At 44.1% G+C, this 66,796-nt stretch overlaps 1 long non-coding RNA gene across 2 annotated transcripts; it reads left to right on the forward strand.

Moving 5' to 3' along the window:
- The first annotated feature begins 2,982 nt into the window (after positions 1-2,982).
- LOC128076866 (uncharacterized) lies at positions 2,983-58,151 on the forward strand. 2 transcript variants are annotated; one of them, XR_008204705.1, is made up of 3 exons: positions 2,983-3,083; positions 4,387-4,555; positions 58,080-58,145. It is a non-coding gene; the product is annotated as an uncharacterized LOC128076866 (long non-coding RNA). The 2 variants fall into 2 exon arrangements; XR_008204704.1 differs by lacking the exons at positions 2,983-3,083; positions 4,387-4,555 and adding exons at positions 46,980-47,059; positions 49,925-50,002 and having other exon boundaries at positions 58,080-58,151.
- Positions 58,152-66,796: the final 8,645 nt, after the last annotated feature.

Raw genomic sequence — 66,796 nt, forward strand, 5'->3', positions numbered from 1 at the left:
GAGCTGATAGCAAGCTGGGAAATCTCTCTTAAAAAAAGAAACAAAACCAACCCCTCACCATTTTGTATGAAAGGCAGTGACACAGTGGCACTGTGCAGCTTTGTGATTCTCCTTCTGTATAATGGCTGTAGGCGGTATTCGATGAAGCCTTCTCCAGAAGATTTTCCAGATTGATTTTTTTTCTGTTCCCACAGAAAAACAAGTGAAGTGAAGTGAAAAACAAACAAACAGAAATCATTAAACAGTTACATTTGACAAGAGGGAAAAAAAATAAAATAGAAGGTGTTTTGGGGAGCTTTTCATTCCTGGGTTACCTTGGCTATGGTCTGAAAGCAGGTAGCTATTCAAACTCAGGGCAAGAGGCACTCAAAAACCAGGAAGGAAGCTCTTGTATTGCTCTTTTTAGGAAAAGAGAGGAAAAGATGCAAGAAAGGCTGAGAGTGTGTATGATCCCTGCAGGACAAAGATCTTGTCTCAGTCAACATTTACTCTCTGAATGAAGGAGATGAAATCATCCCAGTTGTACACAGTGCCCTGTCTCTTCTTTATACCCTTTTCTAGAGGTGCAGTGCGAGGTGTTTCAACCTGCAATGGTGGTATTAAATTACAGAGTACAAGGATTTTCCTATGCTTCCTTCTCTGATAGAGAACAGTAGGCCTCCAAGTAGATTACAGCAGCATGTATGCGCTCTTCACTATCCTCACCTAACATTTCTAGCATGGAAGAGCGGGAATCATTTTGACTGTGTTCCTTTTCCCATGTGGTCAATGCAGAATTTCTGCCAATGCAGAAATGCCAGCCCAACAAGCATTTGGTTTGGTTGAATGTAGAAGGGGCTCAAAATTACCAATCCTCATGTTTACAGTGATGGGCTTTGTTAAATATTTATATCCAAGATGCTGACCTCCTCCAGGAAAAAAAAAAATAATCAGCTGTCACTGTGATTATTGGGGGATTATGGCCTTTAACTGACAATTTGTCTAAGCAAATTTAGCAGTAAAGTTTTTTATGCTTTTCATTAAAAAGTGGCAAGTGAAGGATGATAAAGTCCTGCAGAAGTTCTCCTTAGCTTTGTTCTCTCATTGCACAGTTCTGCAAATTGCAGCAAACCACTCGCATGGAGCCCTCAAACCACAGGGCTCACGTAGGTCATGTTCTCTTCTTGCCTTGTCTAGGATAGCTGCTGGATTCAAAGTCACAGGAGCATGGTTAGAAGAAAACAGCCTTATGTTTACCATAAATCTGTGAACCAAATATCCTGTCAACTATGTATTATGCAGGTCTTGTATCACTTTTTAATTATGTTTGAACATGCAGTGCGGTGCCTTGCTACTTCTCTGTTGCTGCAGCTGTCTTGAAGGCAGAATTCAGTCCAGCGTGATTTCTTTATAGGTGCATTGCTCATTTCGAAGAGGAGAGAGCAAAGGTAGTTTTCAGACAAGTTTCTCAAGTACGTGTTGACTACAAATATTCTAAGCAAGTTTGTGCAGCTAGTAATCCATTTCTCACAAACGCCATTTCCATAAATACCAAAGTATGATGTCCTTGAAAAGATGTCCGTAAGGCAGCATGATCTATATTTCAGTGGATGCAAGAATCATGGAATGGTTTGGTTTGCAGGCAACATTAAAGTTCTTCTACTTCCACCTCTTCTGCCATCAGCAGGGACACCTTTCACTAAGTGATGTTGCTTGAATCCTCTTCCAACCTGGTCTTGTGCACTTCCAGGAATGGAAGCGTTCACCTTCTAGACTATGATTGTAACTGTACAACACTGGCAGCCTTGGAGTTTAGATAAAAAGAATATGTCAGAAGATGACTTTCTCAGAAGCCCAAGGATTATGTATTTAGTCCCTGCCAAATGTCTGTGAGATTTTGTGTATGCTCAGGTGCCCTTCAAAAAAACCCCACATCTCTGTTTAAGTATTTCCCATAATTGCTGCTGCCCACATCCAGCCAGCCACTGATGCACTCTCTTGCACATTGCCATGTCTATTGCAGCTGATCTCCAGACTTCATATGGAAGGAACATGCTGAGAACGGGTTGAAATAGTTTGGAATATACACTGAGACATGTAATTAGATTGAACCAGACTAGGCAATAGGAACAGCTTCTAAATGAAGACTGACTGCTGTCTGCAATGAGTGCAAACTGCAAGAGGAAGGGTTAAGAAAATTGAATTTGGAAGTAATGGGGTAATAGGCAAATATATTCAGAATTAATGTATTCATATAAATATTGTACAGTAATTTATTTGCCAAATAGCAGTCATTTACTCTGTGGCAGAGGTCAAATAACGGAGAAAATTTATTTGTGAATAAATTATTCAACAATTAACACAAAATGTAGCTGCTAAATTATTCATGGACACAAATTCAACCAGTTCTAATTCATTTCCACTTTGAAAGTGTTTTTAGATACATCCATATGAGGATTTCAGCGGGGATCACGAGTGCACTTCTGAATGTCTTCCAGTTGCCCTATTCTTGCAGCTCTAGCTTGTGTCATTGTATGGCGGGATCTGGGGGTTAGGAGGTGCCCTGTCTCACCCACTCCAGTGTGCTGAGCTCAGGTGGTGGGAAGAGGATTTAATCTGAGCAGCAGCCACTGCGTGGAGCAGTGCTGTGATAGCAGTCCGTGGCTCCTGAAGCAGGCAGAGGACATTACTCCTATGCCTGCACACTGCAGATTGCTGAATGTCTTCCACCGAGGCCTTTGTGGAGCCTGATGACCTCTCTTACATGAATCCGTAAGGTGCTTGTTCTTGCCTAGAAGATACAAATAACCTAATGCATTTCTGAGTCGTTTCCCCCAGCATTGACTAACTTGGCATTGAAAAAGAAATCTGCACGTTATTCTTAAGTTGCATTTCCTTTCAGGAGCAGCTTCAGTGGAAGTCGCTGTACCACTTCCCACCAACCAAAGGCTTTCCCAGTGAACCAAATCCCCACTTCTCACAGATCTTAATATTCTTTTGCAGTTCAACAGGTGGTTCAACCTCTTGTCAGCTTCAGCCTGCCAGATTGCTTCTCAGTTCCTGAAGTCCATGGTCCTCCTTCATTGGATGCGTTAGAAGAAAAGGTAAGCAGTCCTTCATGTGGTGTTAAGTGACTGGTTGACTTACAGCATAAACCTGGAGCAGGGGCACTCTGTCTACTCATAAGTCTCTTCTTTTTGTCTAAGGGAGGGAATCCCTCATAGCCAGTCCCTCATACAGGGCCCCTCAGCGTTGGGGTGATTCTGAGGGGACTGGTGGAGAAATGCATGTCTGCAGGGCTGAGGGGAAGGTGGGGATGCCAGTCACGTTAATGGGAGTAGGTGAAGGAGGTAAGAATTACACTTGTATTAGGGAGATTAAGACATGTCAGCAAAGACAACTTAAAAAATATAATTTTCCAGTTAATTACAGTTTAAAGTAACAAGAAGCAATGCGTGCTTCCAGAGGTAGAATCTGAAGGCAGGGAAACACAAAAGACCAAAGTCATGTATTTATTATGTACTTCAAGGCCTCGTACACTTCAGCAGCCTGTATTGCATTGCTGCCAACTTTCCTTCCTTCAGAATCTCCTTCCTAATAAGTACCCAGGCCTTCTGAATCTGAATCTGTGGTTATTGTCCAGATTTTCTTTTGGGAGATGCTATACCACTTTGTGTGGTATAGTGGGAGACTTGCCTGAAGTGCATGAACATTTTTCTTCTTGTCTCTATTTCAAGGCCATGCTCTTTTAAAATAGCTGCTATCTTTCAATATTCCTTAATACATATTTTAAAAATTTCTACCATATATCATAACTGAAATTTGGAACAGGTCACTTGTTCCATTGGCACAGTTTCATGTTCCCTCTAAACTAGAATCTCCAAATTTTGCAGTATTCACTTATGCCTTCATTATGTGTCACTGAAGGATAGTGAACACGCAGATGCCTCAGTGGTTGACCCAGAAGCCTTGCAAAATAATCGTGAAAATTAACCAGTCCAAGCAGAAAATCTATTCTTGCCCTTACCACGGTTGTATTGGTATTAATCAGGGGAAAAAAGAAGCTATTAACTGTCTCACAAAGGGTATGAAATAAATGATTCATTTCCAGTGAGAGAGATGCTGGTGTTTTTGCTAGAAATGTGTGTGTTTTTCCTCTGAAGAACCACAGTATATGCTGCTGCACAGACCCTGTTCCCTGCCCACAGGGCTGAGGTGAAGCTTTTCAGCAGGAGAGCCTCAGGACAGGGTCTCATTGATCAATAGCACAGCAGCAGCAACACTGGCTCACAATGTGCTGCTTCATTTGATGCAACTTTTGTGTGAAAAAGCTGTGTTTGGCTTTGTAGTATTTCATGCTGCATCTTTCAGTGATTTTCCAGCACTAAATCTGCTTTTGTGTTGCAGGTACCAAGAGTAACTGCTGAAGTCTCCAGTGCTACAGCAACGAAAGAACAAAATTGGGTGCCTGGAGGAAAAATAATTTGGTTCAACTGAGCTCTGTCTGAAAAGCAGGTTACCGTGGCTTAATGAATTATCCTGAGTTTGCAGAACAACGCGTTCTCTTACCAGAAAGGTAAGATAAAGCTACGTTAAAACAAAACAACAACAACAACAAAATATTCCATTAATGTTTAAAACAGCTAACCTGGTGTTTGCAACATCTTGAGTGCATGCCTGGCTGCAGTCAGTGGCTGCCTGCCTGGTGCTGTCGAGAGATGGCAGTGTTTCTGTGCAGAGGCAGTGTTTCTATTGCTGGCTCTTCATTTACCACAGCGTCTGACAGAAGGGCGTTCTGACTACACAGAAATATACTTTTTATAATCACCTCTAAGAATATTATGACAGACGATTAATAATCTGACAGCAAAGTAACTATTTTTAATGGCTTTAACTGAACACTTTATTTCATCTTTGAACCGATTCTCACTGTAATCCCATTACTGCAATAGAAGTTTGGGTAGCAAGATCATACTGGCCTTACTATGCCTGAGGTGCCTTGATGAGACCTGTACTGGCAGGAGCAATATGTTCAGCACTGACACAAAAGCCTCAGGGTAGAAGTGACTTGCTAGAAGTCTTTGGAATGTATTTCAGGTGGTTCAAAATGTACTTTTACCTTTGCTGCTGAAATTTGATAAATGCAGCAGCAATTAAGTTACGAGACTTAATTAGCCTTGGAGCAATATCTGTTTGGTTTTGGGTGGTAGCTTTTGTCATAGGTGTGAGGTTATGCACCTGGTTTCTCCTATGAGGACAGGCTGAGGGAGTTGGGCTTGTTCAGCCTGGAGAAGAGAAGGCTGCGGGGTGACCTCATTGCAGCCTATCAATACCTGAAGGGAACCTACACCCAGGAGGGGAGTAAACTCTTCAGAAGGGCTGACAACAGCAGGACTAGGGGAAATGGATCCAAGTTGAAGGAGGAAAGATTTAGGTTGGATGTTAGGGGGAAGTTCTTCACAAGGAGAGTGGTTAGGCCCTGGAACGGGCTGCCCAGGGAGGTTGTGGATGCCCCGTCCTTGGCCGTGTTCAAGGCCAGGTTGGACGGGGTCCTGGGCAACCTGATCTGAATGTGTGTGTTTGGTGGCCCTGCTAGGCAGGGGGGGTTGGAACTACATGAGCCTTGAGGTCCCTTCCAACCCTGGTGATTCTGTGATTCTGTGGTTTTTAAATGGGGACACAGGAGCACGTGGTTTACTCCAGTTCTGGTTTTCCTGCATAAAATTTGACGTAGGTTCTGCTGAACTGAGTTTAAATAGTTTGCATGGTGAACTTAGAGCATTTCCAAACAACTTTTGTGAGCCTTGTACATGATTTTGCATAGACAGAAACAGATGATTGGTACATGAGCATCTTTGGTGAGGCGTATTCTACTTGTCTGATTCATTGGTATAGGCTTTCTTACTTTTGGCTTCCACCTATTGCAGTTCTCATTTGGGAATCTAAAACCTGCTGTTAGAAAAGTCCAGGGGAAGCTGGTATTCTCATCTTTAGGTACAGCTTCTGAAATATCATAAACAAAATCACTCCTTGGCTGTATAAACCTGTGTACCTTCCAGCTAAAACTGTAGCACTTCAGCAAGATGCCCAACTGTACAATAAGTTGTTCCTTCCTGTAGTATGTCAGCATAGAACGTGTGTATTTGAAGGGAGGGTTAATGGAATATTTGAAATGATCATTGGTAAATGTTACATTGTACGTATCTTAAATCCAGAGTGTGACAGGTAACTGCAGCTGGCTGTGATTCAGGTAAGGAACATGAATGATTCACGAGGTTGGTGGAAGTGGAGTAGGTAATTCTTTCATCTTGATCATTTTCTCCCTGAAGCCAAATATCTCGCATATGGTGACAGCTTTGTAAAATATCATGATGGCCAGTAAGAACAGGGGAGCGTAGAAAGACAACTGCTAAAACAGGTTTGATTTGGATATAAGAGGAGCCCGTCTCTCTTTGTCTCACTTTTTTTTTTTTCCTTCTATTCTTTTGCTGGCTTTCTTACCAGGCATGCAGGGAATTGTTCGGAAGGAAAAGTGCCTGGCCTGGAATGCTAATACCTCTGCTTTGATAAGTGTGAGAGATGTTTTAATTAGGAAGAGGATGCAAAGACTTAGAAGAATGTAGTTACTCATGTAATTTGAAAGCCCTGGAAACAGTCCTGAGGGGCAATAGCCTGAGGAACAATTACAGTTTATTTCAGTTTATTATGTAGCCAGCTGTAGCTTGTATGTGCATTTCTGAGGTGGCTTGATAGGAAAATACCTGTGTGATTCTGTTTCAGTTGGCTTTTTTCCAGACAGAAGAGCCCTAAATTGCACTTAGCATGTTGTTAACTGCTTCCACTCTGAACCTTCTCAATTGCTTTAACAAGGTAGATAAAGAACATGTTTTCAACCTGAGCCAAACCCATAATCTAGCAGCCGTGAGCTGCAGTCCATGCAGGAATCCCAGTGGTTAGCTGGAGGAGAAGGGATGGCTTGTCATGGCGCTGGACATCAGTACAATCTGTGGCTGGAAGCTGAACCTTGCTTTAAAAACTTCTCAATTCCAAACCTGGCCATACCTGCCCACCAGGGGCTTGCCGTCATGTCAAGAGCGAAGGACAGTTTCTGTGCCTGCCCTAGCATAAATGGTGTCATTGGTTAAAGGTCTTGAGATCAGAAACGTCTTGTGATCTACCCAAAATTGTTTGATAGGGTCCTGTAACTTAGAATTGACCTCCGTACCTGTCTCTCCTTTCTTTTTTTTCCTCTCTTCCTAAGTTACCCCTACTTTGTTTTCTTCCTTTTCCTTTCTTGTCCCCTATTTTCTTTAGATCTAATTGCAGGTCATCTGCACAGTGCTTTCCCCAGCTCATCTCTGCATCAGAAAGAGGAGTTTCATGAGCCAGCACAAGGAATGCATTGTTGCCTTCCTTCTTGCCTGCAGTGAGCTCCTCAATACCATGATGAACTACTTGTATTAAACAAGAGAAGGAGAATTTTGAGACAATAAATAAATCATCTCCCTGCAGAGCAAGCTGGTAAATGAGAACAGGGTAAGCTTGAAGCACTTCCAACCTCAGGAGCCACCGCGTGCATAAGGATTTGATCCAACCCCGCTGAAGTCAGTGAAAAGAATCCTGCAGGCTTCTGGGGGCTTTGGAGGGGGATTTGTGATTTCTGGGGAAATGCGAGCTGTCTGTATCCATCTTCCCCCAGCTGCCTCTGTGCAAGAGCTGAGCAAATCTCCCATGGTCTGGTTTCACTCCGATCCCCAAACGGAATTGTGATCCTGTGATGCTAGGGCAAGTGGCAAGCTGGGTGGATGTTTGCAAATACCACTAACAGCACATGTCTCTCTTTCAAAATGTTTAGTGGCAATATTTCTTTTTCTTTTCCTTTTTTTTCTTTAGAAAAGTAGATATAAAATTGGAGATCTGAAATATTTGCTTTTTGCTGCTTCTTAAACTTCACTTTTTGGCAATTTACATTTGAGAATTACTCTCAGTGACAACGCTTCAATCATTTATTACATTTACTGTAATTATCAGCTTTGTGAGCATGCAATCCACAGTTCTGCACCTATCCTGCAAGATGATGGTCGTGTGATCTATAGAGATGATCAGAAACTTGGGTTTTGCTTCCCACAGGAAAAAAAGTAGCAGAGACATTTTGAGAGCTTGGGCCTTTACAGTTGCTTTATCTTCTTTATTGTCTCTGGTCCCAGAACCTTGCATACTGGGAAGAAAGCAGACCTTACTGGAGACAAAGCAGTGTTTCTCAGCAAACCCATTTGCAAGAAAGCTCAAAAGCAATTACACAAAGTAAACAAGAAAGGATGTTGTAGATCTTGTCCCTTTTTCTAGCTGGGTACTAAATGCAGAGCTGATGGGATTATTTGATTTCACCCTTCCAAATCCTACTGTGTGCTATCTTTTCAGAATGACTTTTATGTAATCTTTAGTGTGCATAAATACATGTTAACAAAAGTGATGCAATGAAAGCAAAATGGTGAGCATCAAAAGCAAAACATTATCATGCAAACATCACTATTTCTTTTCTCCTGCAAAGGCTAAGCTCATTGGTTTGCATACTGCAGGAATTTATTGCGATCTTTCTCCAGAGTGCAGATCCACACAAAAATCTAATGTGGTATAAAAGCTGAACACATATTATTGGTTCAAAGGAATGACAAAAGCTTTGTGTGGTTCTGATCGTAATTTTCACCTGATCTACTTGCGTTTGTTCTCTTGATTTCTATGAGGTTTTAACAGAGCAAACTGAAGAGGTTCCTTTCTTTCAGAGCTCCACCTCTGTTTTCTTCTATGTGTTTGTCCTTGGGAGTCTTGCAGTTAACATATACCATAAATTTCCCCACCCTGTAATAAAATGCATGCCCTGTATTAGTGGCCAGGATGAGAACTTCCATCAAAGCTTCCTAGGGAACAAGACATCAGTCTTTCTGCTTCCTTCAGAGGTGTTCCTAGCAATCACCAGCTGGAGGAGGAAATGCAAAGAACTGTGCAGCAACCATAACGCCTCTTCCTTTCACTACAGCTGCTATGCAGAGGGGCTGCAGTCTTGCATTTACATACCAGATGGTGCCATGGCTTCTGTCCTCTTTAACACTCTGGAGTAACTCCTCGTTACCACTTGGGAAGGAAGTACACAGCATCCTTTAGAATCAAATATACAAGAAGAAATCAAGTAGGAGCCTCTCAATTCTGTGTGCAAAGGAAAGAAGAAGTACTCCAGGAATTTAAAAAAGGGGTTAGAAATGCTGTTTCAGTCAGTCAAGTGCTCTGCGGGTGGAATCAGCACACCACTTGTTACTGTGTGCAGCTTCTGTCTGTCACTGGCACTGTGACAGTAGGCATGCAAGTGTTTCTTCCTACCTAGTGTTAGGAGACCAGCCCTGGCCCCACCTTCCTTATCCGACTGAGACGAGGCCAAAACATTCACTTAGGGAGTGAGAACATCAACTTTCATGTAAAAGTGGAGGTAACGGTGCCTCAGATGGATTAGGTTCTTGCATTCCTGATTGTGAATTTGCTTTTATGTTTGCGGAATGTTATTGAGGTTTAAAGGCTTGAAAAACGCCCTCTCCTCCAGATTTGATTGCGCATTCATTACTCATTACCTAGCAGTATGCAGTTTGCTGTATGGAGTAGCAGCAGAGCTATCAGTAATATCTGCTGCAATTAGCATTTGAAGCTAGGAATGCTGGAATCAGGCCAGCCCACTCCAATTTTGCATCTTAGAAATGATAAACAGGAAAATAGCATGTGCACAGCGTCCGTTCACCTCAGATTTGGTCAACCTTCTGCTGTAGGAATGGATGTGGGGTGCAGGTCCCCCTTCTCAGGGTCAGGAAAAGACATTGGGAGTACTTTGCTGTAGGAATGGCATCTCAGCCATCTCATAACTGTGCTGTCCAATTGCATTTCATTCCAGCCCCACTTGACATTTAGCTGTCTTGCAATAGCGAATTCTATAAGGTGCCCACGTGCTGCGTAAAGTGGCATCTTTCATTTGTTTGACACTGGCATGCTGGTAATTTTATTGCCTGAACTCCCACTCTCATATTATGAATCAGTAGAAAAAGGAGAGATGGATCATTTTCATATTATGCCCTTCATAATCGTAAATACTTTAATAAAATTGCTTCTAACTGTACTATAAAGTGCGAATGCAGATTTAATAGCGATTTACAAAAGAACTGAACAAAAAAGGGCCATGTCTTTTTTAGAAATTCTTTGTGATGGCTAAAGAACGGGAGGAAAGATTGGAGATGTGATGTTTCTTAACTTCTTTGTAGTTGGAACAGGGTTAGTGAGAACACTGTGGGTAAAATAACAATTCAGTCAAAATGTTATTTTATCAAAGCTAGAGGGTTTGGCAGAGGCATGTTTATTTCTAGGATCTTCTTGCTGGGGACTCCTGGGTCTGCGGCAGAAAGCAGTGCTTTACACGTTGACCTCAGATGCAGAGAACTTGTGCTGAAATTCTTTGAAGGATGAAGGAAAAATAAGAAAAGCAAAAAGTGGCTTTTAATTTGCAGTCCTGGGACTTTGGACCTGGGGTTTTTGCACGGCAGATCTTCATATATGTTCTTTTAGAAAAACATGCAAATGCAAAACCAAGCACACTGTGTGATCCTAACTCTTTGAAACAACAATTCCTGCCTTCTGCTCTGAGCGCTGCATCTTCTCTGGAATTGCTGGAGCTTTGGGGAGCTCCGAGGGACAGCCGCAGTGCACTGCCCAACCTGGGGGCTCGCTCAGTTGTTCGGGAAAGATTTCTGTTGTAACATGTGGCACAGGGAGCTGGTCACAGTTTGGTTCTGTGGTGGAGAGAGAGGGACCTTCCCCTGACCTTTTCCTGGGGAATCCAAGTCATAAAGTAGGGGAGGATGTCCTGCGGGGAAGTGCTCTGATGGTTTTATAGGAGCAACATGGAGATGCAGAGATATCCAATGATTACCTGCAGCTTGGTGGCAGCCTGCAGCTGAGTCAGAACTTGGAGCCCTTCAGCTCCTCCTGAAGCACAGGGAGCTGCCCTGCCTGCCCTTTCCCAGCCAGCCAACTTGGAGGTGCCTCACAAGCAGATGGGGCAGGTGCTGGGGCAGGAGATGTTCCTGTCATGTTTGTTTCCTTATCCAAATGGAGGTGAGCAATGCTGACTCTCCTAAGCCCCTGATGGAGTATACCTTCTGGATAGCAATTGTGGCACTTGGTGCTCCACCAGCCGTCCCAGGCAGCAGGTCCTTGTTTTGTTGGGTGCTGTGCAGATGAAAAGCTGGGAGTCTTCTGGCTGCACTGGCTAGGGATGGAGTTTTGGAGAAGTGGAGTACACTGTGGACTTCTCCACTCTTCCTGCTTGAGAGAAGCCAAGGCAATGTAATACAGTGAGCCAGAACTGAGAAACACAATGTAGTGAGCCAGAACTGAGAAACACAAAGCATTAGCTGATCATGTCTCAAAATGATTCCTGGGAGTCCTTTGTAGGCAACTGCCAGATAGTGATGCTGAATATAATAGGATAATATTAGTATGATAGTAAGATATGAATACAATGCAAATAATATTTAATACAATAAAATGACTGAATAATGCAATAGAGGAGAAAGAGTCAATCACAAATCCCCACTTGCAGCACCCCTAAGTACTGATATCCTTAGGTTCTTTGCCTATACCTGCAGTTCACCAAGGCATACATCTGTGTTGCAGAGCATATCTCAGAAATCCGAGCAGGAAGGCAGGCCTGCAACCCGCTTCTGCCTTCTGTGGGACTGAATAGAAGCAGCTCTGTCTCAAAATACCAGCTCTTCAGATTCTTTGGCTCTTGCTTAGTGTGAAATAGTCTTGATTTAAGGGATATTGAAGCAGCTGGAGTCAGGTTGATTTTAGACCTTTCTGAATTGTTTCCTAAATGTAATGTAAGTTGCAGGGAGAAATTTACGGCTGTATGAGAACAGACATCTCAAAATGTCAGATTGTGTCTGTAAATTGCCTTCCCTGGTAATAAACCCACCTGTCATGTAACTGGCAGTCGTAGCCTACTGGTGAATCTGATTTTGCTGTACTCCATTCCTTGAATGAATCACAGAGCAAAACCCGTGATTCTTTCTCAGACTCTCAGCTCTCCGTTTTCTGGAAATTCTGTGGAGAGCAAACCTGGAGCTATTAAGTTAAATTCCCCAACCACAACACTAAGGAAACGAAGTTACAAAGCTATGCAGTTCAGTGCTTAAATCAGAAATTCTTTAAACTAAGGTTTATTCTTCCAGCCAGCTTCTTAGCCTGCTTGTATGCATGAGCAACAGTAGCCTACAAAATCTTCCTTATAATACTTGGCTTGCCATATATCGAGTATTATCCTTGCTGATGCCTGATAGGCTTTAATCCTTCCAGCACAGCCACCTGATCTGAAGAGGGAAGCAAAACGATAGCCATAATGCTGTATCCTCTGATTCACCTTCCTGTTCTATTTATGATTTTTGCAACTGGGATGAATAAACTCAGTAGTCAGCTTTCAGATGGGCGGGTGCATGGTTAGCTCATTTCTCTGCACGTGTCCTCTGAACAGAAGAGTAAAGCTGGCTATTTTGGAAAGCACTTCAGTGCAACATTGTAATTATAATTCTTTTGGCATGTTTGTGTTTAAATGGGGTACAGTGGAGGTGAATGGGACTGAAGGGCGCTGTTGGAGTGGTACCCACGAAGGTCACATGTAAGTTAATTAGAAGTCAATTGCATTAAAGCACTGAAATGATACAGGGGTGTGAGCCCTCTGCATTGGTAGTTATCCAAATCTGTGACTGTCTTTTCTTCCTCTCATCAGCACACCCAAAAAAGGTAACCAGGAGAGTTTTCGATGCAGCGTGTTACTGTGAAATGAGAGTATCCTCTTTCAGAAAGAGCATGGCTGTCTCTCTGCTTTTACACCTGCAAGGAAAACCCAGGATGTGGGTGCTAATGGCTGTATGTCAGGAAAGGACAGCCAGCAGGTCCAGCCTTTGCCCTCTTTGAGGCTTTATCTGAGTGGTCCACCTTACAGCGTGCATCAGGAAATGGGGGAGAATGACATGCAAGGATTTATATTCTCCCTAGTAACTTGTTTCAGCACATCTCAATCGTGGAGATTTTTTTGTGAAATGAAATTTGGTGAGAAAACTGGATGTACAACTGTACTTGGCTGGCTTTCCCTCCAGAGTTCAGGGGGAGCCTGTGGCCCTGTTACTCCTCAGGAGGAGATTGAGCTGGGGCAGTGTGAGCACAGCAGGAAGTCAGGAAGGAGCAGGCCCTGCTCCCACATCTCTGAGCTGCAAGCCACTTTTCAGCTCCCCAGTGCCTCCCAAAAGGATGTTCACCTGGGCAAGGAGCATCAAGATAGAGCAAATAACACACAAAACAGGGGCTGAGGGATTTAACCACATAGCATCTTGTATAATCGCTAATTACAATATATCCACGGCCTAATAAAGAACCAGATTGGAACAGAATTGGGACGTGTGCCAGCTCAGTGCTGTGCCAAAAATCAGCCTGGCATCTGAAACCCCATTTCGGTCATTCTTTTCCAGTCATCAAAGCAATTCTACACGTGTTTATGAAATGCTTTGTTGTTGTGGGATGTTAAATACCCCTGCCTGTTGTACACTGCTGTCTGCTCTCCGGTGCACGCAACGCTGTGATGTGGTGCAGGATTGGCTTAGCACAGTTGTATTGCTGCAAAAAATGATAAATCTGGTCTCTTTAGGAGCATTATAAAAGTACTTACACAGATGACGTTCCCAAAGCTCAGTAATAGCATGAAAGTGTTTGGGATGTTTCTCAAGTGTTTAATGCTCTCATAAACCCCCCCTCCTCCATCTCCTCTCTCACACTCTACTTATAACTTCTAGCAATGGGGATGGATGTGACAAAAGAAAATAGATTTTTCCCTGTTCATGATAAAGCATGAAAATCCAACTCACCCAAGGGAGCCTATGAAATCACTTAAGCTTCAGACATCTAAAGACGCTACAGGTTTTACTGAGAATGCAAATACTCTGGTGAAGCTGCTCTGAATGTTTGTAACAACAGCTTAATTCAATTAGCAGAGCTGGGAAATGCTACTGCAGCTGAAGAATGCTCATAGAAGGCATGCTGCCATTCCTGACGGGGAACCAACTAGGCTGGGGATAAAGGAGAGCCATTCTCTTAGGGAGTCCCACTGGGAAAGCAGCCCATCTTTCACCTGTGACCTGTGTTTATCAAAGCGACGTGACAGAAAATAGTGAGTGTCCATGGCAGACTGACAGCTAGCATTGTGGGAAAATAAAGGGTAGGAATGGCAGTTGTACCAGCAGTGATCATAGAGGGTGTCCTAATTCCAGCTTGGTGTGCTTGCTGGTGCCTCCCTTCAGAGCCTTGAAGGTGTGCCCGGTAGACACAGAATTAATGGGGATTGAGCACACGTGGGCAGGTTTGTTTGCTAGGTATTCAGCTGGGTTGTGTGCACAACAAAACAGGTAATCTCCTGAAGTTGGTTTTAAGTGAGGTCGTAAAGAATGAAATAGCTTCTCAACTTGTAAGTGACTCTGATCCAGTTGAGAAACAATAGGAGGCATTATTGGTGCAAAGGGACTTTCCTTGCTCCTTGCCTCTGCTGTTGTACAAATCAATAAGAGACAGCAATATTTATGTGACATCTTGAAGTCCTCTATACAAAAGCTCACTCCAGCAACAAACATATGAAAATTCCCTCCACTTTATGGCCATTAGAGCCTTCAGCTGGGAAATGTCAGCGAAGGATGGCTCAGCTGAAACGTGACCTGCAGTTTTTCCTGAGTGAAAGAGACACTGATGTTGCAAAGTATTGATGCCTTCAGAAAGATGCAGTTAAAGACTATTTTTATTTACTCTACAATGTCAGCCTCTGTGCCGAGTGAGCGCCCACAAATGCAGTAATCATTTACTAATGAATCTAGTGCAGAAATAATCAGATTCTGTAAGAAATTCCACCTCTAAGACTTGGGGAAGAACTGTGTTATCTCCACTGAAGTAGCACTGAGAAAATGGATGTTTTGTTTATACGTAGCTCATTGGTAACAGCTTGGATAAAGGTTTTTGTTTTGGTCATCTGTGCCTGCTACCTGATTCCCACTGCTTAATTTCTCTTGCAAATAGGTGTTAACCAGCATGATTCCAATCTTAACTGAGACGTTCCCAGAAAAGAGGTGGTGAGTAGAAACCCCTTTATGTCCTCACGCCTCACACTTAACATAGATCACTAGTTCTAGTATCACAAAGCGTTTTCAGTCCTAGATCAAATTCAGCCATTAGCAAGTGAAATACAGCTTTTGCAGAAGTGAGATGCAATGTTCCTGTTTGTTCTTTTGCATATACTGTGGCATCTCAATTAAAGCCAAATAAGTGAATATTGCTGGGCCTCTGCCTTCTAAATCTGAAGATCAAATCATTACCACGAGGAGCTTCTGTCTCTTTTCGCACAGCTGTGCTCCTTGGCAGTCAGAGGCCAGCACTTCAACATGGCTGGTGCTGCTAGGTGCTTTAAAACCCGGGCTCTCAGATCATTGTGTTTTAAAGAACTGATTTTCAGAAAGTCAGCTTTCCAGAGAAAGGAATTTCCAGAGAAAGGAAGCTTAATTTCAGTCACTCTCACATTTAATACCATATGATGAAGACAGTCTGTCACTGGTGAAGCTTTCTACCTGTCTGCTGTTATTTCAGTGCTAAAGACAGCGTGATTCTTAGAAAGAGGCTTCTGCTTTTTGGTGGAGACAGCCAATGATTTTTCATGCTGGATGTGTTAAGATGAACAGCCTTTAATTTGTGGTGGAATTAGTCATCTAAAATAGATGGTTTCATAGTTAAGTGGACTTAGTGTGAATCATGATATGAAGCGCCACGCGGTGCCAGCCTCTCTTGGTGCTCCATCTAGATCTGGAGCAACACTTCATCAAAGTCAGTAAATTCAATTTAAATAAAGTAAATTCAGTATGAATGAGTCTGGAATCAAGTCTCATGTTCTGAGACATCTGTGATGGTTTCAGGCCCGAGTGGAGACAGTTGAGAGGCTGCCTGCCGCTGGATGATTTTAATGGCCCACAGGAGAGCGCATCTATAAAAATGATGGAGTGGCACTACTCATTATCTGCCAGCTCTGAAGGTGAAATATATAAACTTAACAGCAGAAAGCCTACAAGCTGTTTGTAGGGCACATTTGTACAAGGGGAGATTTCCCAGGTCCTCCACCCTGCGTGTGGATTGTGGCCCTGCCCTGGCCTCATGCCTTGGGGGTTTATATGGGTTTCCACAGGCGTCCTACCCAAGTGTGTGAGCCCAATCTGCTAACAGCAGTGAGAAGAAAGCAAGAAAAGTAGCTGGTTATCCAAGCAAGGGGTCACTTCAAAAATGTGAGTATGCATTTGAAAATGTCTGTTGCTACCTTTTCTCTGTGTAGTTTCCTGGCTCCTGTTGCCTGACCAGATGGCGAGTTGGTCGGTAGCCCGAACAGCTCCAATGACTTTTGCCAAGAGCTCACTAGCAAAGCAGTGCTGTGGTTTTGCATTCCTTTTTTCTTGTCTTCACCAGGCACAGCAGCAGAGAGCTGATGTGAAGCACATTCATTTTCCTTTTCTGTGAGCAAAGTTGTGTTTGTCAATTTGTTTCTGGTCAGCAGATGCTGGCTAGAGTGTCTTGAACCTTGGAATACATTTTGGGTTCTTGTTTGCAAGTGAAGACGTATGGAAACCTGATGGTATTGGGTTCTGCTGAATTAAATTCAACCTTGATTAATTTTTATAAATGCCCATTGACAATGGTGGAGCAGAATCTAAACTGCCTTAGAGTATGGGGCTTGATGTACATCAGCCTGCCTCCCCTGACAACTAATGTTCACTAGTCAAGGATCTGGCACCTTCTGTTTTATTACCTTCTGATTCTCCTGTGATATTCCAGTCTTAATGGAAATGGTGCTTGGAGGAGATGATGGACACATAGTAGAGGACTGCCCCACCACCCTGTTAATGGTGCAGTGCAGCTTTGGAGACCTTCTTCAGGACCTGGCTGGTCATGAGAACAGAGGCTTGTAAACGTGTGAGTTGTCTTCTCTTCATACGTGACTGCTTCTCAGCGTGCAGGTTCAACCCTTGCACGTATGGGTGCCCAGTGATTGCAGCAAGTGATGGACAAGGAGTGAGGGCCAGCTTCTGCCCTTGCATGGCATACTGGTTCAGCTGTCTCTGTTAAATTCAGGGCATAGTGTTAAGGAAGGTAAGCAGCTCCAGGGAAATGACTGCTTCCGATTTTCTTCCCCCTCACTTACAAAAATTGAAAGGCTCTTGAACCTTCTGATCCTGCAAATGAGAGCACTGATGGGAATTTGAGCGCATCATTGGCTTTATTAGAGGTAGTCTTAAAAGTAGATTTGCTTAGGTGTAGGTGGTGTTTGCAAAGGGAGGTTTTGCACCCATGAACTGACAGGTGAGGAGAAAAGGGCTCCTGAAACCCTTTGAGATAGAAATGAGTCCACAACAAATGCACCTCTACATCACGTAGAAGCTTGTGACTGTGCTTAAACGTCAGCACAGCTTCAGAACAGTGAGCTTTCCCTGCACCCCATCTACCAGCATTTTATGTAGGGCCCAACTGAGCGTGGCTGGAAGTGGTGGCTCAAGAGCTGCGTGTGCTATATTCAGTCTGGGTCCTGCTGACATAAGGATGAATGATGAGAATCTCTACAGCTGTCAGTGTATTTACCCCCAGTGCAAAACCAGAGTGACAGGGCTGCGTCTGGTGTCAGTCCTCAGTCACATTGCTTCATTTTTTCGTGTCAGGATTGCTTTCTTTTTTTCTGTTTTGTTTTAGGTTGGTGTGCCAAACATTTCAACGTGTGCAATTTATTCAAAAAAACGCTTAGATGATGAAGAAGTGGTCCTAAGTGATTTTGAAGTCTGAGGGATAGCAAAAACAGGCTAGTTGATAACTAAGATACTTCTGGCCCTTCTGGGGCATTGTGATATTCCTTGCGAGCGCTCTGTGGGTTGAAATAAAGCAGGTGTTTAGTCCGTGTTGATAAGGAAATGTCAGCTTCGCTCAGTGACAGACAATGAAATCAATGAGCTCAACAAAGCGATGAGTGGAAGAGCTGGCCGAGTAAGCAAAGGATTGAATCGCAGGGCTCTGGTGGGAAATAACAGCAGCTCTGTGCCCCTGCGAGGGTGAGACAGTGCACTGGGTGCTGGGGAGAGGCTGCGGGATGGCTGCGGCTGTGGCAGCATTAGGCGGCTCGGCTGGAAGAGGCCTCTGAAATGTATGTTTTTCTTCTGAGCTCCTGCAAACTTCAAGGCGCTGAGGGTGGTTCTGTATGGGAGGAGGCCAGAAGTGCTCCACAGACTTGTGTCCTAGTGCAGTAAGCCAAGGTGATTGCAGGAAAACTATTATCTTGAAGTGCATGGGAGGATGTTGATGTAAGAGACCTTATAGCAGCCTTCCAGTACCTGAAGGGGACCTATAATAAAGCCAGAGATGGACTTTTTATAAGAGCAGATAGCGACAGGACCAGGGGAAATAGTTTTAAACTGGAAGAAGGTCGATTTAGACTAGATATTAGGAAGAAATTCTTTACTGTGAGGGTGGCGAGACTCTGGAACAGCTTGCCCAGTGAGGTTGTGGATGCCCCCTCCCTGGAAGCATCGACAGCCAGGCTGGATGGGGCTGTGAGCAACCTGGTCTAGTGGGATTTGTCCCTGCCTACAGCAGGGGGTTGGAAATAGAGGTCTTAAAGGACCCTTCCAACCCAAACCATTCTATGATTCTAAGAGGTATTACAGTGTCAGTAGACCTTCTCTCTGTCTGCAGTATGACTTCGTCTCTCATGAATTTTCTTCAACTTTCACATAACATCTTCAAAGTGTGGATACAACTCATTTGTTGCTTTTGTTTTCCTCCACCCTTCTCCCTTTGATAAAACTACTGCGGGGCTGGATTCTAGACCACATCCTGTTTTCATACTCACGAGATTCACACTCATTATTCTGTGGATGCTAACAGTGTTGCTCTGGTTCACCCTTGTGAACTGTGCTGAGCTCATGGCACACACTCATAGTAGGGCTGTGAAACAGCTCAGTGTTGATGCAGTGCAGCCTGCTTTCCTTCCAGCTCCTTTGCTACTGGGTTTGACTCCCAGGAAATTTCCTGGCTTGTTTTCTACACTCTCAGCTAGATTTTCTATTTCTTTTCATTTACTATCCATTGTCTCTTCTAACAGGATTGTCTGAGGCTGCATTAAATAATACTGAGGATTCTTAGTAATAGGAAGTACCACAGCTCCAAAATTATTTTCTGATATTAATTAACATATGATAACGTCATTCAAATTTGCTTCCTCCTTCTTCCTCTTTTCACTTCCCACCTTTCTCCCCCTTTTGATAATCTCCAATATTCTCCTGACACAGGAGAATGTGCATGATCCCAAAACCAATTTATTCTTTTTGGATGACAGAACAGTAGCATTTCCCTCTGCATCTGCAATAATAACGTAATTAAATAAAGCACTAATCCTAATAATTGTGGTGCTTTGCTGCAATAATATGATGGCCACTGCTAGTGTGATCAACACAAAGCTGTCTTGCTATTTGTGATGAGCATGGAGCTCTGTTTTTCTTTGTTTTGTTGTTACTGTATTTCATTTATCCGATCTACTTTTAAAAAGATTCCATTTTAAAGAGATACAGAAAGGGCTACTAGAAAATTTCTAGTACCTCTAACTTCATATTACCCATGGTACCCCATCTGTAAAAGTTGAATTGCAGCCAGTTTCCTTCTGTCTGTCATACTTGCTGCTGCTGCTCATGGACCTTTGTGGCTTGAGGTCTTAGGCGTGGGCATGCTGAAATTTGTAATGAACTGCCGTTACTTATGGATGGCCTGGATGTTTTACTCACACCAGAAGGCTTGAGTCATTCATGTTTCACATCCTTCTCCAGGGACGGTGGGCTGGAGTGACCTCGAGCAGCATGCACTCCGCTGCTGGGAAGGTAATTGAACATGAGAGCTGGCCAACGTGGTTGTGGCTGCTTCTCAGCCGTTCAGGAAAGCATTGCCTCTTGTGTTGGGCTTTGTCCTGGTAGGGAGGACGTGCACAAGCTTGAGCATAAGCACAGTGTGCATTGCTAAATGCTGATTAACCTAGAATGCCAAAGGTATGGAAAGGAAGCAATGGGCAGTGCTGCCGTGAGGGCTTGCAGCAAGGATCAAGTGCTCCCAGCATGGTGCTGGCTGGATATTGAGGTGCAGCACTCACAGCAAAGACATGAAAGATGCACGTGACTTTGTGTGGATGGTAGATATGTGCATTTAGGGGCTCAGGGCACATTTGGGTTGTGTGGTTTGTTTATTTATTTATTAGTTAACTTGTAAAATATGTGCTTTGTGTCATGGGGAAAGAGGAATGGCTGGGAATGTTTCTGCCTCCAAATACTGCAGCCCCTCCCACCTCCCCTCTACCTAGGGGTACTTCAGCTGTATGTATGTCCATGTAGTTTTGATACCTGAAGTTGCTGAAGGCACAAGTCCTGACAATCTATAGCTCAAGAGGGATCCTATTAATCATCTATGGAGATAAGCAAGAGACTTAATACAAGAAGGTGTGTTGAGCTTGCTGCTTCCTGCCTACTGAAATTTGCTTCCAGGAGGCTGCATTTAGTGAAACCAGAAACTGGCAAGGACTAGGGGCTGTCATTTGCACCTCCTAGCATGAGTCAATGATAATGGGATGAAATGTTATGGCAGAGCATTGACCTCTCGCTGCCGCAGTTGGTCTAGCGTTTGGAGTAAACAAATGCTAACGTGGAGGTGGTGATGCTCTCATAAACAGGCAGCAGGAATGCTCGGATGCTGTTTTGTGACAACGAATAGATCACACTGAAAACAACAGATGCTGATTTCAATAAAATAATAGCATTTTCAGGCAATGGTTTTCTGCAACTTCAAAGTGCTTTGCAGGCCAGAATTAATAAGCTGACGTTGCTGTGAGTTGTTGCCACACAGCACAGCAATAGACCTGTTTCATTGCTCACTTTCAGCTTAGCTCTGGTTCTTACTTCAGGTAACATAAAGCGCTCTGCACAAAAGTAGCTTAAAAAAAATGTTGTACTGGCTTTTATGAATGGGCAGAACGCCGAATGACAGAGGCTTGAGATGCGTTATCTTATCAGTTATGTAGTAATCTGGCTGACGGACAGCCCAGCATGGTACTGAGCACAATGTAGCAATCTGCAATTAATAGAGTGGTCTTTTTGCAGCCCTTGCAGTTGGAGAATGCTGATTGTTCCAGCTGTCTGGCTCCTGCTGCAGTCTCGGCACCACTCTCAGCTGGGTGAATTTGTGTACTAAAATTGCTCCCTGCCCTGATTCACTATTCCAAGATTTCTGAATCTCAGACATTCCCTGAAGAGCAACAGAAAGCTAAAATGCAAAATGGAATGGGACAGTAGACTGGAGAATACACAATGAGAATTTTCTTTTTCCTGCTGGCAACATGGCAGGAGATCTTCCTTTCTCCATTATAATTTTTCTTTCTAGTTTGGAAAGGAAGTCAAAACTCATTATTTTGGGGTTACGCACCACACACTGAACAGTTGTTTGGCACAGAAGCCTAGTAGGAGGCATACAGATTACAGCTATAATTGTTTTCTTTTCCATTCACCATTTTACTTATCTCAAGGGTCTGGGAGCCTTCCACCCTCAGTGCCAATCATTTTCCAATACTACCAGCTCATGCTTAGCAGGCCTGGAGCTCTTGGAGCGGGTCCAGAGGAGGACCACTAAGATGATCAGAGGGCTAGAGCATGTCTCCTATGAGGAAAGGTTGAGGGAACAGGGCTTGTTTAGCATGGATAGTGATAGGACAAGGGGGAATGGTTTTAAACTGAGACAGGGGAGGTTTACGTTAGACATCAGGAGGAAGTTTTTCACTCAGAGGGTGGTGAGGCACTGGCACAGGTTGCCCGAGGAGGCTGTGGATGCCCCATCCCTGCAGGCATTGAAGGCCAGGCTGGATGTGGCTCTGGGCAGCCCTGGTCTGCTGGTTGGCAACCTGCACATGGTAGGCAGGTTGAAACTAATTGATCGTTGTGGTCCTTTTCAATCCAGGCCGTTCTGTGATTCTGGGAGATTCTTAAATCTGCTCCTCAACGTAACCATTCCATGGAACAAAGCAGCCCTTGAGAGGGTTTAGACCAACAAGCAGAACTTTCTGTTGGGACAAGTTCCGTGTTTTTCAGTCCCTTTTCCTGGCAGTGAGATGCATTTTCCGTCCCTTCCCATGGGAGGCTATTCCAAATCCTCACTGCTCTGACAGCTGGAGATGTTTTCCCCTTTTTCCTATGCAGGTGTAAAGTCCTTCCTTCTGTAAACGTACTGTGCATCTGGACAGGTAGATCCATAGTGTTGTGACCTGTGAAGATGAGCTGAAACCCAAATTAACATTTTTTCCCTCAGTCCAACACTGTGAAGGATCTCATGCTCTTCGTGTGGTGGCATCTCTCTTATGTTTGGTTGTAGTTGCTGGATGTTCTCTTATTATTTATCTAAATTTCCCGTGGAAGATACGATTGTGTTTGTTTGTTGGACAGCCCTGGTTCTGTGTGCGGGAGAGCTCCTGCCCTGCAGCAACAACAGCTTTATTGGCTATTGAAAAATACAAGGCTCAAATATTTCCATAGACCTGCAGATGGCAGTGCCTTATTGAGCTATTTGAGCGCCAGTTGCAGTCCTTGCGATGGGCTCTGTGTAATCTTCAGTCAAAAAGGCTCTTCTTACAGGCTGGAGTAAATAGTTCAAAAGCTCTGGCGGTGGGATGTTTTGTGTTAACAATGAAAAATAACATGGAAATTGCCTGTCACCTTTCCCCTTACTCCTCTTCAGGTGGTTTTATTTTCTGGACTTCTGTTCTTTTTAAGGTTTACCTTCAAAGGGTTTTCAGCAACTTCTCTGTACAGCTCTTTTTTCTCCCCCTGACATTTCCGTGTGCCAATTAAGAACCAAACTGGCTGCAGAGTTATCTCCTCTCCCTGGGAGCACCCCGCTAACGCAGACCAGGGGAAGGAGCCTTTTTCATCTGTGTCTCCTGGAAGATTCTCTGCACCTGAGGCAGAAATGCCCTCCCTGCATTGGCAACATCAAGGACACAGAGGTAGGGATGCATCTCGCATTGCTGACACCTGTTTCCTACTTCTGGAGCTGCTTTGCACGAGCTGTTTGGTTCCCACAGCTTTTCCTGAAGGTCTGCAAGGTAGTGAGGCTGTACTTTCCCTACTGCACAGTGATGGAGCAGCGCTGACCTCATGCCTGCAGCTCTGTGATCACCCCACAGCAAAGCCCTGATGATATGCAATGGTTTCCCAGGATGCCCACACAGCCCATGGGAAGCTGCTGCCTCTAGCTAGTGGTGCTGATATAGAGGTGACAGTCCTGCCTCTGTGGCAGGAGTTGGAACTGGATGGCCTGTAAGGTCCCTTCCAACCCAAACCATTCTTTGATTCTATGCTTGACTCTCCATGAAGTCTTGCACCCTCTGATACTCTATTCCAATGTCTTCCAGCCCGTTTTGATGCTGTCTGGTGTCCTACACTGGCTGCAGCACAAAGAGACCGTAACTTGTTCAAAACGTGCTGACGTTACAAATTGCTGACAAGCAAATGGAGGTCTTATTTTCTGTGATTGCTCTCTCTGGGATTTCATGGCGGGCAAAACAATTTGTTTGCTGTTGCAGTGTTTAATGGAGGCAACAGCTATCACATGTGAGGGATCTGCCATATTTCCCGGGAGTCAAAATGGAATTTGGACATGGTGAGGTGTTCTTGGTTGTTCCCTGTGCATAAATCCTCAGCTACCTTGCTTCAAGGTCAGTCGGGGTATTTCATGCCTCATAAGTGGTTTGCTTTGTCAAGCGACCAGGAAGTAATGCTGCTGAGACATAACACATCTGTGATTTCACTGCTTATATTTCTTCTGTATGGAAACACATTTTGCCTTGCTTCATCGCCAGTATGACTAATAACATATACACAACAGTGGCTCCGGACAAGCTGCTCTCAGGATGATGGCCCTGCAGCCATTTGTAGGGAGCTGCATTCTGTGGTTGCAAGGAGAGAGCTGCTGCCTGCAGATCACCATTTCTTTTCAAGTCTGATTGTCTGATGTGGAACCATAGAATCCTAGAATGGCCTGGATTGAAAAGGACCACAGTGCTCATCCAGTTCCAACCCCCTGCTATGTGCAGAATCACCAACCAGCAGATCAGGCTGCCCAGAGCCACATCCAGCCTGTCCTTCAATGCCTCCAGGGATGGGGCATCCACAGCCTCCTCGGGCAACCTGTTCCAGTGCCTCACCACCCTCTGAGTGAAAAACTTCCTCCTGATATCCAACCTCAACCTCTCCTGTCTCAGTTTAAAACCATTCCCCCTTGTCCTATCACTATTAGCACTCCACACTTGCAGGATCAGAAAGGGATGTTTCACACTGGTGAAACTTTGGCTGACAAACTTGGTAGAGTTGGCTGTTAGGTCAAAAAGTGAGTGGTTCAAGATCCAGCAGGCAGTCATCAGTAGACGCAAAAATAATGTTTTGATCTGAATGTTATAGTAGCAATAACGCCTTGTTGTTGAATATTTTTCATTTGGACATGGCTTTTGTATGTAGCCAGTCAGTTTTGTTATTGCCTGAAGTTAGAAGTTAGGCCGCTGTTAAATAACTGTGCTTGATTGCAAAGATTTCTTGTATCTTTGCCAAATGTAGGTGGGTGGTAAGCTGAGTGTCCCTGCCACAGCGTCTGCAGGATATCAAATCTGTGTTCTTTGCTGTGGCGATGACAGAATTTTCTGCAGGTGAAAAAACCCTCTTCAGAATCATCATTATTATTTTCCAGTCTTTAGAACAGTTCCCACCCTCCCCGCCCCGTGCCTCAATTTGAGAACAGCTAAACCATTACAACAGAAATCCCCTTTCTTCCTCCAGCCAAAAATGCTGCCTTGCAGTTCACCTGTCGTCTCTGCTCAGTGTGGGCACTTGGATTTGTGGAAATTTAGTGTGGGAGCAGCAACACAAAACTCTTATCTTCCCACCGCCTCCTCATTGTCCTGTTTTGTTCAAAGGCTGAGTGATGGCATGAGACAGCAGAGATTTGTTGGGTCATCGTTTCTAATACAGACCTTGGGAAGCCGTATCTTCAAGGCTTGGGATGGTCTACGTGGTTCCCCCAGCAGGTGCAATAGCAGTAGGGTCAGGCTGCTTGTTTGGGGATAGGATTGCCCCACGTTGAGCTGCAAAGGCCTTGGCATGGCCACAAGAATGTGCCCACCTTGGAGGATTTTCACTGTAGTGCTTTGGAATATTCCTGGCTTGGGAGATATTTTGGAGGTCCAGAAATGGTAAGATGGTGCCAACAATACTGGCATAGGTGCATGCTTTCCCTCCTGGCTCTACGAGCAAACATCTTTTGAAGGGTAATGAGGGCCGTGCTTGGATTTTGTATCTGCTTACAAATCTTGCTTTACTGATGGATTCCTATTATGTGCTTCTCCAAAAATTATTTTAAGAAACTTCCCTTTGAATTTGTTGACTTTCCAGCCCAATCACAAAAGCAGAATGGAATAACTGAATCTAGCACTTCCTGACTGTTGTCAGCTGTTCTTGGTTGGCTACAATGCGTAACTGTTATCGATCTTGTGGGAGTAAAACTAACAGTGCTTTTGGTTTTGGATCCAGAGAGATATTTATTTTTTCATCTTTGACTACCATTTCCTATGAAGGAACAATCTGTAAATTCACACTGTAAGTTCACACTGCAGTTGTGTGTTTCATTACAATGATTTTCATTGGAAATATTGAGCAAGATGCTGAGCGTTTTTCTCTTGTACAACCTTCTGCTCTATTTCTGTCTGGTGATATCTCCAAGGGCTGATGGGTGTTGTTGGTATGTGGGATTCTGGCATTGGAAACATTTTAAAGTGTAGGTCTTCATAATCTATTGAAACTGTATGATAATTTAGGATTTTTGATGTATATGTCTTATCTATACATAGTAGTCAGGTCCAATGCACAGCTGTTTAATAGTGTATTGATTATCTGGTTTACAAACCAATCAGAAACAGAGTAGAGACATGAATGCAATGAGTAAGCAGTAGGGTTAGTTCATCCTTTGCCATGACATCTATTTAGATGTTTTTCCTGTATCAAACCCCATGAGAAAAAGGGGAGAATGCTGAGAATCCTATTTTCTGCTCCTTTCCTCCCTGCCAGGCCAGGTTTGTGGGAAAGTGAAGGAATGGAGCAGCTGCAAGGTGAGCAGGTCCTTCCTTTGGCCATGTTATTCCCATCTTACCCAGTAGTCCCAAACAAGACACTTGCAAGTGCCTTGTAGCTGTGGTGCAATGAACAAAAGGAGGCCGACCTGTTTTCCTTAGCTGCTTGTTCTCTTCCAGCCTGCCAGAGTTTGCTGGCCTGGATAAGGCTGCTTCTTACCCTTGTAAAGCACTCATCTCTCTACCAGAAGGCAGTGAGCTGAGCATATGGGTCACTTTGATCCAACGATGCTTTATGTGCCATAGAGTGAAAAGATGTTGCTCTCCTTTCAATCTGAGAGTGGAAATTACTGAAGATAATTTGTTGTATCGTTCGTTGTAGTATTTGCTGCTCTTCTCTCTTCAGTTTGACTTTGACTTAAAATGGGTCAAGAGGACCCCACGTTATGGAGCAAATTGAACTCCCCATGAAACAAGTCGATTTAATGGGTTCGGTTGCTTTATTCCCTTCATTAAGATGTATTCTGCTCAATATGGCTTAATAGTTATTTACACATTAGTAAATAATATGTTATTTCTGAATTCATCCATGTCATTTCTCAATTCATGCATGTGTAATAATAACTTTTTACTCATTTTATGTCCTTTCCAGTGAATAGGAATTTAAAGGCTGCCTCCCGAGATGCAAGCACAATTTTGCTCATTGACATCAACACAGTACATAGAGAGGACATATAGCCAAAGGTTTTCTGATATATATATATTTTTTTCTATCAAAAATGAACTTTTCTAAATCATTTTTTCTTGGAAAGTACTAGACCACGAAATTATCACTGAAGTGCCAGTGCCCTGGAAAGATGGAGGTTTTTTTGATAGTACATTACGAAAAAGTATCATAAACTGAGCTTCATATTGCACCAGATGACAGCACCTTCAAAATGTTGTGCTATTTTGTAGTTTGGGTGAACAACAGTGAAATTGTCAGCGTGTCAGGAATCGACTGGAAGCGTCCTCTAAATTCTCACTACTGAAGGGATGGTAACAATAGAAAATAAAGGCAGTGCTCAGAGTTCAGCAACATACCTTTTTACACTGCATAATGCCAGCAGAGACTCAGAACAATAGGTAAATCTGAGGGGGAAGAAAATGGAAACTGCTTGCAGGAGGCGGAGATAAGAGTTCCAAAACACCTCTCTGAATTCTGCATTGCTAATTTCTCAGTTTGTTTGTATGCACAGAGAGAGCTGGTAAAACAAGACAGAATAATCTGAATAATTGCTGCGAATGGGAAAACATGCAGTGAGGTGATATAATGAGAGATAGATGGTACATTTGTGTGCATGTTGCAAATGTTATCAAAAGGTTATCTTCAGCTGCTGGTGCAAGCAGGCAATGGAGCAGCTGCAGTGCCTCTGAAAGCAGTGCTCATGCAGGAGAAGGAATGGAAAGCAATTCAGTTCCCTGTTTTGTGAGCTTTGTCTGTGGGAGTTCAGACAGCTTTTCACACGTGAAAGGTTGGAATGATCAGCAGGAGAAATTCTGGAGTGGTAATATTGTGCTCTGCTGCAAGTACACAAAGGTCGTTAGGTAGGAAGCGCTGCGAACATTTAAAGACGTAACTTGATGTTCATTTCATTGCCTGTCGGTGGGGAAAGGGGTTCTTGGGACAAGAGATAATTATACTTCTAGGTTTTTCTTTATCGTCATGGATGTTTGAAAGTATCTTTCAATGAAAATGTAATTTCCTAACCTTGTGAGTCTAGGAGCTGTGGTTTCCAAGCTGTTTTGAGAGTCCACATCAAATCTGTGGCAATCAGGAGTAGCTCTGATCACTTTGTGCCTGTTCAGCCCCTGTGAAGAGCAACCTTCCCTATGCATTACGAGTCCGTAACTCATAATGCAGTCTGACGAACCAAAGTCTGTTCCTGCCCCGAAATGTGCGTGCCTCAGGTAGTGAAAAAGTGGCTGGAAATACATCAGTAGAAGAGGCTGGAAGAAAAGCCAGGCACAAACTGGTATTTGGCACAGTGGCAATTCCTCATTTTTTCCTTCTCTTTTTCTCCCCTCTCACCAGGGAGAACCATGTGTGAGTACAGCTGAGGACTGAGGCTGTTATAGCAGCAATGATAGATCTGTGATGGAAAGTTCCTAGAAAATAAAACCTTCGTGGGAGCTGCTGGCACGTAGCCTTGGTGCTCAGCTCTCACTAGATCCCTTGGCCATGGCTACATGTGCCCCTGTTTCCTCATTCCCTCAACACTGCCTCCTCCTGTGTTGTTTCGTTTTCCCTATTAATTTTCATCAGGATTAACTTCCCCCAAGAAGCAGTGCTTTCAGCTCTATGTAGGACAAGCAGGCAGCCACATTTTGGGGCAAATGTTAAGTGCAGTTTCAGTCTGTGTGAAGCTGGGTTTGTTTTCCTTTAAACTAGATACGCAAACTTGCAGAGTAAATATCCTGCTGGGAAGTTTAGCAGTCAGCCTATTTGCTCAGTTTCAGCAAGCCTCAGGTTGGTTTCTAGCTTGGCTTGGATCCTCCTTTCCCTGTCAACACTCGAGGAATTTATGCTCCTAGGGCAAGGCATCCTCAGCCTGTCTCACTGGCACTGTTCCTTCAGTAAATCAGGGCACGCTCAGTGCTGTTGGTTCATCTCGTGACGTGTTCTGCTGGCCCTGCAAGGAGTCCTTCTGCCCTCTCTCCACTCTTTGTTCCGTCCTACCGACCTATCTGCTGCTCACAGGCACATGAGACACTCTCCATGGCCTCTGACAGAGGAGTGCTCTCATCCCCATGATGGTTAAAGCACCCAGAGGAAGGCAGGCTGCCAGCCCTAAATCAAGCAGCATGTTGCCCTGATGGGCTTTATTAAAGTTAGTATTGCCTTTCCTTTACATGCAAGCACGCGGAACAAAACATTTCATTTCTGAGCAAATTGAATGTCAAGTGGAATGATGTGGTGGAGGGGTTCCGTTCTGCAGAGATAAATAAATGAAGTTCAATCCAGGGCTATTTGGTTACTTTCACTCTGGTTTTGGGTTCAGCAAAAGCATGAGGATGTTGAGACAGCTGATTCTGGAGAGGAAAGAAGCGTGACAAAATTCTTGTGTTGTGGGTAAATGTAAAACTAAGATTGGGAGCAGCATGGGGTCATGGGATAGAAATAGAGACAGGGCTGTCGAGAGCTCCCTCGAGTGCTGTTAAGATGGGCTGGTAAGTTTCCCAGAGAGGATCGGGGATGGCCTTGTATAGATTTTGCTGTTAGTTTCATAACTGTTCTGTAATTATTACAAAGAAGCTGTAATGCTCATTTGTAAAAGCGTGGCAACCTGAAGAGCTAAGTGATGCAGCCTTGTAGCAGCCGTAGAGCAGTGAGAGTCAAGAGCTATTGATCCACATGTCCCAGGGGCATTGCTCCTGTTTTAATCAATGACAATTTGATTTCAAAGGGTCCATGCCTTCATCTCAAGTGCACACATTTGGCTCTCTTTTGCAGCTGCTTTGTGACCAGTTCAGAGGCTTTCCAGGGCCACTGAATGATCTCTGGAGAGAGAATCCTCCAGGAGGGAGTTTAGGGCTGTGGCTCATTTTCAGAAAGAAACTTCTTTCTGTCAGCTAATGGTCCTAAGGGAAAGGATCAGCTCAGGCTGACTGTGTACTGCCCAGGGACAGCGTCCTGCTCTCTGCTGTGTTAGCTTCCCATTAACTTTCATGAACGGTTTCACGATTAAAGGATGAAGCTGGTTTTACACATATGTACCAAGATAGTTGGTTTTGCCATTGGGGAGCCCTTTAGATCTCACCCAAATTACAATTCAGTCCAAATCAGAATGATCTTCCCTTCATCTGGCTAGGAATCAATGGCCTCTGCTGGTCCCAACAACTGATTGGGTCTATTTGGAGCTGCCAAGAGTTGTTAAGAGTTGTAGACTGGCCGCAAAGAAGCTGGAAGTTGAGATTCATCCTTAGTCTGGTCTCGTCTTGTGTACATCGAGCACCTTTGTCCCAGTGGCCAGTTGGCAGCCAGCTTCAGAAAGCTGCTGTGGCCACAGGTGGCTCCTATTGAAATCTTTAAAGGCAGTTCCTGTTCCTAACACATGCCTAACACATGCAGCATATATGGTACGGGAAGACTCCTTGTAGGCAGGTCTTCCTTAACTTACAGGAGAGTCTTGTTCCTTTAAAAATCTTCCATTACTGTCTAACTGCACTGAAAAATTCTCTTCAAAATTACTTGCAGTGTATTTTAGAAGAATACTGTGTCATTTATAATCCTGTGAAAGCTCTATTATTGACTCATGAGTAGTCTCCATTAAAATATTAAATTACAGAGTCTGTCTAAGAAATGACTAGGAAAGATGCATTAACTCTGACTGTTTAGATAGGTCAGTGTGACTCTAGTAAGAGCGGCGGGTCACTGCAGTCCTGATGCCATCCCACACTTCTTAGTGACAGCAATCGAGCTCTCGTGCAAATGGAAAGTGAAATCTCAGCGTTTCCAAAACTTGGAGCCCCTGGGAATTTCACAGGCTCTGTCAGTTCACAAGTTGGCATCTGTTGTTCCTAATTATTCCATAATAATTAGTGATGCAAATCCCACTAGGGGAGGATCTTCCCCGTGCTTCTAGAAACTAACAACAGAGGACAGAGCCCTCAGAGCTGAGGTTCAGTGCTCAGTGAGGTGATTATGCAGTTATGCTGGGAAGGAACAGAAAGAGCCCAGCTGCCTTCTCGGCTCCTTCAAACATAAAGAATGGCGTGTTCTACTCAGTGCCACTCTTTAAGACAAAATGCAAAGTATTAGCTGATGCATCAGTGATTACAGCTGGTAAAGTCTATGCAGGCTTAATTTTTGTTTTTGAGTAGTAAGACATTAAGACAGCTAAATATTAGAATGGTTTCATCTGGTTTGTTGACAGTATTCTTCCGATAATGTTGTCTTTGAGGATCTTATCCCAAATGGTGTCAGTCAGACCTGGCCACGAGAAAAGATTTGGGCCTTCTGATTTCAACCTTTTCTGTAAAGATTTCTCTCAACTTTAGCATTCTTGTAAGATGGAAAAACACATATTTACTGTAGATTTGCTGCAACTGAGAGTTCATGAATCACTTCAAAGAGGATATACGCTGTTTTGCAACTGTTATCCTTATCATAGAGTCAGAATAGCCTGGATAACGCCTGTAGACCATGCATTTGGGATCACAAATTGAAAAGAAAAATGCTTTGGTGTTCCCATCCCCAAGAAGTTAGCTCTGATTTTGTGCCACAACTTTCATACCTATCTGCACTGTCCCATCTCCAGTGCAGTGGTCGAAATTTTCTCTTCTTGAGCTTTTAAATGGAGGGATGCTGCTGTCTGATCGTGCCAGGCCATCCCTCTACACTTTTCTGTCTTTCTGAAGCTGACTCTGAATAATATATAATGTCTGATTAGCCCCAGAAGTGATCAGCTGTCTAGATTGCATCAGAGAATTTCACATTCATGAAATAACTTACAACATGTTTCTTACTCTCTCAGATGATTTTATTTCAGCGCACAACTTATCCTTACCGTGTTTGACTGTTGCTGTCTCATGAAAAAAACAAGAGGTGACAGAAGTGTTGGTTTGGAGAGCTTTCTGGGTGTTTCTGGTTCAGTTCCTGCTCGGAGCAGGGCAGTCACTAGCACAAAACCAAGGCAGCCCAGGCCTTCTCCAGCCAGCCCATGGCCATATCACAGGGTGGATTTCCCACCACCTCTCTAAGTAGCAAACAGGGACATCACAGCTTGATAAGGTTGCCCAGGGCCTGGTCCAGCATCGCCTTGAAAGTCTCCAGGGCTCAGGCATCAACCACTTCACCAGGCATCCTGTGCCAGTACCCCACTACCCTCACTGGAAAAGAATTTTTCCTTATATCCAACCTAAATCTATCCTCTTTGAGCAGGCTAAGTGCTTTCTCTGGCTACCCAGGCTAACTGCTGCTTCTGCTCTGCACCCTCTTGCTTTTAACCAGATATTTCATTCAGGCCCTGAGGAATCCAGGCAGTAATAAACACGGCTCAAACTTTTAGCAGTAAATAATGGATGCAATTTCAGCAAGTCAGCAGTTTCTGTCAGACCTACAGTGTGATCAGAAGATCCCTGACCTGATCTAAACCTTACAAAAGTTTGGGTCAGTGTGTAGATATTCTTCGTTGCAGGGTTGTAAATTATTGTGTTATGAGAGACATTTAAAAATTCTGCTCTCCGGATGCAGAAGCAGCATTGCCATTGCTTCCGATTAATTTTCATCATCTTTCTCATAGTAATGGTTATTTTAATCTCCTTCTCCTGTATTCCTATGGATATAGGCTTGGGTTTGGTTCTGTTTTGTTTGTCTGCTTGGGAAGCTGTTTGACTGGAGTTGTTTGGCTTCTTTTGCTGTAAGCAAACTGACTGCTCTTACAACTGAAAGGAAAAACTTCTAAACTGTAAGGCGTAAAACCAGAAGTATAAATGCAAAGAGCAAATACCAATGCTCCCCCTCCCATTTTTTTGTCCAGTTTTGGCCAACTTTAAAACATTTAAGCTCTTTGCTGTGAGAGTGGTGAGGTGCTGGAACAGGCTGCCCTGAGGGGCTGTGGCTGCCCTGTCCCTGGAGGTGTTCAAGGCCAGGCTGGATGGGGCCTGGGGCAGCCTGGTCTGGTATTAAATGGGGAGGTTGGCAGTCTGTGGCGGGGGAGTTGGTGGAGATTCATGATCCTTGCAGTCCCTTCCACCCCAAACCATTCTATGATTCTGTGATACGATTCTGTGATTCATTTCAGTGTAGGTGCTGGTGTTAGATGAATGGGCTGCATCCCCAAGCCTCCTGCTGGGAGTCAGCGTGGGGGCTGGAGGACAGCATGCCACTGATGCCATCTGCATTGTCTGCCTTCTGCCAAACAGATGCTTTATTTCCAACACTGCTACTGTGATGTTTTCCCTCTCCTCACTGTTCTTGCTTGCTGCTGGCTGTTTTGATTATAAAATTAATTGCAGAAGTATTTCTTAAAAGAAGCTTTTGCATTCAAGATACTTGGTCCAGCCCTTGCTCTCCCCTGCTGCTGTTGCAGTGAAGTGCACTTCCACAATTAATCGTTAAGTGGGGATGTAAATTAAGCTGCTGGCCCAGCAGATAATGAAACTGTTACATATATAATTGCTAGGCAAAGTGGCTACAATTTTAGCCATTTTCACTGGCCTATTATTGCAGTTTTCTATTGCTAAAATAATAAATCATTGTTTAGAAAGAGGTATGTTCCCTACGAGAGAGAGGGTGAGAACTGTTGCCTATGCAGTAAGGTGAGATGCTGGGAGATTTTAAGCAGCAATTTTGCATAGGAGAGCTTTGGCAAGGCCCCGGGCCCTTTGTAAGATAGGAAATAATTGTTGGGACATGGGATGTGGTGCTGTGCTGGGTGCTTTGCCAGTTCCTGAAGGAGGTGTGAGGCATCGAGCGTGTCCTATAGGTGGGCTGGGGAAGCACTGGGCTTCCTTTTGGTGTCCAGGTATGGTCAGCAGCTCCATGTGGCCTGCTCAGCTGTGTGCCTCTTCATGGGACCTTTTCCTACCAGGCACACGTGCAATAGTTCAGTCAGCTGTGTGCATATGGCCATTAGGCAGCAAATGACTTTAAAAGGTATTGGCAAGCTTTCATTTCTCCTCCCAAAGTTATTCTTCTGTAATGTTTGTTTCTGCTTGAAAGAGAGCATTGGGTGTATTTGATCCTTTTCTGTCTCGTGACATCCGAGAGATTTATTCATATGCCAGGTGACTAGAACATATCTTTCACTCGGAAGTGAAATGGGAGCAGTTTGGTACTTGCCTCTGATGCCTTTTTTAGGTCACTTTGTGTAACCTTAGCCTGCCTGCTATTGTGCAGGTCTTTGGAGCACTCTGTAGCGCTCTCCTCGGTACATCAGCCGGGTGTTTTGATTAGTTAAACCTTCAATTTGGGGAAAACTCAAGATTGGAAATTCAAGTTTCATTAACTGTGCCTACAGCAGAAAGTCATCAGAGTTTCAAATAGGTCTCAAGAGGACAAGAAGCTATAAATCATTCAAGCCCATTAGAAAGTTGCTTAAGCTCTGCTGTTTACTATCCTACAATGTTCTGTTATGCAGTATTTTATCCTCGATATGAGATCCCTAAAACTTCTCATTGTTACGATAAACATGCAGGTTGATTAATTATTTCTCTATTTTCACGGAGGAAACTTGAGCTGCCATAAGAAGGATCTGCAGGGCACGTCTAAGAAAATGAAAAAGGACATTAGGCAGTTTTTGGCAAAGTTCTGAGAGTGTTCAGTTCCTGAAAGAGATGTTAGGGAAGTGATGGAAGTTCCCTCTTTAGAAAATCATGCCTCTGTAAAGAGTGTCGGTTGGGTCACTCCATCATACTGCTTGCTTCTAAAAATACTGATGTTACTGTCTGTCCTCACCCCAAACTTACCAGTAGCATTCATAAGGGAGATCTATCCCAGACTATGCTTCCTACTTTAAATTGGGGAATATTACATCCTCTAGGCTCTGAATAGGTCCGACACAGTTGCAGATCCAATTCAATATACGTGAGGTGTTCGGTCTATCTGCAGTTTCCCAATATTGCAATCTTTTCCCAGAAATATTAGCAGATAAAGATAAAGCAATTTTAGCTATTCCTCAGTGGCATTCTCCGCACTGATTTCAGGCTCTTCTTGAAATGCTAATATATCATCCTCACTGCTGCATTCATGCAGCCGGTTCCCCAAAGGGGATTTGGATTGCCTTCTTAGTAGCAGATTATTTCCTGATCACATTTCTCATATCAGGGAATCCATGTACTCAGCAAGAGACCAAAGCACTGTGATCGTTTTACAATTTAGCTTTATCTAGTCATCAATTAGCAAGTTATGTGATATTTCAAGTTGTTTTAGTTTTGATGAGGAGAAGAGCTCACCAAGACATTCATCACTCAGTAGTTTGTATACAAAGCAAATCAGTGCCTCAAAGCATCTAACTAAACTACTGTTTCTTTGCCTAAAATACAGATATTCTTTCTATCAAGGGCACTGGAGGATATTACAGATACCTTCATGTATCTACTTTGCTGGACCATTTAATGCTAATCTAGTGTTAGATTACCTTTCTGAAACTGCTAATAAAATCTGCTACATTACCGTGTTTAGCAGAGGCCCCGGGGCTTCGGGGATGAGATTTCTATCTGCTGACAGATCATGGCTGGGTGAAAACTCAAAACAGATACTTTTCTGCATCAGGTGTGAAACGCGCTCGCATCCTAATCCTCCCAAATGATACGGTGATGGAGAGATGTATAAAAGGTTTGTTTATTCCACAGAAGAGGGCAGGGGAATATATATCCTTGAGCTATATGCAATTGCAGGAAGGCCAAAGTAGATATAAAACGCCATCTGATGTGGTAGTTTGGCACCCAGGGAGCACACATTTTAAACACTGTACACAGTAGAGTGGTAAACGCTAAGTCTCTGTTTTTCCCGTGCTGCTGGTCTCACTGGTGCAAGGGGTCCAGGGAATTCATGAACATCGAATGTGCCCTCGGTGAAGAGGGTTTTGATATGAGATTTTCAGCTGCCATAAATCTGTATTTCTCTGATGTCTCAGTGTAATTGTGGCTGTTAAACTTTGGGGACAAACTCTGCAAGAGTTTTCCTAAGTAAAATGGGCCCTGGGGAACATCTCTCCATATGGCAGCACGACTGGAAGACTGAGATTTTTCCAAGACTAATGTGACCCATCAGGGCTTTGTGCTCGTGTTAGTGATAGAGTTGCTGCATTGCATTAACTGCCAAAATGTCTCCCGCTTAATAAATGACAAACTGTGTTTTACAACTATTGGTATTCTTGGACGGTTTCCCTGGAAAACATCTCGAATTCCTTTCTGTAGGGTGCCCTAGGGAGTCTTCAATGTTTTGGATGGATAGCGCTGGCTGGAGCCCAGTAGGAATGCAATTTGGAAGGAGGCTCTTGAGTTTGATTTTTCACAGCATTATGCCTTGTGCAGCCCTTTAAACCTGGGTTCTGAGAGCAGGAAACAAACCTCCTCCCAGGCACAGAGTCAGGATGCTGCTCTGCCTTTGTTCACTTTGTAGCTTTGGAGTGCCACCCGAAATGGGAAACCAGCAGGAAATAAAGCCTGCTTTTTTTGCTTTCCAAGTAATGCAGCCAAGCCTTTCTACTTCAGATGGCAGCAGATGAGCTACTCATCCAGACTTTCTGTATAATCACTGCTAAGAAACAGGCATTTCTAGAGCGTGATTCATCTGATCTGCCTCAGATGCCTGCTTTGGGAGGAGGTGGGCTGCACTGCTTCTCCCTGCCGCCTGTGAAGGGAGGCTGTGCGTTCCTCCTTCAGAGGTAGGCGTCTAATCTCAGCTGCCAGGGATCTTAGCCCATATGTTCAGACCCATTCCCTTCACAGTCTTAGTTGGCCCTTTTGGAGAAAAAGGCCTTTTCTGAGTCACTGCAACAATGCAAAGCCCAGTGCAGGGTCCTCAAACACAGCAGAGGCAATTCCCCAGATAAAAGCTTACGTTTCCAAAGCTTGCTTCTTTTGAAGGAGTTGTGCCCACCTCGGTGGCTCAGTGGTGCCCCTCCACCAGAAGCTTTGAGCTCTGCACTGGGTGAATTACCCTTTGACAATCTGGGACCGCAGACCTGGTGGGATCTGGGTTCCTTTCAGGAGCAGTGCAGTAGGAATGGCCGTGGGCTCGACTCCCAGTTGCCTGCCCTCACTGCAGCAAGGATCAGTTCCACACATAGCAGCTTTCTGCCATGCATTTTGCTTCAGCTGCCCAGCTCCTCTCAGGATGGTTTGCCTGGGTGGCCGGGCTTTCAGCTGTTTGGCAGACTTGCCCTTTGCTGTGACTGTAATGGGAGAAAAATGAAGAATGACTCGAAGGCACCTGCTGAAATAAAGAGCCAAATAGATTTGTTTATAAAAGGGGAAGGAAATTAAGGGTTGGTCTGGAAAAAGAAGGCTGGGAAATGAAATGAAGATAAACTAGAAAAAGGCAGGCAATCGGTATACTGGATGGTCTTTTTTGTGTTCTTGAAAACTCTTTGCTCTTACGAATACCAGTGACCCTTGAAGGATCTCTCTGATTGATGAGACAAGTCCAGCTAAGTAGAGAATGCAGCTGTACATTTTTCACAGATCCTAGAGACAGGCCTGCTAGCACAGGCTCGGTAGCAACTTGGATGGCTCTTTCCTAACCCTTTTGCACTGCTAATAGACGTTGTGCAGGCTGCCAGAGGAGGGATAATGAAAATCAAGCCAAGGGAGGTCTAAAAACCTCACTCCATCAAGGACAGTGTCTGCTGTGTGAATTGTCAGGAAAGGTTTAGTTATTGGCACAGCCCGCACTCCTGGAGGCAGGACAGTCAAGCAGCTGAATTCTCCATAAATTTTCCTGTCATTCATCTGCCAGGAGTATTTTTCAGAAAGGCTGCTGTTCCATCCAGGTACTCCCCTTTTGTAATCGAATGATGATTTATTATCCAAGCAATGAAGAAAAATATATTGCCTTGGAATTTATGAATGCGTAATGATATGTAAGCCATAATAATGAATCACTCCGTTCCCTCCTCTCCCTTCCTCATGTATATTTGGATGTTTATTTCCATATAAATTTCCATTTATTTATGTCCTCCTAAGTTCTCCTTCACAAAAGGGAATTCCCAAGTTAAGGTGCTGAAGAGTTTGAGATATCCAAGTTTAAGAACAAATGATCCGCGTGCCTCACGGCTTTCTCCTTCCCTCTGTGCTTGCTTTCCCCATTCTTGATCATCTTCTGAGCTACTGCTGTTGTGCATCTCCCCTTGCAGACATGGTTTTGCCTCATGTAGCTGTTTGCTTCAGGTGTGGGCACGGAGCATTGCCCAAGTCTCAGTGCAGGAGAAGGCAAGCTAAGCTCCTTGACCATCCGGCTGCCTTTGTGCTCGTTCAGTAACTCATCTTAAAGGCTGTTTCCAGTACACAGTCTTAGGTACTGTTTGTACCTGTAGAAAAACCCAAAGGAGAAAAGGGTCTGACATAATGCAGGCTGTGAACAGTAGAAGGAAGAAACTGCCCTAGCACCTTTGAGGGAGCAGTGTTTGAGAGAAACTGAAATCTGTCATGAGCTGGTAAGGTCCTGGTGATGCAACTTGCTCTAAGTAACTTTAAATGTATGTGCAGCATTCAGGTGTTGAATTCAGCTATCGTGATGCCTAGCCTTCACTGCAGAGTTATTTTTTCCACTTTAACGCTTTATTCCATCTGGACTCAATTTGGAAGACAAGGTAGTGACACGTGCTATGGCAAAGCCAGTACAAAAGAGAGAAGCTATCTGAAGTAGGTTGAAAAACATTTCCGTAGATTCAGTGGCATGGCCTTGGCTGATACTATGCTCCATAAGATGGGGTACATCAAGAGTGATTCCATAATGGGTGGGAGTGACACCAGTTAAAACTGATTGCCTCTCCCAAACCTCTGCTTCTCTTTGCCAGGGAAACTTCTCACGAGTCTGATTCTTGTGTTATTTGCAAGTATTTGTGTGCCATTGAAAAGCTTCCCTGATCGGTTACTACTATGCTGTACCTGAAATTTAGTTGGCAAAATGTATTCTGTTATGCTGGAGATGTCAGAAGAGCACCGTGACATTTAGAGACTCAGATCCACAAAAATTCAGAAGAAGCACTTCAGAAGGATCTAGCACGTAAAAATTTAATTGACGATCCCAAGCTGGGTCATTTTGTTATGGTTGGTAAACGCAGAGCATGTCACAGAAAATAAATCATTGCCCCTAAGAGCTGTAGGGAGCAATCCCACAATTTTGGCTGTTCTGTGAAAGTCTCATAAGGTAGAGTAGACGCTGCAGCATGCTTCATGCCTTTGGGGCTACAACACATGGTTCCAAAGGGATTCATAAACCCACTGTATTTCATTGAGTGCCATCACAAGGTACTGCTGCAGTGTCTCAAATACTGAGAAGGACTCTGGCCAGAAGTAGGCTTCTCTGTGGCTGGAAGTGCACACACACGAGTGCCCTTAGTTCACTCAAGCCTAAGTCAGTCTCTAGCAAAATGAAGACACTACTGGAAAAACAGAAAACTTCATCCATCCTTGCAGGCCACATTTGCATTTGAATGGTTTTTATTCTTTTCATGCACATAAAAAGTGTTATGTTAAATATTAATATGGTATTTTTCTCGTGTTACTGTACACTTTCCACACACCTGGAAATTAACTCCATTGTAACCACAATAGCCTCCTAAAAGAGGACAAAAAAACCCTGTTTATACCAGTGAAGAATATGGTAAAAGCAGATTGAAGAGTTTCATTTTTCCAGTGGCCTGCCAAACTCCTTGACTGATGTTACTAAAGATACAGGCATGACTGTTTCTATATTCCTTTATTATTAAAATGCAGCAGATCTACAGGGCAGGCAGTGCTTGGTAAAACACAGTGCTGGGGCTCCTTAAGAACCTACTTAACAGCCTTATCTCATCTTAGGGAGTTTTGCTTTGTGGAGATGAGGCTAAAGGTGCGTGAACATTTTGGATGCTGCTGCAGGGTGTGTTGCTCCTGACTTTCTTGCAAGCTGGAGGGGTCATGTATGTATGTGTAGGGTGGGAGAGGGACCATGTGAATGCACTGGCTGGCACGATGAAGGCACACAGGCATATCCTCACTCACGTTGCCATGAATTCAGAGGCCAGCAGTTGCTGTTGGCTCTGGTGCAGTGCCTGTTGTGCTTAGGCTAGCTTAGGCAGAGTTTGGTGCACTTTGCTCCCTATAGCAATACCTGTGCTCAGATTGTTTCCAATGTTGTCTGCCTTACATCTGCTATTTCCAAGCAAGGTACGAATATGTACATTTACACTTGAATTTAGAGCAGTATGGAAAATGAAGAAGGAGATTTTCGATAGGTATAATGGACTGTAGATGCATAGTGTCTAAAAGCAGATTAATTGCATTTTCACGTTCTTTATATGAAATCTACCAAGGCATCTAGTCCCTCATTAAAGTGCTGTTTTATCTTTGTCATGGAAACTCCTCGTCAAACTTCACACCTAAAGATGAAACTTGTCCTCTTCTGAGGAATGGATCGAGTCATTTAGGCTTGCTAGACTTACATAAGATTCCTCCTTGTCAATCCCTACTGATTGAATAAAAATATGGAAAAATATTCTCTCGCAAGGTCCTGGTTTGCATGCTGATACATCGCATGCTGATTGACTGATCGTCTGGTTGGTTTGGCTTCCCACAGGAGAGAAAAGCTGGAAGAATCAAGACCATCCCTGCCTGATAAGCCAGGAACCGCTGACTCGGCTAAGCCACGTTTGAATTGCACACGCTAAGCTAACAGACTGTAGTATTTACAAGACTTTGCTAAACACTTAAATCTGTTTTGTGGACAAAAGGATTTTAAGTTAATTTATTTTGTTGAGAGAATAATTTAAGCAAGTTAGCATTTTGTTGACAGAATTATGATGAAATTCATTTTGTCTGCATAACTGATTGGACAGTTAGCAGCACGCATTTTCTCCACTGAATCCAGTATGTGCTAGGACTGTCAAATAGCATTTCCTCTGTGGTTTCCAGTCATTCTGTCAACAGAATGAATACAAAATCCTTTTGTCTACAAAATGAACTTAGGTGTTAATTGTTTGTCGATAAGGAGTGCAAAACCAAACGATCCTCTGCTGAACGCTGATAAAAATGTATAGTAGGGCGCGTGTGTGTACAGACGCACAGCTGCATGCCTTGCTTTGTTGTCAGAGTCCAAATGTCACAAACCAAGAGCCTGGCAGGGAGCAGCATCCGATCTAAGCTGGGACTAGGCACGGTCTGAGTGTCATGTTCAAGTTGAGAGCATCACAAGGAATTAAGGAGTGTAGAAATGCAAAACGCGGGAGCTGGAAAGCTGTCAATATTGTTTCTAGCAGGGATTCAAAGCCTCCCTCTGTGAGTGTTGATTCTGGTTCTTCTTGATACTATACAAGCACATGTGGGATGCAGCGGTTCCTACCTTGAGGAATTGTATCACAAATAGATGTGGCAGATGAGGAGCAGAGAGAGGATGTGCTGTATTCAGATCACGCTGGCTGAGAGCTGAGATGTAATGAAACGAGCTCGTTAGTCAGAAGTCCCATGCGGAAACACCTCTCGGAGACCAGCAATAGATTTGGATCATCTTGACCACATAAAAACCATCCTCTCCTTCTGGACAGACACAAGTGAAGGTGGTATACCGTGAGCTACACGCACATAGAAGATGGAAACGTCATTCAAACACTGTCTTAAAACACAACCAAACTCACCTGAAGCCCGCTGATGCCTTCTGTCTTATTTTTGCCAATTTCTTGTTTTTTCCTAGTTCTGAAGGCACGGTGCGTTAGCCAGTGTTCCCAGTTCTGAAGGAGGCATCTGGGCTGTCAGCGCCCAGAATCTCTTTAGTAGGCTAGGGGATATAATGGAGAAAATGATGTGTGTTTTATTCTGAAAACACCATGTTTTTGGAGCAGTCTGTCTAGCATTAGGGAAGGAGCAAGGAAAAAAAGAGAAATATTCACTGATTAAAAGCATCAAAAAAATAGCATACATTTATTTCTTTCCTTTCCCTCTCCTCCTCTGCCCTTTTGAGAGGGTTAAAATCAGTGGAGAGTAGGAAAAGATACAAAATAAAGCTATGAAGAGATATGACAATGTCATAGTGCAGCATCAAAGTTCAGCCCTCTGATATGTTTTCGTGTTCATTCAGGAAGAAACAACCAACTAATCCCCAAGTTCATCTATACTGTTTAAATGCCCTGGCTTTCAGCTCTGCTAATTGTCAGAAAAGCCAAAAGGAAAGAAAAGCATTCCCTTTTCAGCCGTGTTTTGTCTAAATATTCTAGTCACTGCCAGGGCTTTGAGGTTAAGGAGAGGCACGTTGGGTTTGGAGAGGCGAGGTTAAAGGCAGGGAGGTTGTTCCTCCTAATGAGGTTTGTCATTTACAAGGGCATAATCATCTCTGCTTTCTGCAAAGGAACATTGATGTCAAGAGCACTACGCCAGACGCCGCTTCCACGTTCTTTCGCAGAATGTGACCTTTCAGAGAATTGCATCCCCGTCCCTGACAGTTTGAGGATGCTCAGGCATGGCACACATTGCACATGGCAGGAGCTCAGCTGATGGTAGGGCCTTCCAGCCAGCACTGAGCACAAAGGGCAGCTGGCCTGACGTCGCAGGGTGACAACACCAGCTGGGCTCAGGTGGTGTGTGGGGCTGAGCGGGAGCAGTGGGGGACTTGCAGTTTGATTGTGCCATTTACTCACGCTTCTTCAGTTGAGTGCTTTAGGCTGTGTCCTGTGAGGAGACACAGTTGCTCTTGCTGCAGAAGGTAAAGCAAATTGGACGTGTCAGTCTCCCTTGCTGCTGAGCACAGTCACTAATGAGTGCAGCGTATGGCGCTGCTTGCCAGGCTGCTGGGAACTCGGTGCATGCAAAGCCCTGACTGTCAATACCCTGAGCCCCGTGCCCTTAGCAGAACATGGTGGTGTTAGTCCTTGTGTTAGCCAGTCCCATTGTGGCAGCAGCAGGGCTCAAGAGGGATCGTGATGGAGAGAGGCACTGGGATACCCAGAGAGGATCAGGCAGCAACTGGGGACAGTGACACACTCATCTGTCATGCACAAATGATGGATGTGTCTCGCAGAAATCCCAACCTGGAAATAAAAAGGATGCAAATTGCAGATGTTGTATTAACATAGGTTCGTAGCGAGCTCACTGGGGGCCACATGCATAAACTGTTCAGGTAACAAAAAGCCACAGCGCTAGTGGTGAGGGACCTGTGGCAAGCCAGGACTTTCAAAGCCATACGGCACCTGTCATGTGGGGTGTCTGTGATTCAGGGCAGTGCACTATGAACTTAACACCAGGAGGTCACGTTTTAAATGGTGCATTCAATAAAAAATGACCAAACAAAGGCTTTCACGCTTTCATCGCCTTTGTATTTCAGATACTTCCTCACTGCTCACCGCTTCATAAATTTGCATAGTTCCCAGCAGATCGTACCACATTTCCTTTTTGCCCCGAGGTCAGCTCTGCAGCATAGGCAAAGTCACACTTATTCATAAAACTGATTTTGCAGCCTAATAACTCTTCTGGGCCAAGGAAAGGAGAGTGGGATTTAATACAGGCAAAAGCAGGATGCTTAGAAAAATAAAAATAATCTGTGCAACGTGCTGTAAGAAGGAGAGAAAGGAGAACTTGCTATTAAACTTACATAATGAAAACGAAATTTCAGCCATTAGAAAGGCCAAATCCCTCTCTTTTACCTTTGTGCCTGTTTTGCTAGCGTAGTTATTCCTGCAGAAGGATCACCTCTTAAATGGCCTGGCCTACATTTCATCTTACCTGCTAGGTGAAACCGTAACAGTCACTTTAGTATGCTGAGGTGATGCAAAGAGACCTTCTCAGCATATAAATTATAATCAGCTTCTTTATAGCCCTAATAACTAAGTGCACGAGTGGCTAGGGCTTTTTGGTAAAGTCTGTCTGCAAAGGTCACGTAGCATTATTTTGAGCGCAAACTGCAGAAGTGGTTCCTGGAAAGGTTGCGTGGTGTTTTGATACGAGGAGCATAAATGGCAGGAGTTATTCCACTTAGATCAGAGGGGATGGAGATGCATGTGGTGAACAGCTTTGTGCAGATCAGAGTGCTGTAAAGGACGGTCGGATCACCCTGGCTGCAGGAAGGCCACCAGTGGTCTCTGCTGCTCAGGGCATTTGCTCTTGTTCCTCTTGTTCTGTCCGACAGAATCCCAAACAAATGGAGCTGCCACTGTAACCTGACAGGTAGCTCACATATAAAGGGGGCAAGATGCATGACACAGAGCAGCACTCGGTTGGAGCTACCTCGTCATTCACATGCAGGAAATCAATCAGAGAGTGGTGTAATTGACATTAAGATAAAACATATATATATACTTCACAATGCATGCAGGGGAGCATTTCAGACCTGTGCTGGAGAGCTTTTCTTACTCGGAGACAGTTTTTGCTGGTTGTTTGCATAGGGGCATCTGGGCATACCACAGGTTCACAATACCTGCCTGAGCACATGTGCTTAAAGATAAGTTCCAAGTGCCCTGTCTTTCTTCTCTTTTTATAGCTAATGGAGAAGAACGAGAATGATGCTTAGGAACAATAGGGTTGACTCATAAGGGATGACTGTATATGACTCATAAGATGTGAAATTATTCCAGAGAACTGAAGTACATGTGTGTGCACTGAGACTTGGGTTGGGGGGTTATTTTTTATAACTGGAAGAAGAACACTTGCTGTGTAGTTTGAAATGCGGCTGATGTAAAATAACATTGTTTGCTTAGTCTTGGAAGGCCGTTGCAGACACCAAGTATGGTGGGAAACTGCTGCTAGTAGAGATAGCATGGGAAGTAATGGTCCCAAAGGGTTAACCTATTAGGGATCTGCAGTGCTGTCCTGGAGCTTAGCGTTGACTGAAGCAGCTCTGCCAGTTTGCTTTGAAAACTTAGAATACCTGATTCAGAAATGTCTGAGGATGCAAAGGAAGTCACACCCTGAGGATTAATGGCCCGTCCCTTTAAGCAGCACCATTAAGCACCAGGCATCTCTGAGTCACAAAGATGGCTATTTTCAGAGTTGGAGCCTAATAAACCCTTGTGATCAATTAACTGTCCTGCTGCATTAGAAAAGAAAGATGTCAGTTGTCTCCCCTCTGCCGAAGGTGTCCTTGCAGTCAGTTGGGTGTGGGCACATCACCAACATCCTTGGAGCAAGACTTGAGATCACTACTGGACAAGCACTTACCTGAGAAGCTTCATTGGTTTCCAGCCCAGAGAGGGCATCTGCAGCTCTTCATTTACCGTGTGTTGTCAAGTAAATGCAGTGTGATAGATAAATGAATTGAGCCTGCTTGGATGGGACCAGTAAACTATTGATCGGTTTCTCCTATGCCTGCTTGGTTTTCCTGGACTATAACCAAAGCTACTTTTTCCTTAAAATGAAGAAAGCTCATGGGATTAAATCTGCCAACATTATTTTCAAATACCGTGACATGTAGTGGCATCTCGTCCCATTAACTTGCATCTTGGAGAATACAAAGATGTAAGAAGAATAGATTGTGGTAAAAGAGGATAGTTCACACATCTGAATTTCAGGGACCTGTTATTCCACAGGGAAAGAGCTCAGCTTGGTGGTTTCCTTTTAATCGTGCTGCACATAACACCAACAGCAGCTTTTCCTCACGTGCGTCCAAGCATGTACTCACTGCTGCTCAACTCCCTGCCATCGGCCAGTTATTGGGGTGCACAAACAACCTAGACCAAAGGAGCTCTCTGTTGGTGCAGTTTGGAGTTAATATTAATTAGTGCCTCCTGTGGCTGAGAGAAGCCAGCAGCCCTTGCAAGCTCACCTACCTAAAGAGAAATCAGCTGGGGTGGGAGGGAGAACATCAGTGTAGCTCAGGTAATTGTTTGGGCCCCATCCCAGGTGACTCTCATTTATAAGGGGAGGTTTGTGCCTTGGGATGTGCCTGTGCAGTGGTAGAAGGAGGATGTATGCTGTTTTCTTGCAGACTTGGAGAAGCTTCCTGAGAAACTTGCCCCTTGTGCCTGCCTGGGAGCTCGGTTGTGTGGATCCTGAGCATCTCTTTTCTCTGCATGCCACTCACATTTGTTTGCTGAAGGAAACATGAAGAGGCTGCTACTAAAGAGTGCAGCTCTGTAAGCAGTGGCTTTACCGAGCTGAATGTGAGCCGTTCTGTGGCTGGAGCAGAGACTGCAGCTGACAGAAGGCTGAATTGTTCAGCAACAGCAGGCACTGGCATTAAACGTGAGATTTGGGAGCTGCTTCATGATTTGCACAGGAACCTCAGCATGTGACATCAGAGATTATTGGTGTTGTCAGGCATGTGTTCTCACAATGAGCTTGCTTGAGGAAGGATTTTCCTCCTGGGAAAAAAAGGGTAAGAATGTAGATTTGTGTAACTCTTTCCGAGCCCTTCATGCATCTGAAGTTCTGGTCTGTTGCACCCATTGCAGCAGGCAGCCCTTATCCCAGCTCTGGGCTGCAGGTGTGCACATACTCAGTGCGGAGGGTGTTTTACAGAACAAAGAAGAATAAACAGTCCCCATGTTACAAGCTATCCCAGCTGCAAGGTGTGAGTCCTGGCCATGCTGTTTTGCAAAAGAAAAAGGGCTTTATTTTGGGGAAGCTAAAGAGCATTTCTGCTGTGAAAGTCTTTGCACACACCAGACACAGTTCTGTAAGCACTGACACTGCAGCCTGTCCTCATCTTCCCATGGGCTAAAGCAGTTTGTAACAGTTCTGCAGCATAGCAAGCCAGGCATCTCCCATCTACATCACTTAAAATGATGCACTTGTGTGTTTATATACATATGAAAGCATTGCCGAACCACTGTATCATTCCTCCCCCTTCCTAGTAAGTGGCTATGCTTCCAGGTAACTTAATGATTTATTTATTGTCTTAGCAAAAATGAGAAGAAGGTACTATTAATGTAGGGTGGAAAGGGATGTGGGATTTGAGCAGACATGTCTTGGAGTGCTCCAGCTGGCTAAATCACAGGAGGAGGACAGGTGGCTCTGATGGCCTCATCAGGTGTGCCTGATCCCACTTAATGAACATGTGGTCTCAGCTCACAGGAAGGGTATATATAGAGGCAGGAAAGAAACAGTTTTATTCTGGTGTGATCTTACTGTGCTGTGAGAGGAGGGTGCAGAGCCATGGAGAAAAGTGCGTTGGAGGTGAGCTCACGGTCCTGCTGTTCGTTCCCAAGATCTCTGTTTCCCACTTCCAGGGACAGGCTAATCCTTTGTGGTTCTATCCGGGGGTTGAACTTGTGAGAGGGGATCAGAGCCTCAGGAAACCTGTTAAGGACTTGTCCCTTCTTTATGAGGGGAGAAAGGCAGCAGGAAAATGGAAAAAAAAAAACAGCAATGGGTGCTGGGTAATTCCTTGGGTGGTGGTGTAACCTGGGCTGTGCTGGGGTTGAGTGTGTGCTGAGAGATTCCTGTGGGGCAAGGAGGAGGATCTATCATTGCTTCTTTCCTTGCTGCCTCTATGAGTTTGCCTACTTTTAAGGGTACACAACTGCTACTACTGTCTGGGAAGACTGAATTTCTGTGTTATATTCTGTGTTCTTGCGTCGCCCTATTGCCTATAATGGAATATATGCCATCCCTTGATATCAGTTGGGAAAGACTGGCAGGTACAGGGTTTGCTCCCACTAGGCAACCCCTTGTGTCAGGACTACAGCAGTAGATCAGCATCTGAAATTGCTGCAGCTCTCTGCCCTGAGGGACACCTTTATTGCCCCAGTGGTTTGTGTTTGTGCATCTTCCATGTGTTTTCATAGTTCAAATGCAGAATGGATGGGTGTGAGGAAAACTAGGCTTCAGTGCTGGTGTTCTGTGACCCCTGAGCATGTGATGTTGCAGTACTAATAACAATGGCTATTGTGACTCTGTGCTCATGCACAGTTACGATGGGTCGGTTTTCAGCAAAGCGTCTCTGGTGCAGAAGCTCCTTTCTGAAATAGCTTGGCCTGGGAAAGGGTCAGTCACTCATAGCGTCAGAACAGCATTTTTGTCTCAGAAGAGTTCTCTTGTGCTGTATCAAATAGGAAAACAATTTGAAATATGCAGTGGGTTTTGAATTATAGATGTCCAAAGCCTGCAGAAACCACCGAACCCTTCTCGCTTACCATTTGATTGTATCAGATCAGAATGGTTTCTGATTCTCCAGAGAAGGTCTTGAACACATCATGCTTAAATTTTAAAGACATCAGGAAAGTGTCCAGATCCTGTCTTCTTGCTTCTGTTTGTTACTGATTTGCTTGTTAACATTGAAGATGTGTTAGAAAGTTTGCTTGGATACACTTGCACTGTGGCTTGTAAGCACTTTGTGCCCCGAGGTGTGATGAGTGTGCTAATTGCTGCCCTGGGCTCCTGGCTGCTGTCTCCTAGCAGGCTGGTTGTTGTGGATCAGTTTGGCCTGAGCAGCGGCAACACCACTTGTGCATCTGGAAAAGCTCCCAAAAGCTGGAATATGCAAACTGTAGGGGCACTGGGACTGTAGAGGATCTGCTGCAGATCAGGAACAGGACTTTGCTTTGGGCAAGAAATGCTTCCCCGTGTCCTAGGGGAGAGTGGGTTTTCTTTTGGCTACAGCCTACTTGCCTTCCCTCCTTGGTATTTGGTCTTATGCTGGCAGGACAGCTGGGGTCTGTCACCTGTGATGGAGCCTTGAAGCTGGGAAACATGGGGTACCAGTGTCACTTGATGTGAACAGGAGGTAAAAGCTGACCTGTTCAGGAAGCAGATTACTATCTGTTTGTCACTCTTTTTGAGTACTGAATTCTGGCTCCGTGCCTGCAGTTTATTCATTCCTTTGGTCCATATTCGTCTTCCCTCCTCCTTTCTTAAAATTATTTTTCAGATGCCTAAATGAGCAGCTTTGCAAAACGCAGCGTGTTTTCTGTATGTTTCTGCCCAGTCTAAGAATAAATTATAGCTGAAACTTGGGAATGCTGCATCTGTCGCCGGTTGTAAAGCGGCCTTGAAGAATTTTGCCTTGGCAAGCCATAATTGCTGATAACTGCTCCTTTTATGCAAATCTTGGCGTGCAAGGGACTGCTAATGTGGCAGTGGGCTCAGCCCAGGCGCACAGCTGCAGCAGCAGAATGGCTTTGTGGGTGCTGCTCTGCATTGCAATGGGGTGCCCTGGGAAGCTGTTTGTAAGTGATCATTAGGTAACATGTCTGCAAACATGCTCTGTGGTGTTGAAGCCAACCCAGAGAAAAACTCCAAGTTCCTGCTTGTCTCTAAATAAATCTTCTGTGTTTAGGAAGGAGATTTTCTTTTGAGCTGTAGTTGCTTTTATTGCCTGGCTTCCTTGCCTTTGGTGGTAAATACACTGCCTGCCAGCTTGGTGTGTGAGGCTGTTGTTGAGTTACTGCCCCGTTTTGCTGTTGTCTCATCGTGGGAGCAATTACTGCTTGGCAAGAGCTGGAGGTGTCAAGTCCTAAGGCCTCCAGATACTTTTAAAGCCTCTGGCCTCGCAGCCCCTGAGCTGCTGTACCCCGTGTGTACCCTGCAGGGAGTAAGATAACACCTTTTTTGCTCCTTTAGTGGAGGAGTAACTGCTTCGGGAGTGGTGCCCAGACAAGGCGTTATGGTAGGGTGGCACGTTTTGCTCAGTATCTTCTAGAGCCATCTCTTCTTGCTGTAAGGCTTTGCTGAAGCATATTTATGTCACAGGGAACCTAACCACCCAGTTAACAGGCTCAGACAGTCCTGTCATAGCAACAACTGAGCATCATGTGCAAACCATTACCTAGCTGGCATCTAGCTGCTGACGTTAGCGCTATCAAAACAGCAGTGATTGCAGAGCACAGGGGGTCTCAGTATGGTGCTTGAAGCATATGTTCAGTGCTCTGTAGCTAATAGTACCAGTTGTAAAACCTGACTTACTAGAAGGGTCAGCAAGCAAGGCAGCCGAGCGCCTGTCTTGCAGTTGGCATGACTATTTCTCTGCAGCCTACTGCCCAAGGCTGACTCTGCATTTTGCTGGGGCAGGCGCTTAGGAGACTTCTCCCCTTACTGTTCCAGGATGCAACAGAGGCCCTGGGTCCCAGCATGAGACATGATACAAAGATGCAAGGCCCAGCAGAAGATGACTCGAGTTTGGTAAGCCATCAATGTTGGATTGTTAACCAAGAAACCATCAAATGGTTATTTGCTGCTGGTGCAGCAGTGGCGCTACCCTAAAAAAGTGTTAGCATGCTGCAGGCCAGGTTGGGATACTACAGTACAAAAGTCCAAGTGAAACACAAATAACACACCTTACTAGCCCTTTGCATCCATCTTGAGGGTGATTTTCATCGCTTCTGCTTTGTTTTGTTTTTTTTTTCTTACAGCTCAGCTCTGTGAAAACTTTAGGGCAGTGAGTAACAAATGGGGTGAGGATAGAGGGCATGCTCCTTCAGCTGGCATTCGTGTTTCTGTATGGTGAAGCTAGAGCTTGAAGAAGTTGCTTGCTTGAGAATGAAGGTGAATGTGGTTGGGATATTTATTTTCTCCTGACTTCAGAGTTTTGTTTTCTCATCCCTTGCTGGAGAAGGGGGTTGGGGAAGGAAGCCTTTGGCCTGACTCTTCTGATGAGTAGCATTAGGTTTGTAAGCTTTTTGGGTGCCTTTTGAGAGATGGTCTCAAATGTCTGATTTGTCACATTGAAGTGCATTGCGTTTACTGAACTAGCTTTCTTCTTCTGAAGTGGTTCTCCAATGAAAAATAGGGATACTGAGATGATGTCAGATCACTCGTGGTTTTCAGAAGGTTTTTCTTGCCTGTGCTGAAAGGTATGGTGGGATGCAGCACGGTTTGCTGGGTGTGTGCATTGTTAGCTGAGATCCCTGCCCATTGATACAAGGCTGTACACAGATGTACAATAAGAGGCAGGGCCTACGCTGAGGTAACCACAAGATGTACAGGCGACAAGTGTGAGGGCAGAGACAGCTGCTTCAGATCACCTCCCATCAGGGCTCTGTTCACTGGGCCGTAGAGCCTGGCGGGCTTGTAATTGGTTACTTACAATAGTAGAAGGTTTAAAGGTAGTATTCACTTCCTAATTTAGAATGTTACTCTTATCTCTTCGATTTGATAATCATTTTGCCTGCAATGCTTTGAGAGTTTGGGTTACTAACTTACCTTTTACTCTGGGAAAGCGAAAGAAGGTGCAGGTCCTAACCACTGCACAGTTCCATCTGCTGCATTTCCTATGACATCTCTGAGCTCCTTTGGAGGTAAGGTATGCACAGTTGAAACCACATCCTTGCAAAGTAGAAAGCAAAGGCAACTTTGGGGCTTGTTTTTGTGAGCCCTACTAATGAATTGATTATTGCTAGAACTAATGAACTGATTATTACTAGAATAGCAACGCGAGAGAAAACTCTGCACTTGAAAAGCTGGAGACAGAAATGCCCTGTAGGTCAGGTTTTTAATAGAAAAGGCTGAATATAAGGCGAAATAAATTTTGCAGTAGTTGTCCAACAACTTGTTCTAGACCTGCAAATGCTGTGTGGGTAGCCTGTGTTAATCTCTAAGGGGTCCCCATTGCAGAATAGGAAGGCTCAAGAGGTGACCAGGAATAGCTGACAGGATTGTATTTATTAAGAAATCATCGTACCATTCTACAGATGAGCAATAGAGATTCAAGAAAGGTTTATTTTAATTGATTTCCTTAATAAAAGTTCTGATGCAATGACAATCTGGACTCTGTTCTTCCCAGCAATATCTTCCCCACTTCTTTAGTGTAGGGACTCACTAAGCATTTTGTCTGGAGAGTGTAGGAGAGCACTAAGGAGGGGTGCTTCAATGTTCTGACCAGAGATGCTGTCTTGCTGTTACCTGACAGGAGTCAGTGCTGTCAGATACCTTGGCTAGCAATCTCAGAAGTCAGATTTTGTTATGGCTAGCAGAATGTTCAGTAGCACTTCAGGAGGCTTTGGAGGGGCAGCCTTCGTAGTTAAAGCTACAGAACAACTTTGTGAAGGAAGGAAGTTCCTTTGTAAGGAAGAAAATTTCCTTGCAGGAGCTTTCTCTGCAGCACTTCTTTTACTTAGCTGTGGAGGAGCTGGTGTGTGCAGGCTCCATCAGTGTTTGTTTCGAGTCACAGCGGTGCTTTGTGGTCCTGGCATTTCAAAGCCTTGCACTGTTGCCTTTACAGCTCACAGCAGACTTGCCTGGAGGAGAACATTGCACAGGCATATGCTGAAGAGCGACTCCAAAGTGCTACATCTAATATTCTCAAAGACCCCTGTAAAATGTAATGAGAAAAGAGAATGCATCTAGTCTGTTCCTTTGATAACCACATAGTCTTAGACTAGCAGTAGCTCTTAGGCAGATTACTACAAGCTGGTGGAATTAAATAAATAGTTTGGAAGTCCTGGTGTAACTATTGATTTTGATTTTGATGTGTTCTGTTTAGTCCTGGTTTAGCAGGCAAACAAGGGTGGTGGGAGCCTTTGTGAGCTCTCATGACAAGGAGCAGAACAGCCAGGGCATCCACATGCATGTGGCTGCAGGTTCTCAGACCTTGGAACTCAGTCCTGTTGCCTCAGTATGTTTAGCGAAGGGATTTGCAAAAACCAGGCAGAGGGAAAGATGCTCTTGGTGCTTCACCTCCCAGACTGCCTTTAGTGCATGTAATTACTGAGAAACAAGGGTTGGTATCTCCCATAGTCACAGGCATTAATGAAGAAGTCATCTGCTTAATGGAGGCATGCATATGTAACTGTTTCATCTATGTGGTGGACTGGCTGCTTTTGATGTATGTTAATCTGCAAATGTGTAGTAGGTGGTACGATAAATGTATGGTATACATAAATATATACATAAAATTATCATAAAGGTATGATAAATTTTATCATAAATAAAATTTATGAGCTCTGTAACCATTTTTATCAAGTGTGCCCTTTAAAATCAGGGGTTTTTTATGAGTGTTACATGCGTATGTTCGTTATTGTTAAATCTCTGCTCATCCTTTGCCTAATTGGGGGTGGGGAAAAAAAGAAAATGAAGCCTACAGAGAAAGCGACACTTCAGGTCATCGAATGAAAGTTTCAGGTCCACAGATGGGTGGACTAAGGGCTGGTGCTAAAGGTTGTATGATTTGGCTGAGAGGAATTTGGAGGAGGACATTGCAATCCAGTTCTAAATGCCTAAATGTAATGTGGTTAAAATAAAACGTGTCCAATAGATCACAGCTTGCTACAGCTGGATGGGAATCTGATGTCCTTGCCAGAATCTAACTCAGTACAGAAAGAAGAGACAGATGTTGAGATGCACTGGACTGATGGTTAGAAGAAGGAAGCTGTAACTGGAGCCTTCATTCTGCATCTTGGTGCTCATGCAGGGACCGTATGGGATGGGATTCTCACAGACGTAGGTTGGACATAAAGCTTACAGTAGTGCAGGGGGAGGATATCCATGTTCTGTTGCAGGCCTTGGATTTATTCCTCATTACCATTAGTGCTTGGTATGTTCTCATGCCTGTGTTTTCCTCTTTGCATTCCACGCTTCCCTTTTCTATCATAAAGTCCTTTTTTTTTTTTTTTTCCCCTTTAAAAAAAAAAAAAAAAAGCTGCTGTTAGGATTATGTCCTATTACTTAAAGTGCTTGTTCTGCTACGTGTACACATAAATTTAATTATATTGGCCATATGAAAGATGCATGAAGGTTCAGTTTTGGGAGGTATGCCAAAGATATCTTCTGAATGTGTAGCTGTTTGATGTAGGCTTGTGTGTAGTAATTGAATCACTGATCAAGTACTGTATCAGTGAAATAATCTTGGTAAATTCCGTGTACTTAAGTAACGATAGCCTTGAGGCTGTGGTAACTGGAGTAACCTCATTATTGATTTTGTTGTTGTTGATTGTGCATATCTTACACTTTCTAATAGCACCCTTTTCTGTGTTCCTATTAAACACAGCTGTTCCTGTGTCCTTCAGAAGAGAGGTCTCTCTTCCAATCACCTGTAAAGGTCTTTTTTGTCACTGCTCATACAAGGGACTTCTCAGATGTCCTTCTCATAGCCACTCTGCTGCTCAGCCACAGGGAATCCTGCTGCAGTGCTGCTCTGGTTTAATGCTCTCTGCTCCCCCCTCCCTCTCTTGTGGCCCTTTTGGGATAGAAAAAGTAGGGCATTCGCCAGTTCTTTTCGCTGCTTTCCGCATAGAAAGTCCTTGCTCTAATTCTGTTGTGCTTTTGTAGGAAAGTCAATTTACATCTTCCCCATCGCTTCTTGCATGTGTTCTTATGTGCCCTTGTATTTTGAGGGAGCCTTAACATTACTCCTAGGACCCAGCAACTCCATGAAGCTGAGTCACATGCTGTGTGCAGTGGATGGATTTGAGTAGAAGTTGCTTGGTGGGCCTTCGTTACAGAGCCAGTCTGAATCCCAAAGTGAGATCCGAGCACTTATTTGAGGCTTTTCTTAAATCAAAGCTGTTTACTTCACCCTTGTCAATACCAGATGTGACTTACATTATAAATGTCAATAATATAAATGAATGATCAATGTTATTCCAACATTTTTTTTTTGTTGTTAGTATAGGCATTACATGTGAACTCTTATGGTATGGCACCAGCAAGAAAAGCAGTCTTGTGGACTTAGAGCTCATGTCCCGAAATACACGATTTACGAAACGTGCTTTGTTGCTTTCTTTTGGTGTTCTGGAAGCTGAAAATATTGAAGAAAATGTCTGACTACTTGAAATCATTCCTTGTTCACTTCATGATCAGTAGTGTTGTTGCAAGTTGGATCTGACATGCTCCTTGAGCAGCTGTAGTCTCTGGTGGCGGGTCACAGTGGTTTCTTCGTGCATTCAAGAGATATTCCAGTGAAACTGAACCTCTGCATTGTGCTCAAGAGGTAAAGCATAAGGACCTCACTGTGCTTAGCTGAAGAAACAGTGCTAGGAGACGTACTAAGAGGCTGGCTCAACTGCAGCTAGCAGGTGAGGAATTGAGTGACCTCTATTCAGGTTTCATGAGCTAAAGCTTGCTTGTGGGTGAGAGCTGTGTGATCAATGAATTAAGTCTCTTGGTGTCTGGAGTCTCCTGGCAAGAGCTCCTGAGGTCGTGGACTGTGCAGCCTGGCCTGAGAGGGACGAGAAATGTTGGGAGGGTGTGATGAGATTTGGAAGCATCACAGCCCTTCCTGAGGAGAATCTCACTTTGCTTTGTGTATTGGCATTGTCTTTTCCAGCAGCTGCATCTTTCAAAACTGGAAGATCAGTATTTTTCTCTGGGATCTTGTCATTTTTAGTTTTGATAGTTTGATTTTTCTTTTTTCTTTAAATGAAAAAAAAAAGAAGGTCATTATCTGGCATTAGTATGCTTCCACTAACTGCTTCTGTCCATGCTTTTATGAACTGTGATGCCAATTCCCTGCTAGCAGGAAGAATTTATTGTTCCCCACTGTTTATTCTTTGATCCATATTAGGGCTGATGTGTGAAACAAAGGAAGGAGGAATATTTGATTTTTCTTAAACTTGGGTGACCCTACAAAAGAGACAGTAGAAACAAGGTCTTTGATAATAAACTGAAGTGATGTAAATACTTCTGAACGTCAGCTTCTAGATAGGGATCAAGCAAACTGAACACTGTGCCTGTTTGACATTTGAGGTGGGAAAAGCCAACGTTTGACATCACATCGAAAAAATTATGTCCTATTTCTGGTCTCTGATGGCAGGTGGTGGCAGGAATTTGACCTTCAGACCATTCTGTCACCTTCTGATCTTGCCCATTAACCACTTTTTGTGGCGTTCTGCCTTAATATGATCAAACTGCAGTTTCATTCACCCTTTTTTTTTCTTTGCATGTTTCCTGTGAAATAGAGCAACACAAGGATGGAGAGAAAACAGCTGTCTGTAACTGTTGTGTAGGATTTATCATAGCACAGGATGTCTTGTCTTCCTGAACATGGGTGAAGATTTGAATCTCTTGAGTGTTGTTCAGCACCCACCCTCACCCTGCTTCCAGAAACTTATAGCATGTCTATTTCCTCTAGTACTTAAATCTCCCAACATATGACATCTATGAGGGCTGTTTTGCTCAGCCCTCCTCCATCCCTAGCATTTTTAGCTTCTGTGAGGATACCTGGCCCTAGTGGAGTGTGTTGGCTTGCTGCAGCTGAGGGCACAATCCAGTTCTCTGCTGTATTGATGGAGAGTGGCAAAGTTTGTGGTTAGGTAGCAGCTCCCAAACCATCAAGCAGAGGGCAGTAATAAAGATGCATTTATGGTGATTTTTTATGCAGTGCTGGGGTAGATAAAAATTTCTGAAGTCTGTACAATGCTTTTCACCCAGGGTAATTGATGTCCAGGTTCTGTCAGACCTCTCAAATCAGCAGTGCCTCAGGCTTAGTGGAGCTCTCTTCCCTTTACCCCTAGCTTTTCTCAGTCTCATGCATTTCAATACTTGCATCTCCCTCATTTCTGCTGTGCTGTTTGGCTCTAGTTGCACTAAAGCCTAGAGGCCAATCTTTATGAAAATCAGATGGTAGCAGCAGTAGGCTCCATTAGCTGAAGAGCAGCTTTCTGCCACCAGAAAACATCTCTGTGTGACCCAGTCCTGGAAGGGAGTGGTCGTGCAGCTTGCTCTGAGCCTCTGTTGGCCATCAGGGAAAGGAGATCATACAAGATCTGTGCCCTCTTCGTTGTGCCTGTCCTGTTGTTTAGGAGAGAGATGGTTCCCTCTGCAGGTAGGCAGTGTTGCTCCTGCAACATGGAAGTAAATTTTCTGGTAGTCAATCAGATTTTGAGTCTTTTCCAGGTCAGGAGATATAATTTTAATAACAGCCAATTATCTGTTTTTAAAAAAAGAAACACCTCTTCTCAAAAGGCCTTTAAGATCTCTAGGCTCCTAACAGGTTGCATTTTCTTAGTAAAATGAAAGCGTAATTTCCCACTGCCTCCCACCCATGCCCATGAAGATGAACTCTACTTCTCTTTGGAGAACATAGTGAAGGGCTGGGCAGAGCTGGCACTGCTGGGGCACCCCCTGCACTGGCCTGTGTCTTTTGCTACTGTAGGCACCTGACTTGCATCCCCCATTGGCCTGGCCAAGGGCTGACGGTAGCCTCTCCTGGACCACGATATACATGATGGTTGTTTTGGAATGTCTTGAAGAGGAGTGGTGTCTCTAGTGAACAGACTTGACACCGAAACCTGTTAATTTCATGGTTTTCAGATATTTATGGCTAGCGTTCTAAAAAGGGAAGAAATGGCAAAAATGATTGATGGTAAGGGAAAGAAAAGAAGAGGAAGCCCAAGAAACTGTGCAGTTGTACACACGGAGCTATGGATTTCAGGCAGTTGCCCCTTTGAGGCATCTATGTTGTTCGGTGACTACAAAAAGGGAGTTTGAGTTTCTTTAAAGCTTCTATTGTTCTGTATGTTAATTTCCATTTCTACTCTAATTAATGAATTCAGTTTAAAAGTGCTATAAAAAGCAATTCTTGAAATGTTTTCCATTGCATATTTAAACACTTAAGAAATCAAGAAGACAAACCTTACCGTGCAGTGTGTAAGATGTGTTGCCTCCAAAGCAGTATTTAGAATCAATGGTCACGTTTTGAAATATATGTGGATGGTACCCTTTAAAAGTTCATGGCAGAAGGGCAGTCTGTGGAGATTACTGCTACAGCACATCCTGGGTTATAAGCACTTATGCTTTCCTCAGCAAAATGAGCTTATGAGACCACTTTAGCTTCCAGAGCTTTTATGAATGCCAACTCCATTGTTTAAAAAAAAGTTAAATAAGAGCACGAGTGTTATTTAACAAGCATAGTAAACAGTTTGGCAGTCCCTTAGGGAGCAACTGTTGCTGTTGAGGAGTGCAAATGGGGAAAACAAGTGGGGTTTGAGAAGGGAAGTTATTGCTGGAGCTTTCATTTCTCACAGAGATCACCAACCTTATGTTCTGTTTCTTTGTTGTGACGTTAACACTGTTGCAAAAGCAAATAATCTGTATTTACGGGATAAAAAAAGCAGGAGAATATAATTCTAGCATTATACAAAGATAAAAGAGAAGGGAGCAACTATCTCAGCGTAACGTGTGCAGAAGGACTCAGTGTAGTACAGATAGAGCAAAACATTTATTGGTTTCTTGACCTTAGAGCTGACTCAGTAGAAAATCTTGGCTAAATGTATTGTTTGTATGTGTTTATATAATCTTCTCTGATTTTTGTTCCTCCTTGCAGTTGCGAATTGAGGAGGAACGTCACTGATAAAATGGAGGTCAACAACTGAACAGCATCTTGTGGGAAAGATTTTGGAGGTGAGTAAAATTTAATGGTTACTTGAGTCGGACGTTCTTCCTATGGAGGCTGAAAAGTGCAGTCAAGATTTTCTGAAGTAGAAGCATTCAAAATGTTGGGAACAAACATAGAAACTGTGGGGTCTGTGTCAACTCCTGGAGGTCTAAACTGATACTGGGGCCTCAGCGTGCAATATCGTGCTCTGAGCCTGAAAGCTGTTGACTCTAGTCTCTATGTACCAGAGAGATCTGCTGATTAACGTGCCAGAGGATTTCTTTTCTATTCAGTGGATTTGAAGTACTTAATGCTAAGCTGAGCTTCAGATCCTGCTAGCTCAGATGTTAAGGGGATGGAAAATGAGAGAGTGTGGGCTGGGACGGACCAGAGTTACCTGTAAGGGCTGCTGCCCTCAGGGTCAGAGCTGCAGGGTGTGCTGGAAGCATGGCTTTGGGGGAAGTTGCGAGTGGGAGACTCTGGTCCAAAAGCCCTTTTTGCTGGCTCCAGGCTGCAGAATCTGAGTGATGCTGCATCCATCTGGGGCTGACACAGTTCCTGCAAAAAAAGGAACGTGCAGTACCTGTAACACAGCAATGCTCACAGAGGATGCTAAAGACAAGTGTGAAAAACAAGTGTGATAGTCAGATAGTTAGCAGGAGAGGATTTTGTGAGAGGTAAAGGCTGAGGAGCAGACACTAAAAGTGGGAGATGCTGCAGTCTGGGACATTGTCTGTGACCTCAGCTGGAGCTCTTCTTCAGGTGAGTCCTTGCAGCTTTGCAGCTACATCTCTGCATTCGTGCTGGCTCAGACTATCCTCCTGTACTGTAAGCTGCTGTTTAGGAAGAGAAATGAATTCTTCAAGCAGAAAGCCAAGATATCCAGCAGCTTCCAAACATTCCTCCCATATTAGAGGATTACTGCTATTTGGGCATACGTCACCAATTGATGTTTGTACTTTGTTTTCAAATTTGGTCTTCTGACTCTGTGAGTAAGCTGTGACACTGGGGATGAAGCGCTGCACTGTTAGCTTTGGGTTACAGCTTTGGGAGAGTTGGGTCTGTGTGAACAGCAGAAGTGCCTGTTGTTCTGGCTGTAGTTTGCTGTGAAGATGAGCATATCCCAGGAGATACAAGAATTGGTGTGGACTAAAGTTTTCTTTTTTGAAGACAGACTTGCTTGTATGTGGTCAAAAATGTGGGTTGGTGTAGTCATGTACCCTATTTGTGTCTGTATGGAATCTGCTCTGCTGTATGTTTGTTCTGGGAACAGTCTGGAAGAAAGGCAGAATTTTGAACAAAAGAAGGTGTGAAAATGGATTAAAGTGAGATGGTGGTTAGCCCGTAAACTTAGATAAGGAAACAAACCTTGTAGTATTTCAGGGAGGTCAAGCCTGTAGTTTTACTTAATTTCTGACTGCAGTCATAGAGACAACATCAAGGGGCTAAATTCTCCAAAAGTGCTCTCCGTATGTCCTCTCAGGTTCAATACTTAAAAACTTAACTTGTGTTTGAAAGATTCTCAAGTGACAGCCTCAAAACTCATGGAAAAAAAAATAATTCAAAGAAGCTACCTAAGTTGTAGTGATTTTTAGGCATCTTAAAATCTCAGAGGCATTACAGTCACTGCTGTGGTTTGGGTCCAGGCAGTGGTTACCTACATTCAGTAACTGCAGATCAATACAGTATCTGGCTCTTGTGCGTTACTGTGCAGAATAATAACAGTTCATAATCTGTACAGCTCAGTTTTCCATCTTGTGGCTCTAAAAATACAGCTTTCTGCTCACTAAACGCTGTCATTGCTGTCTAACTGTCAGGGTAGTTTGTCTGCTACTGGAGTAGGATACATGCAGGAATGTTATTAAAAATCTGGTATCTTCAAAGAGAAACATGGAACAAAGGCAGTGACAGTCATAAGCATTTGATTCTTTGAATACAGCTTTCACAAATAAACCTCTCAAACACCATTTTGCTGCAAAACTGTAAACTGTCATGAAGTGTGAACTTCACATCTTGAAGTAATAAAAGGAAGAGAAAAGGAGCTAATCGGATGCAGCGGAGCACGCTAGGTAAAATACAGGTTATGAGTAAACATTTTAATGTAATGATTCCTATTTATCCAAGCCTTTAAGCACGTACTCTGGCCCGACGTGGGCTAGCAGGGTTGTTATAACACACTGAAGCTGTTTGTTTTTTCTGCCTGGGTGATGCTTTTATAAACATCTCTTGGGGCTATCAGTAAAGATAGAGAGGCCATTATATTCTAATTGATAGTTGCTGGGTACCTAAACCCACTTATAAAATCATCTGAGTCTTAGAAGGGGATTCCCTGCTTGTTAGTGCATGTCAATTTTTGATGGACAAAGTGAGAACTGAGCAGGGTTAAGGCAGTCCCTGCTAAAAGCAGCAGGTGAGTCTCTGCGCAGAGCCTTTAGGTTGTCCAGCAGGGCAGTGGATTGAAGTTGCAGGGCTTGGTCCTGCTCCAGTGAAGCCCCCTGCTCAAGGGGTGAGCAGCCAGAGCACACTGCTTATGGAGAAGCACGACAGCAGTGCTGCTAACCCACAGCGTTACCAGGAGGAAGGAAAATGAATGTCTGATGTGTAACTGTAACCTAGCTGACTAGAAGCCCCGCTATCAGCCTGTCCCATTTGCTCTGTGTTTTCCTGATTGCTTTATTTAGTGATGTTTAGTATTCTTCATTCCTCTGCCATCTGATCTGTGGGGTGACTATAGCAGCTATCAAAAGTGAGGATTTTCTCTTAGAAGCACTATCGAGGCCAGCACTGGCTTGATGTGGCAGAAGCAATAAGCTCTGCTTCTGCTGGTCCGCCATGAGAACTCTTATCAATTTGTCTGTCACTTGCAGGTTTGTGCTGGTTCTCAGCCCTGCGGCGTATGCTGGTAATAGCAAAGTAATGACAGAGATAGCTCTGCTTTCTCTGCTTGGTGAGGGGGTTCTGCTGTAGCTTTTTTCCCCTCTGTATTTCACTCTATGCTTTTTCTTGTTATCTGTGCAGCTCTCAGAGCAGGAACCATCTTTGAACTGCACACACAATGGCGGGCATAGGCTCAGGCCTTCTTGGAAGAAGCCTTGTCCCACTTCTGGTTTCGCTCCCTAGAAGCTGAAAACTGTTGCTTTCAATGTTACTGCATATGAGAAAAGGATTTTTTCCTTAAATGGGAAGAAAGAGCTGGAGGCCTGGAACTAACAACTGACCTACTTATAGCGTGCACTGAGCTCACTGAAAAGCAGCTATCTGTAGAATTGGTCAATATTATTAAAAACAATACAGAAAACCCCTCTGTCACAGTAGCATTAGCTGCAGCTTGGAGCTGAGCGTTGTGAGTTGCAGTCTAAACAAACTTCCAGACTTCCCAGATCAATCCCAATTCAATTTCATGCTGTTTCACAGTGATTCTTGTAGCTCCCACAGATTTGTGTGTTTAAATCCTTTTTCAAAACACATTAAAAGCTGAGCTCAGCCTGGGTGAAGGCGGGCAGAGTTCCCGCTGGAGATTTTGGGAAGTACATTGCTTTGGCTTACAGGCTTGTCTGCAGGAAAATGCTGCTTAGTGTCTGGCTTGATGCTTGTAATGCTAAAAGCGCTATGGTCGGGGTACAAGCAATATAAAAATGGGTGTTTTGGGGTGGTATTTTGTTCTAGGTAGAGAACCAGCAGGTCAGCACGCTGCTTGTGTTCTTCTTTATGCCAGCAAGTGTTGGCACAGTGCTCTCTTCTCACAGGGGTCAGGCCCTGCTGTGTGCATGGGAAGCTTGGGCTGCCTGCACAGAGCTGCTGCTCAGCCCCTGCGTGGATTTACGTTCAGGATGTCACTGCTGTGACATTTGCCAGAACTTACACGATTCTTCAGTTTAATTCAATGTTTTATATATTGCTCATAGTGATATTATATGCCCATCTTTATTTTTTCTTAGTGTGCATGTTCTGTAGTGGTAATGTGCGCGTGGCAAACTAGTGACCAACTCTCTTCATTGGAAAAGCAGGTATTTGAGGCAGAACCCTTCTGCTTTCTGGCTTTCCTCTGTCTATAGTGGTCCAACCCATACTCCTGGCCGTTCTGGAACCCAGCTCCTGTGTACTTGTTAGCGGGTGAAATGAGATGTGTGCTCTTCCCTGGGGTACATCAGTGTCTCAGCTGTCCTGTCTGCACCAGCGCTGTCCCCTTGTCTTTTGTGGATGACTGCCATGTTAAAACTGCTGGAGACCAGAGCTCCTGCAGAAGTCCTCATTTGCTTTCAGACTGGCAAATAGTCTGTCTGGGACACAGTGCAAAGTGCTGCCTCCAAAGCAGGCGTGTTTTCAGGAAGGAGGTGCTCAAAGCCTGCTGTGAACTCAGACGGCCACGTTCTGTTCGTTGTGAAGGGAAGTGGGAGAGGGATTCTTGATGGCAGATTTGAATGTCTCTGCTCAAAACTGAGGAGCCTGGCTAATGAAATGTTGCATCTGTTAGCGTGGAAAACGAGAATCTTACTTTTGAACTAGCATCCTTTGACTAGCATAACATGTGCTTCCGAAGCACTTTGTTTCTGAATAGCAGAATAATGTGACGTTTCCCAGAAACAACTGTGACTTTCTCTAGAGTTTTCACGTCCTTCATATTTTTTAGCCTATTTCTCTTCCAGACCTGTGTTACTCGCCAAGCTTGTATCTAAGCCTTTCTCTGTCTGAGCTTCTCTGTGTAGCACAGTTATTTTACAAGGATTGTGTTTGTGGGAGAATCTGAAGTGCTTTCTTGGTACGGAAAACATCTCTGCCCCGAGGAGTTCATCAAGCCAGTCATCATGTATTGAACCTTTGCTGCTTACGGCTGAGCAGCCTCCTCAGCCCAACCTCCTGCTCTGTGCTGCGGGATTAGGAGCCAGCTCAGGTGTACTTCTGTGCACCATGCCAGACAGCTTGGAACTGCCTATGTACCTGGTGGTAAATTACCCCCACAGACAACCCCATTTCTTTACCAGTCAGCTTCAGTTGGAAAGGAATAGGATTTTGGTGAAGGCCATGTGTCAGAAAGTGAACACCTTCTTTTCCTGTGTGTAGTCCTGCAAGTCTCTCACGAGTGACAGATAAAACTGGCAGTGGTACAGAGTAGTAAGGGGCTGCTTAGCCCAAGTCGTATGGCAGAGTAAACAGGCCCAGGGCTCATGTTCTTCCTTCTAGATGAGTAACGAGAATTGCACCCTCGAGACTGCCAGAACTGGCACGTAAGAGATGTATCTGTATTACAGGGCTCCTTCCAAAGACAACAGGCATTGACCACATGGCTGGGTAGGCACTGGCTGGTGAGAACTGTTGCCACTGAAAATTGGTATTTACAGTACGCTGTTCCCTCTCGTCCTCCATTCAGCAGCTCTGAGAATTAAATGGTTTTAAACAGTCTCCTGGTTTGTAACAGTTGATTAAACGTTTATTAAAACATCTACTAAGCATGTGTTACTTCTTCCTAAATCATCGGTTAAAGGGCTGTTTGTGCACTGTGTGACTGTGTAACCGTTGCTCTCTATGTACTCTGGAGGAGTTCTTGTGGATGTAAAGACAGGCAGACAATTAAAAAGTCTCATTATATCATAGCCACATACATCTTAGTTCTTTCTTATATGAGAAAGATGTCTCTAGATGGAGGAACAGAGTGGTTCAAGGAAACGTGCCTGCAGCAAGCTGTCTTTAAAACAGTTTTTCATGAAAGGGGCCTTCAGTTCTTGTTTTTGCATAATGAATGAAATAAAGCTTTGGAGTGCTGTCCTTAAAGAGTTAAAAAGCACAAGAAAATGAAACTAATTTCTAGGAGGCGTATGTTGGTTTTCTGTCTGGTTACTTAATAGAGTGTTTTTTATAATGCTGTTGAAGCTACAATGTACTTTGGATAAGGAACCTTTGAAACATCTGCTGAAGAACTTTGATGAGAAGGCAGTAATGTGCTTGAAGCAGAAATTAAAAGAATTAAAGTGTGGCTGTTTCTAAGAGGCAAGAAGACTGCAGAACTCGCAGCACTGTACGTGGACAAACTAGGTGATGGTCTGTCTGTGAGTGACAGTCACTGTCTTAATGGTCTCAATCCATTGCCAGTGTTTCATCATGTTGCTGAGGTCATACCTTATACAAGCAAGGACCCCATCCCAGTATCCTCTTCCTCTGGGAGTCACCCGCTTCTGTTGAGATCCTTGTGTTTCCCAGAACTTGGCTGCAACTAATAGCATGATGTTAACTGAAAGCTCTTCTGTCGAAACCTGTGATTTTTAATTGTGATGAGCATTTGCATGTGGGAGTGGCTAAAGAACCTCTTGACACAAGTTTTTAGGCTTATCATATGGACAGAGTGTGGACCAGGGATAGGGAATACCCAGCCTGTCCTGGCTGAGACCCTCGAGCCTACCTAGATTATTTTCACGTGAAATCCTCTGGCCTCTTCCTACCAGGAGTCAATCCTCTCTCTTGGGGAAACTCAGTGTGTCATAGTTAGGCCCTTGTTAGCCCTTGGGACAGCAGGATGTGATGCATTTGCATGGGGATTCATTCTCAAACTTTGACTTTACACCTATCTTATGCCCTGAAAGTCTTTGACAAAAATACTGCAGAAATCCAGAGGATTGTGTTTTCAACTAGAAGGCAATAGAAGGTGTTACAGTCCTGAATACAGTGTGATGAGGCCAGCAGTGAATGCTCACGGGTTTCAAGTATTATCATTTGGAACCTTGTTCAAGTCGTTCTCCGAGGGAACCGTCCGTAATGTGCCTGAATTTCCAGTGCAACCTAAATAAAGAAGAAAAGGGCAGGAAGCAGAAGTAATTGAATTGCTGGCTACGTGCACAGCGGAGGAAGCGTGGGGTGCAGATGAGCACGTGACTGTATTTTCTGGGAGTCTTCCTTTTGTTGCTTTCTTTCAAGTAATTTCAAAGGCTTTTCAAAGGGAGGATCAGTGCTGTTGCTGAGTTCCCCTCCCAGTCAGGGCAGCTGGGTGGGATTTGTTTCAGTAGAACTCCTTGCCCAACCTCCCCAGGCTCACGGCCTCTGCCTGGAAACCTGCTGCCCGCTGGGGTGTCCTAACTGCTACTGTGTCTCAGCATCTCCCTCTTGCCTGGGACAAAAGCAGAGACTACGATTATCTCTCTTCTAGCCATATTTCTTTCAAAAGAAGCTGAAAACAAGTTTATTATTGTCTTTTATGCTCTTGAATCATAAATCCAACATCCTCCTCTGACCTCCTTCTTCTGCTTGTTCTGCAGTTCGCTTTGCTAAGTAGCTCAAAATAAAACAGTGTACTCCTGCCTACCTTGTGGGGTCTGCCTGTGTGCATGGTTCTGGGACTTAAGGCACGGCAGTCACTGGGGAGAGAGGAGAGAAGTGTTCTTCTTGGGTTTTAGGACTTGCTGTGCTCTCAAGGAAAAAAATAAAGCATCAGCAAAGCAGGAAGAACAGTTAATGGAATTTGTAGGGGAGGCTTACAGAGTATAAATTAGCCGTTGTGCCAAATATCTCATTTGATTGTCTTGTCATGCACTAGTTTTCAGTGTTGCTGTTCATGGTACCAAGCAGGAAATAAATGAAAACAAAGATGCAGAAGGAGCATTTGTGTATGAAGTAATTCAGTTGCCTCCAAAGCAAAGTCTGTTCTTACAGGAAAACAGTGAAGCAGCTGATATTAAATAGCTCACATTGGCAACGGAGGCAGCATTTGTTTACTGGGAGCTGAGCATTGACTTGGCCCATCTGCTGTATGCAGGCTCCGTTTTAAATTTAAAACATGCACAAGTAAAGTTTTACAGAGCTTTTGCTGAGGGGCGGTTGAGAGCTGAACCAGAAAGCTTGGAAACTTGTCTTGGATTAGATAGTCGTGCATTACTTTATGTCACAGCATAATAGAACTGATGTCTGTTTATTTGCGGCTCTGCAGGGAGATGGAATGTAGTAATGATTGAAATATTTAAGTGGTAGCTGCCAAAAAATGTTTTAAAAAGAATTATTTTAATAGTGCATCATTTTATTCAGCTAAAGCGTTCCAGTAATGGCTGTGTATACTGTAGGGTAACACACAAGTACTGAAATGCAGTATATATTATCCTGAAACTCTTAATTTTTGGATGTTTGTTTTCCGTCTGTACTGGAATGAAAGGAAACGTTGTCATATTCTGATACTCTGCACACCAGGATTCCTGTTGTGTAGCCAAGGCTGCTGGTTACAAGGAAAAGAACAGGTCAGTAGAGGGACTTTCAGAAGTGCATGCTAAAAGAAAAATTACTGATCTGTGTAATTGCAGACCTTTGAGTGAAAATTGAGGTCAGTTATGAGTTAGCCTCGTCGCTTGTGTCCAGCTCTCCTCCTCAAAGGGAAGCAAAAGGGTCTCACCACCGGGTTCTCTCTGCTCGGTGAGAGTTGCATGCAGTGCAGCGCAGGGTCTTAAGTTGACTCTGCCTCCTTGGAGGAATGACTGCAGGTGCCTATTCTGGCATAGGGATCCAGAAGCCACATCCATGCATGTGATTACACTGGCATCAAACCTAAGGCTCTGGTTTCTGCTGTGCAGAGGAGCAGCCGCTCTCTGGTGATAATGGCACTGCTTATTAATGCACAGTGTAAATGCTCAGCAGAGGTGCTGCTGGAAGAAAGGGCAGAGGCACTGCTGAAGGATGTTCCATGGGGTGCTGGC

Source organism: Tympanuchus pallidicinctus, unplaced genomic scaffold (assembly GCF_026119805.1).
Source record: "Tympanuchus pallidicinctus isolate F22 unplaced genomic scaffold, pur_lepc_1.0 scaffold15, whole genome shotgun sequence".
In the NCBI taxonomy this organism is placed as follows: Eukaryota; Metazoa; Chordata; class Aves; order Galliformes; family Phasianidae; genus Tympanuchus; species Tympanuchus pallidicinctus.